The sequence below is a fragment of the Nelumbo lutea genome, chromosome 8, assembly GCF_056320005.1.
Source record: "Nelumbo lutea isolate HS-2025 chromosome 8, American lotus-T2T, whole genome shotgun sequence".
Taxonomy (NCBI): Eukaryota; Viridiplantae; Streptophyta; class Magnoliopsida; order Proteales; family Nelumbonaceae; genus Nelumbo; species Nelumbo lutea.
In genome coordinates this window covers 17,435,487-17,507,067 of record NC_142691.1, presented here as the reverse complement: position 1 = coordinate 17,507,067, position 71,581 = coordinate 17,435,487, and the positions used below count along the sequence as shown (strand labels likewise).

The 71,581-nt window shown below is 42.5% G+C and overlaps 2 protein-coding genes and 5 long non-coding RNA genes across 10 annotated transcripts in view; 3 read left to right on the top strand and 4 right to left on the bottom strand.

Annotated features, from left to right (window-relative positions):
* LOC148843076 (RNA-binding KH domain-containing protein) overlaps positions 1-7,662 on the top strand; it is a 16,835-nt gene extending 9,173 nt beyond the window's left edge. Inside the window, exons 4-13 of the mRNA XM_088957804.1 lie at positions 370-480; positions 3,701-3,769; positions 5,203-5,259; positions 5,350-5,388; positions 5,524-5,628; positions 5,715-5,797; positions 5,884-5,965; positions 6,593-6,736; positions 6,824-6,898; positions 7,152-7,662. Of these exons, the coding sequence (XP_088813930.1) occupies positions 370-480; positions 3,701-3,769; positions 5,203-5,259; positions 5,350-5,388; positions 5,524-5,628; positions 5,715-5,797; positions 5,884-5,965; positions 6,593-6,736; positions 6,824-6,898; positions 7,152-7,268 (882 nt within the window). The 3' untranslated portion in view covers positions 7,269-7,662. The remainder of the gene's footprint in view (positions 1-369; positions 481-3,700; positions 3,770-5,202; positions 5,260-5,349; positions 5,389-5,523; positions 5,629-5,714; positions 5,798-5,883; positions 5,966-6,592; positions 6,737-6,823; positions 6,899-7,151) is intronic.
* A 1,775-nt stretch (positions 7,663-9,437) lies between these two features.
* Positions 9,438-10,051, bottom strand: LOC148843075 (uncharacterized). The gene is made up of 2 exons (XR_016102865.1): positions 9,797-10,051; positions 9,438-9,630 (listed from the first exon to the last, which is right to left on the bottom strand). It is a non-coding gene; the product is annotated as an uncharacterized LOC148843075 (long non-coding RNA).
* Positions 10,052-25,463: 15,412 nt separating this feature from the next.
* On the bottom strand, positions 25,464-29,194 carry LOC148843074 (uncharacterized). Of its 4 annotated transcripts, XR_016103041.1 has the most exons (9): positions 28,777-29,194; positions 28,597-28,668; positions 28,443-28,506; positions 27,771-27,872; positions 27,273-27,404; positions 26,920-27,004; positions 26,715-26,833; positions 26,258-26,416; positions 25,464-26,106 (listed from the first exon to the last, which is right to left on the bottom strand). It is a non-coding gene; the product is annotated as an uncharacterized LOC148843074 (long non-coding RNA). The 4 variants fall into 4 exon arrangements; XR_016103039.1 differs by lacking the exon at positions 26,920-27,004 and having other exon boundaries at positions 26,258-26,430; positions 28,777-29,105; XR_016103040.1 differs by lacking the exon at positions 26,920-27,004 and having other exon boundaries at positions 28,777-29,105.
* A 6,487-nt stretch (positions 29,195-35,681) lies between these two features.
* On the top strand, positions 35,682-36,335 carry LOC148843073 (putative fasciclin-like arabinogalactan protein 20). The gene has a single exon (XM_088959362.1). The coding sequence runs from the start codon at positions 35,682-35,684 to the stop codon at positions 36,333-36,335; it is 654 nt and encodes a 217-aa protein (XP_088815488.1).
* Positions 36,336-44,026: 7,691 nt separating this feature from the next.
* LOC148843072 (uncharacterized) lies at positions 44,027-44,680 on the bottom strand. The gene is made up of 2 exons (XR_016102992.1): positions 44,372-44,680; positions 44,027-44,259 (listed from the first exon to the last, which is right to left on the bottom strand). It is a non-coding gene; the product is annotated as an uncharacterized LOC148843072 (long non-coding RNA).
* Positions 44,681-52,802: 8,122 nt separating this feature from the next.
* LOC148843071 (uncharacterized) lies at positions 52,803-53,349 on the bottom strand. Its single transcript, XR_016103621.1, has 2 exons — positions 53,126-53,349; positions 52,803-53,013 (listed from the first exon to the last, which is right to left on the bottom strand). It is a non-coding gene; the product is annotated as an uncharacterized LOC148843071 (long non-coding RNA).
* Positions 53,350-54,491: 1,142 nt separating this feature from the next.
* On the top strand, positions 54,492-55,037 carry LOC148843070 (uncharacterized). Its single transcript, XR_016102866.1, has 2 exons — positions 54,492-54,704; positions 54,818-55,037. It is a non-coding gene; the product is annotated as an uncharacterized LOC148843070 (long non-coding RNA).
* The last annotated feature ends 16,544 nt before the right edge of the window (positions 55,038-71,581 follow it).

Here is a 71,581-nt window from a genome sequence, read left to right as displayed (position 1 = left end):
GAGCTTTATGGATCCATTGTCAATTCAAATTTGGGCTAACGAGGCTCTAAGTTGAGCTCAAAATTCAGTGAAGTTACAAGCTGAGTTTAGTTTATTAGAGATAACTTCGGACTTAAGTCACTTACCCAAGTCGAGGGAGGGGAAACGAAGTCCATAAGTTGTTAAACTTACCAGTTGACCAACTTGCCCCCCTCTAAATATCGGAAAATGAACGAGGCCTTAGATGTAATGAGGCAGATGGTAATTATGATAATTAATTTGATGATGGTAACCCTGCCTTCTGTTGTCATTTCCTTGTAAGTGAAGTCATGGTAAGTACTTAGCTATGTTGTTTTTGTTTGACTGAGTGTAACCACTACCACTATTCAGGTTGAGGGTTCTATGACTGTTTCAACAACTCGGAAGACCAGAGATCCGTATATCATCATTAAAGCTAGGGACCTCATAAAGCTTTTATCAAGAAGTGTTCCTGCACCTCAGGTATATCTTTTTCTATGTAATTAAGTGTTTATATTGCAATTTTTTCTTTTGTACCATGTGGATATTCTATAGGGTTTTGGAACATGTAAAGTTCAGAAATACATAACAATCTCATTATTTTTCCTTTGTTATGAGTTTAGCAGCTTAATGTAAAGCAACTTTGTTGACTATTTTTTCAAGAGCATCTGTTAAAAAAAGAAAAATGGAAAAAATAAATTATAAAAACTGTCTGTTTGAGAGCTTTTTGAGGTTGAAATTTCTGTTGTCACATCTGAACATCAGGGTGGAGGAGCACATAGTTGGTTGTGACTTGTGGGGCATATTTTCCCCCTACTTAATTACTTATTTAGTAAATGTAAAAAGGTAAACAACTTTACTCCTTAAAAGCCATTGACCGAATCTTGTATCTTATCCTCTGGCTTCTGTGCTGGCAAATTGTGATGCATTCATCATCAGTCAGAGTGATAGCTGTTGCCTGGTTCAAGGGTGAATGTAGCTTGGGGAATTCTGGTATGGGTGAGGTGTTTAGATGGGTTCATATTAACAGTCTTCTCCGATAGGTCATGGGGATTCAACAAGAGCTGAGCCAAAAATATCTCTAATACAGGAACATAGTGGTGGAGGGGGATTCATGGGTAGCTGTTGCCTGGTTCAAGGATAATTGTAGAGACAATTGGCAAGGTTCTTGGCAATGTTGGCATGTGATGGGGGAGGTGAGACAGCTGGCAAGGGAATTGTGTAGAACTTTTACCTAGATTTAGAGGTCAACCAATGGTTTTGGTTGATGCCTTACCTGTTGGTTTACTTTCTTTCTGTCTTAAAAATCCCAGTGAGGGTTGACAAAAAAGTCAATAAAAATCCCATTCTTATCAACTGGAACATGGTGTAGAAATATTTTGTTGCTTGGTAAGTGGGTGTGGAGATTTCCATTAGATACAGGTAAGTCATGGAATGCTGTGATTATTTAATGGATGAGATACAGTTGTGGATTCAAAAGCCTCTTTTGTCTCTCCTTGGAAATTAATGGCAGAAATTCTTAATGATTTCTTGTTTGGGTTTGTTATAGTGCTTCAAATGGTAGAAAGGTTAAATTTTGGGAAGACTTATGGAGGGTGGAAATGCAATTAAAAGAGAAATTTCCTAGTACAGTATCCCAATGTGTCACAAATTATAATTTGGGGTTAGTTTAGGATCTAGGCTTTAGGAGAGGGTTAAAGGAATATGAAATGACCCTGGTCATGGAACTCATTGATCTACTAGGAGGCACTTCCTTTGATTTGTCCATCACTCAGTAGAAAGTAGTCTTGGACTGGAACCTCTTCAGCCTAACAGATTAAAGTTAAAACTTTGATGGAAGCTCTTTAGGAAATCCCGGGCTTTCAGGAATTGGATGAGTGCTCAGGGATGACACAGGGAAAGTGGTAACCCTATTTTCAGGCCTGATAGGAGTAGAGGACTTGGCAAGAGCAGAAATAATGGCCTTACTTGAAGGTCTGAAACTAGCAAAAAAGTGGGGATTTAAGAAATTGGAGATAGAAGGTAATTCAAAATTAGTAATTTCCTGGATGGATGACAGCAATCCAGGTTTGTGGAAGTTCAGAAATCTAATCAGAGAAATAAAGAGGTTAGTAGAGGATCTTGAGGCAAATTTCAAGTGGGTTAAGAAAACAGCAAATGACATGGCTTATACTTTGGCAAAACAAGGGGTATATAGGTATCAACTTTTCTGGGCAGATTTGGGATAATCTTGTAACTTGTGAAAAGCTATGCTTCTCGTATGTTTTTAAAATTTGATCTTAATCTGTACTGTATTTCTTCCTCTTACAATCAAATGAATTCCTATTGATTACTGATAAAAAGAAATTGGATGGCTATTGCTTTTTTTCGAACAATTTTGCAAAACTCTTCACCTTTTAGGGTTTTTCCGGGCAAAGACATTTGGAAGAGACTTACTGGCTTGGTGTTGGGAGGGAATACATTAGAAGATTAATACTTGTAAGATCCTCAAAGAAAGGAGACCTAGATGCCTTCACAGGATTTGGAAAATTTCTAAAAGGACACTCTCTCTCTCCAATTAAGAGAGGGTTATGGAGATGCATGAGAGCAGCTATCCTTTGGTTCTTTTGGGAAGAAAGGACTGAGAATTTTTAGTGAAGGAACTCATGCTAAAGAAGCCTTAATCGAAAATATAACAATAAAGGTGGTGCATTGGTCAAAACTATGCCCCTTTTGATTCTTTCTCTGCTGAGGATATCACAAGTAGCTCGAAACAAGTTGCTTCATCATCTTCAGTTAGAATTATTGCCTTAATGGACTGGTCCCCATCACTTGGAACCTGATATAATTGAACTTTGGTAAGTGCAGTTTGGGTCTTTGGGAAACCCAGGAATTTCAGGAGTGGGGAGGGGGGAATCTTTCGGAATCATGAAAGAGAGGTATAAGGTATTATCTATCTATTTAGGACTAATTGGCCAGAACCCAATAGAGACTGAATTAATGGTAGTACTTCATGCCTTCATGGACTAAAACTAGGGAGGTCACTCAGAATCTCGGATATGGAATCTTTATTGTGGAGGGTGATTCAAGGATAATAGTAGAGTGGATAAGACATCCATGGGGACAAAGACATACTTTAAGCGAAGCAAGGAACATAGCAAGGGAGCTGAATACCACCTTTGCTTAGTGAACGGTATGTTAGATACCCTAGCAAGATAGTACCAGCAGAGACCTTTTTTTGGTGGGGGGGGGGGCACAGATAGCGATATAGAATGATATATGTAATGTAAAAAATGGACACACATGGGTTAGGTAGCTGGGCTAACTGTACTATATATATATATATTTCCTATTCTTTCTCACACATTAAAAAATTGATAAAAAGTTACCAACCAAAAAAAATCCCTGAATGAACAGGATCCAGTTCTTTTGGGGGGTCACCTCCCAATGAATATATTTAATGTGTAAAAGGAAGGGTTAAGACTCAAGTAGCATAAACTAGCCTTAAACATGGGCTGCTTAGAATGGTATCATCTTGATTGTCCATTCACAAATATGACTTATCTGCTAGCCCAGAATTGAGGGTTAAGTAGCGTATTTTCTTGATCTGTTAAACCTTTCCTTCACCTGGAATATAATCAGAGGTTTAATAAAATAATGTAAAAGTAATATGTCTTCTCCATTAAACATTGGGATTCACTTGTAAGGTTTGTTGATGTGATAGGCAATCAAGATACTCAATGATGAAATGCAATGTGACATTATTAAAATTGGTGGTCTCATCCGCAACAAGGTATGCTCTATTTTGTCTTTCACTATTAGTTGATGTGGTCCTTAATGTTTTTTGTTTTCTTTTCTATCACTTTTCCTCTTTTTTTTTTTTTTGGAATTTATGATGAACTGTTCATGTTCTTTTTTTCCTGAGGCTATGAAGATATTTAAGGGAGGCATCACTGCCTTTTTAGCTGTATACATTAGCAGATTTTTTGGGGAAGTTTGTTGGATGCTTTAAATTTTTTTTGGCGTTCTTTTCCTGCCAGGTAACTATCATTTTATTAAGATTTAGGAAATAGAAAAGGGTGATACATGCAAGAGCCAAACAAGGGTATAGGAGAATCTACAAAAAGATGAGTGTACCTGCACAAAGATAAACCAATTTATGTATCCAGGCTCTCCAACACAACATAAATGCCCTATAGAGAAGTCAAGATTAGAAAGTCTACACTCTAAAGGGACCCCCTACTCTAGTTTAACATATTATGGACTGTAACCTACTCTAGTTTTATATACAGTATCCTCATCTGTTTTTCCTTCATTATGGATGATTGATCCAAGTTATCAGAAGTGATCGGTTTGGAGTATCTCCTGATCATCAATTTATATTGAAATTGCAGTACATGTACTCTGTCTTGGTCTGGCTTATCTTAAAAACCTTTTAATTCTAAAAACCATTCTAAGTCCTATAAATGAATGCTATGTCATCAACAAAAAATATAGGCTCCAGGACCTCCTGTAGATGTCTAGGTAATTGATCCAATATACCATCTTGTTTTTTTATAATTGATTGGGCTTCTATTGTAAGCTATGTGCAAGAGGATGGGTTTTTTAGACAGGAGTATTTGGAATAAAGGTATTACATGGTAGATAGACTCCTTGAGGTTTTTTAGCTGCTCCCTATTCCTTTCTCTTTATTCTATTGATGTTACATGTCAATATACTTGTTTAATAAAAAATATTTGTAGTAGACTGCTCTTTCCAATCCAACAATTAAACGGGTACTTAAATTTAGTGAAACATTATGGCCATAAAATTCTGTGGCAGAGTATTTGTATTCACATAACTATAACTATATGCTTTGGATGGTGACTGGAAGTATGATGTGCAAAGAAGGAAAATGAAAGATGAATAGAACAGTAGAGAGTTTGAAAATGGGGCAGTAGCTCTCACTCTGTCCCAAACTCCACATCACATTTGTATTTATATAGGAGTTTGAAATAACGAAATTACAAAAGAGCCCTTAACGGGTGGGCTGAGAAAGTAGAGAGGATACTAGGGATATGTGGCCCAGGCCCTTACAGAAATAAGAAACATGCATTGCATCCCACTCCAACATTATGTCTCACAACAGTGAGAGCCACACTTTTGTTTCTTACTGCATGTTTAGCAATTTTGTGCTCTTGTTAAGCCTGATGGTGTGTATCGATCTGGTAATTTCTATCTTCTCAGGAACGATTTGTTAAGCGAAGGCAGCATCTTCTGGGCCCCAATTCATCCACACTGAAGGTACAATTGCAATCATATTCTTGAAGAGAAATTTTCTTCCCTAGCATTTTCCAGTTTGTTAGTTTTATTTTGACATCATCTGTTATGCAGGCTATCGAGATTTTGACAAAATGCTATGTTCTAGTTCAGGTTTCTCTCTGCAGCATTATGATTTTGTTTTGTGATGCATTTTTCTCTTACTTCTTCCTGGTAGCTAGATTATGTGATTATCCAAATGGACAGTCGAAGACTGAAATGATGTTAATTTAACTTGTAAATGGCCAGGGAAACACAGTTGCTGCTATGGGCCCATTCAAAGGTCTAAAGCAAGTCCGAAGGATTGTAGAGGATTGCATCCAGAACAAAATGCATCCTTTATACCATATCAAGGTGACTCCTCATGACAGTGACTGGACAAGCAACTTACGTTTCTTTGATCTAAAATTGTGGTTTCCTTTATCTTTACCAATAAACAGATCCTCATGATGAAACGTGAGCTTGAAAAAAATCCAGCATTGGCAAATGAGAACTGGGATAGGTTCCTTCCCAAGTTTAAGAAGTAAGGAATTTCAGTTAGTTCACTACTAAGACATCTCTTATGTTTTTATGTTGTTATCTGATCATTATGAGAGTTTTTTTTTCCAGGAAAAATGTTCAGAAGAAGAAAGTAAAGGCTAAAGAGAAGAAACCATATACACCCTTCCCTCCCCCTCAACAGCCCAGCAAGGTGAGATAAACATGAGCATTTTGGTTATTTTAACATCCAACAAGAGACTCAATGCTCTGGCTATTCCTACTTAGTCTTTATATGGCTTGTGACTATTTCCTGTTGGCCCAAAAATATTTTCTGTTTAGAAGTCCATCCAAATCTAAATAAATAAATAAGCATGAAATGTGCAAGTAATAACTACATTCAATTTTATCTGTCTTGTAATATGTTCTTTCTGTTACATTTCCTAAATTTAAAGATATACAGCAGTACATGGTTCACCTTGATTGCTCTAATGGATTTGAATGTTAGTCAGATCCAAGTGAGGGGGTATTGCTTTCAATTTCTTTGCATGTTGGCTAGCTCTGTGACAGATAGCTTTGTACTTGTCTCATGGTAGAAGACTGGGCATGAGCTTTTCCCCAATGTTTTGGTTTTACCCAAGCAAATTTGAACTGCTTATTTTTGTTGCATGATATGATTTATTAATATGTTTGGTTTCTTTTTCTGTTTTCTTTTCTGGTTTCTTCTTGTATATATATCCTGCTAGAATGTCAACTTGTTGATTGAGTATTTTTCTGAAGTCCGTTGATCATCCAAAAAGTACAGTTATTTACTTGGTGAGCAATTGTTTAACTTTTTCAGATTGACCTCCAATTGGAAAGTGGTGAATACTTTTTAAGTGACAAAAAGAAATCAGCAAAGAAGTGGCAAGAGAAGCAAGAGAAGCAAGCAGAAAGAACGGCTGAAAACAAAAGACAAAGAGAGGCTGCTTTTGTTCCTCCCAAGGTTGAAATTGAGCTCTGTTCCCAACACTTTCAGTTGTTATATATGCGTTTTATTTGATCTGTGCCCTCTCCATCTTGGATCTTGTAGGAACCTACAAGGGAAGAACATGATAAATCCAGTGATGAGAAGAATGATGTCACTGCAATGGCGATGTCCTTGAAGGTATGTATCTGGAACATTTGTTTTGGAATTAGGTGGCGTTTGATAAATCTGAAAAGTTGAAAAGATATTAAAAGTGTCTGAAATCTGAAAAGAGCTATGATGCTTTTCTATTTTTAGATGTTCTGAATAGATAAGGTTGTTTGTGTTGGTCAATCATTCAGCATCTGAAGTTTGATGATTTTACTATTTTACCCCCAAAACAGATTAAGGTTGTTGGTATGCATATGCCTAATTTTAAGATTTTCCTTTGCAGGAAAAGGCAAAGAAGTTTGGTAAGCAGAAAGCTGTTGAAAATATCAATCCCGAAACATATATTGCTACTTCAGACAAAGCACCTTCAAAAAAGAAGGCCCGGCACTTAAAGTCTTGATTTGTGAAGATGCATGGCATTCTCACTCTAAGGTTTCTACCTTATGAGGGTTTATGGCCTCTTGTTGTAAAAGAGTAGCGAAGATCAACCTAAAGTTGCTACCCAAGAAAAGAAAAAGAGAAAGAAAGAGGATCAACCTATTAACTGCGGCAATGGCAGGGGAGCTGACATAAATAGATGCTAGGACTCATCCAACATGGAAGTGTATTTTTTTTTTTTCACTGGTGAAGTGGTAATATTGATGGTTCACTAGTATGGATCAATTATGAAGACTTTCGCCAAAAATTAAAAAGCTTAAAGACTCGAAGCTTGTCAGGTTCCTTGTGTATGCTCCCCTCACAATTATTGTTTGGATGATATCATTTAATTTTTAATTTAAAGGTTAATTATATAATTTGGCCTGTTGTAGGTATTGTGATTATCGGGAAAGTGATTTGTGGAATTGGGAGGTGCATGAATGGAGATATACTTGGAACACATTGATAGTTTGATATGTTAGAACTTAGAAAAGAAGGTATAAATTGGTATGCCAGGGAGGCATAATCTAAAAAATATATCAATAACACTAATTTTAGGGCTTAATTGGTTATAGATATAGCATAAAACACGGTAAACACAAACCGCATGAGAAGTAAAACATAATCCGGACACCGGGCACTTACCCATACGGTATTACATGTTAGGCTGTGTTTGGTTGCAGTGCAATTTTAGTTGCACTAGTACAAATGTATGGAAGTGCAAATGTGAAAAATGCATATTCTGGTGTAATTTTGTTTTGGGTTTTATTTTATTTTCTTTTGTCTTTAATTTACTTCATTTTTACTGCAATCAAACAAAAGAAGTTAAAATTTGAAACAAAAATGTCAAAATTTACACTTAAATCATTTGCACTGCCATGGTTTTGCATCAGTGCAAATTTATTTGCATTGCAACCAAACACAACCTTTAGCTTCATCAAATCTCTAAATTTTTAAAAATTAAAAAAACTCAGCCCCATTTAGTTTGTGGAAATAGGGTTTAGAATCAGAATTGAAATGTGTAGGAATTAGAATTCATGATCGTGGGGTTAGTCCCTTCGGAAAGAGTTGGTGATTTTTTTAACCTTGGCTTTCTTATTTTTGATAAGAACAATTGTGCTATTCAACTACCAACGTATTCTGTAAACAGATTATTGTAAACATTTTTTTATATATATAGGCCTAGTATTGTTTTTAAGATTTAATTTACTTTTGTTTGAATTTTCAAAATGATGAATCATACTCGAATAAAATCTGAATATCCAGTAGCACAGCAGCATTCAAATTCAATCAGCGACCTGACTCTTCCATGTTTCTAGCATTAGAAAACTGTTATAGATGCTTAACAAAAGAAAGCACATAAAGCGGTTAATAGATCGAGACTTTCCAGAATTCCAGATTTAGACCCAACATATAAGCAGATCTATGTCAAATCAATCAAATCACCACTGAATTAGCCCAAGTTTTTAAACTAATTTATGCCAAAAGTCTCCAGGCTCCGCTAGTCCATGAAGATCATTTTTTTGGGGGGTTTTAACCGTTCAGTTCACGTCTGAAATCCTAGTTTTACACTTGGGATAGGTGTCAGTTCGGGATTGATGTCAATTCACGGGCGGGTACAAGTGTTATAAGTGAAATTGTTCATAAATTTGAATTGTTGTAAGTCTAAATCAAATCTAAATTCTGAGGTGATGGGTAACCGTGTGGACTCCAAAGTAATGATGTACACAGTAAATGAATTTATTATAACTTGTGATTTACCAGCACACTCTCATTAGAGGACTCTTTGGTGTCCATATTAACTCTCCCAGAAGTTCTTAATTTCATGATTATTGTACCTATAGAGGATCTGAACTTGTATAAATAACTGCATGTATCTTGGTCAGATGACTAGTGCCCGACAATTAAATCTCTTTTGGGTACAAGGAAAAGACTCAGTTTTGAACTTATAACGAAGTTTTATTATTCCTTAGGCCTTAATTAATTGATATGGAGCTCTGATTCTTGTTCTTTCTGCATCTTGTAGTCCATTTCCAAGGTGCAATTAATTGATATGGAGCTCTGATTCTTCTTCTCTCTGCATCTTGTAGTCCATTTCCAAGGTGCAAAAAGTTAGGCATGAAAACGATATATATATATAGAGAGAGAGAGAGAATTGCAATCAGCTAGCCATTATATAGATAATAAATCCAGAAACAAGAAGCTCTTATTGATGCTGACTAATGCTGTAAATTAAACCCTTAAACCCTTAAACCCTTCTTCTTAATAATCACAGCAAGGCTCACAGCGTTTCCCTCCCCCGGGCTCCGTAACGCATGAACAACATGTCTTGCACTCGCCACAAGCTGCTTAGATCAACACAAAAACTTTTACAGTCAGAACTAGAACTGTATGATCTTACACCGGACCACAATAAATTAATTAATAGGAAGAAATTAAGATGATAAAATTAGCCAGTGCTAGTGGAATTAAAAATAAAGTGCATGAGTTGAGTGATGTAGAATGCATTACGGATTGCATATTTTTGGTCTCCCAGAAAATCCATAACAAAGGGAAGGCGAGGTGACCCAGAGCGAACAACTTCAGACGATACTGCCAGCAGAAGCAGGATGAACACTAGATTAACAACAACCTTCATCTCTTCTAGATCTTCTGTATGTTGTAACAGCTGAAAGATGAATATGATCGATCAGAGACGACAAGAGAAATAATAAGATGAACAATTAAGTTATTGTCTCCACTCCAATACACATGCAGTATATATAGGATTTCAATATGGGATGATCGATCGATATTAATTCCATAATGCTAGCTTCAGCCAACCTACGTTACGATCTACCAGCTGGCTACAGAATTTAATCAGCCAATCCATTTCCACGCATGACAATTAAACATGAGTCTGAAGAATCCAGTCGATCGAAGTGACCTACCATGCAGGCATGCACAGTACAGTGACATGCTGGCGTGATCAACTCCAAGTCAGGTAGTGATAATGCATGCGTTAAAAAAATATGGAAAATTAGAATATGAAGAATCCACTCCGGATTTGCATTTTGCACAGCACAGTATGAAGAATCCACTCCGGATTTGCCAGCTATAAAGATAAACTTTAATTGAAAAAATATGGAAAATCAGACCATGAAACCTGCAGGTGCATTGATTGCGATGGAAACCAACCTTGCTTGGCCTCGAGAGTCGGGGGATATGCAGATTTTGCAGCAGCAGTTATCTTATGAAAATGGAGAGTTTCTGGCTTAAACTAAGGGATCACTAATTCACTACCATCGGTATTTCAAAGGGAATCCGAGGGGTGAAATACTGTAATCCGATTCAGTCCTCACAAAATGGTGTAAATTAAAGCTGTGCATTGGGAATATTTACCCGTGAAAAAGTATAAAAATATGGAGATGTTCATGTAAAAGGCTTTGAGCAAAGTGTGAGAACTTTGCGAGTACCGAATCCGGTCATGTTAGGGGTGGATTCGAATCGGGTCAAGCCGAATATTTAACTATTTGAACTCAATTTCCAAAATAATGTTAGGTTTAAGTTCGAGCTTAATTTGATTTAGAGACTTCAGTTTGAATTCGACTCGGCTTAAAAGTTTGTACATTCGAGCTCAACTTGGCTCAAACTTGACTATGGGCACCTAGGTTCTTATAAAAATAAGATATATATATTTTTATTTTATATATACAAAATTAAGAGTTATAATAATTATTTGTTATAATACAAGAAAAATAAAAATGTTATGTATATAAAAAATATTATTATACATATAATAAAAATTATCTATTATATGCATGTATGTATTAGGCTTTATTAGGATTGTGAGCCTCAAGAGCTGAGCTTCATTTGTCTTGAGTTTAGCTCAATTAGAAAATGAGCCTATATATTGGGCTCAATCTTAGCTCGAAAAATGATTTAAACTGAGTCGAATCAAGCTTTTCACAAGCTGAGATCGAATAGATTGTGAAATTCTTGATTCATTTCCGCCCCCTATCAAGGGCCACATGATCCACAAAAACCAAAAAGAATCAAGTCACCTCCACTTTGGCTTGTGTAGTGAACTTGAATGAGCTCTAGTGCAAGTTGCATTTGGAGGAAAAGTGGCCTAAGTATTTACTTACAAAGTTGATTGGTGAAACTGAACCACTTAAGGTGGTCACTGACAAGACAAATGGTTGGAACCTTGTGGGCAAGAAGGAAATTCAGACCACTGGGAATGGGTTTAACCTGTTTTCTTTCACCTTAGTTGAGGACTATAAAATGATCCTGATCACCAAGGGCTTGTGGATCATCAACAACAAATGAATTGCCTTTGTTTAGTGGAAAGTTTCTTTCGACTCGCTCAAAGAAAAGTTGGAGGAAGCTGATTTGTGGGTTAGATTAATAGGTCTTCCTTTTAAGATATAGAATAAGGAGGACTTATGTAGGTCATCCTCAGAGACGTAAGAACCATCCTGAAGCTTGATAATTATACATCTAAAATGTTTAGGGCAATGTTTCAAAGAGTTTGTGTGAGGGTTCAATTATCTCGACCTTTCACATTAAAGATTCCTCACTTTAGAAAACCAAGAAGATTTTATCAAATTGTTTCTTAATGGAAACTAGAGTGAGTCCTGGTCTAGGAAAAAATATTGAGTCCTAGTTTGCATATTGCTAAGTTAGGGCAGCAAACAAGTCGGATCAGGTCTGATCCAAATCTGAACTAGATCCGATATGAGTTGAATTAGGTACTTCTCTTGTTTCTAGTAAATTGGATCGGATTGGAAAAGTCCATCTGTTTAGATAATGAATTGAATTCAGATATACCCCAATCTGATCTGCCACGGCCTGGTCCGGTCTGTTAGTTATGAAATTATATATATATATATATATATATATATATATATATATATATATATATATATATATATATATATATATATATATTATTTATATAATTATATACTATGTGATGGAGGGTGATTTGGCCTGACCTTGTTGCTTAGGTACACGTGGGTATGACCTTGTTCAAGCAGTGACTCAGTATGTCAGCACAATGGACGTGAGCACAACTCGGAGGGAAAGTCCCGTCGAGTTCAGCACGACAACTCGGCAAGTAAACTACTCACCGAAAGCCGCCTTGCCTGCACCTCCTCCCCGGGGTTAAGGCACTTCAGGGGATCCCGAGTTCGGGGCACCTTGACCCCTTTTGAGACTCGAGCTCCTCCCAATAGACCTCGGGCCACTCCTAAGCAAGAACACACCGATTCTTCTCCGGATGCCCCGAGGCACAAAGACCTCGGGTCGGCTAGCTCGGCATAACCGGCTACAGGTAGCCCATCACTCAAAGAACAACCCAACTCAGGGTAATTCGCAGAAGAACAGTTCGGTATACCATAGGAGGGCTTCCTGCCCAACCACCGTACCCGACAAACCTATGGACAGCAGGCATGTCTCCCTCGCCGCACCTGCCACTTTTAGAAAGGCGTCCCACACCTGACAGACACGTATTCTGCACGACGGCCCCGCACGTGCCACCTCAGCCCTGCCTGTAATGACTATGGCAGCCTGACAGTGGCGGTTATACCTGCCTTGTTAGAGGTCAGAGGGCTTGAAGCAACAGAATTCAGTTATAAGGGGCTTATTCTCAAGGAACAAGGTATCCTTGAATCACCTACGTAACCTGCACTCTTAGCCTTCGTTCTCCTTTTGCTTCTTGAACTCAATACTAACTTAAGCATCGGAGCATTCCTACCGGGAAACCCCTCGGGAGTTCTTCCTCTTTCCTCTCATCTCAGGTACCTCTCAGGAGCCATGCGAGCGCCAGTTAGGAGTGACTGGATTGCGCTACATCATTTGGCGCCGTTTGTGGAAAACACTTCAAAAGGCCTTTCTCTCTAAACTTTCTGAGTTCTTGTCTTCCTCAAAACAATTCAACGCTCATGGCTTCCTCTAGCAACGTCGGACAAAGCACGGAAATGGATAACTCCAGGGAACAACCCCAGCTTCTTACTGTCTGTATCGGACAGTTCACCGTCCTCCTCTCAGCGGACGGAATCCCTAGCTTGAATGTGCCTCTCACAGTGGCACCTGTCGTCACCCCACTCCCTGCTACAGTCGGAGCGACGTTCACTGAACCCTTGGTCATGCCCCCAACGGCCAGCTCAAACCAACTGGAGGACTTGATGCAGTGCATGCGGGCCATGTAGGCCCAAATCCAACAGTTCCAGCAAGTTCAACTCTATCAACAACATGTATTGCACCAGGTCTCTCAGTATCAGTATCAGCAGCAATTCCCCCTACTGCCTCAACCTCAACTTTAGTAGCTGCAGTTCTCACCTCGACACCCTGCCTCGCAGCAAGCTAAGTCTTGCCGCTAGGACGAGCGTCCCTCTGGCCAAGGAGAGGCCCCCAAAACCTCCCAAAAAACCAGGCCTCCCCCCGTAGCAGATGAGAGAGACGACTACCCCGATCTCACCGCGGGCAGACAGGTCAGGAGGACCCCAGCTCGCCAAGTCTACGTCACCTCGGCAGTCGAAGTTTGAAACCCCGCTCCTTGAGAACCGGTTCAAGGTCCTGGCGACAGACTCCAAGAAGGACCCCTCTGTTCGCAGCCGTCACCAGTAGACCGGGATACTCCCTACGTAGACCATTCCGAACAATGCAGAGGTGAGCAGCACGAACGCCGAGCCCACCAAGAAGAAGAGATGCCATTGTCGGGCTCGCCGATCTGTCACCCACGATTTGCCCGAGCTCATGGGCAAAGAAGAGGTAAGCTCGGTCGAAGTCAAAGCTCCCCTCCTCTCGGTTCCATCTCCCCTGTCTTCCGAACTCATGGTAGTTCCAATGCCCAAAGACTTCAAGCTCCCCCCTCTTGACAAGTATGACGGGTCGTTTGACCCAAATGACCACGTAGATGCCTATCAGTCACAGATGCACCTGGCGCGAGCCAGTGAGTCGTGCATGTGCGTGGCCTTCTCCACTACTTTTACGGGAGCAGCCCGCATGTGGTATCGGAACTTGGCACCCGGGTCGATAAGAAGTTGGGTGCAGTTCGCACAAACCTTCACGTTCTATTTCGTTACTAGCAAGCGTGTCCGTGAATTGAAGAAAGTCTCCTTAGCATAGTACAGAGAGAGGGAGAATCCATCTGAAGCTATATCAAGTGGTTCAACGATGCCTGTATGCAGATACCATGCCTGGACCCTATCGTACGCCTTGCAGCAGCTAAGAAGGGCATAACACACAAAGAGTTTAAGTGGCACATGTTCATCAACCAACCAACGACCATAACCGAGTTCCTGAAGCTTGCGGATAGGTTCATAGCCACCGAAGAAGAGATCAACCAAAAGGGTGAGGGCGCGCCCGAAAAAAGGAAGAGGGAAGGAGAACTTTCCAACCAAGGGGACAACTAAAAGAAAAAGGACACAGCTCGGGGGGCAAAGCCGGGTCAGTTTTTCCAACCTCCTGTAGTGGATCGAGCTGATTACACCCCATTGAACACGAAGCGGGCTGAAAGCCTGATGACGATCAAGGATGCCCCGTATGTGAAGTGGCCACCCCGTCTAAGGGGGAATCCCAATGAAAGGAATAAGAATTTGTATTGCAGTTTTCGCAAAGATCACAGTCACAGTTCTGAGAGTTGTAAAAACCTCCGCGATGAGATAGAGGAGTTCATCCATCGCGGGTATCTAAGAAACTTTGTACAGAATAATAATAATAGTAATACAACATGTCGGAAAGGGGAGCGCGGTAAGGATGCTCCCGAGTCCAGCAACAGGCCAGTCGAACAACCATAGAGGCAGTCTCCAGAGGAGAGGCCAGTCCGGGGAACCATCCACATGATAGTGGGAGGTTCTATCGTCACGGGTTGCACTTTAGCAGCAGCTCAGACTTCGGTTCGTGAAGCCACTTGAGAGGAGCAGAACCCCCCAAAGTGGCCGAGGACAGAAGAGGCAATTTTCTTCACAGAAGATGATGTGCGAGGAGTCCACTACCCCCATGAAGACGCGCTCGTAATAAAGCTAAGAATTAATGACTTTGAGGTCAGGCGTGTACTCGTCGACTCAGGCAGCTCAACCGACATTCTCTTCAAAGCTGCGTTTGACCAGCTCCAGTTGCAGAGAAGCAACCTGAAGCCCACAGACACTCCTTTGGTAGGCTTCAGCGGAGAAGAAGTTCGACCCCTTGGGAAAATAACAATACCTGTGGAAGTCGGCACATGGCCTTGTGTGGTCAGATTCAAGCACGACTTCTTGATGGTCGCGACCCCCTCCCCCTACAATGCCATAGTAGGTCGACCAATCACCCATGTCCTATGGGCGGTGGTATCCACTTACCATTTGGCTATGAAGTTCCCAACCGACTTCAGTGTGGGAGTAGCGCGGGGTGACCAGCTTGAGTCTCGTAAGTGCTACGTCACCGCCCTGAAGGGAAAAACCAAGGTAGCCGATGACCTCGAGCTGGAGTGGCCTATGGAGCAAGGTGAAGAACGAGCTGTGCCAATAGAAGAAACAGTCGCAGTTCTGACCTCAGTAGTGGACCCAACTCGAACGCTTCAGATCGACACTTCCGTCCAAGAGCCTTTACGATCAGAACTAGTAAGTTTCTTACTTCAAAATTTAGATATTTTTGCATGGTCTGGGGCAGAGATGCCGGGTATAGACCCCGAACTCATAATTCACAAGCTGAACACTGATCATGTAGTTAGGCCTGTTAGATAGAAGAAACGCAACCTAGCCCCGGAGCGGTGGAAAGCGATCGACGAAGAGGTCGAAAAACTCCTCGCAGCTGACTTCATAAGAGAAGTCCAGTACCCGAGTTGGGTAGCCAGCCCTGTCTTGGTAAAGAAGGCCAATGACAAGTGGCGCATGTGCGTCAACTACATTGACCTGAACCGGGCTTGCCCAAAAGACTGCTTCCCGCTCCCCAGAATTGACCGATTAGTGGACGCGACCTCAAGGCATGAGTTGCTAAGTTTCTTGGACGCCTATTCGGGCTATAACCAGATCAAGATGGACCCAGCGGACGAAGAAAAGACTGCCTTCATCACGGACTTCGACCTATACTGTTACAAGGTTATGCCCTTCGGGTTGAAAAACGTAGGGGCAACCATTCAAAGGCTTGTAAATAAGTTGTTTGCACCGTTAACCGACAGAAAAGTAGAATGCTATGTAGACGACATGGTCGTCAAAACTCAATTCTCACATGAATTAATACAAGATTTGTATTCTGTTTTTAAAATTCTGCGTAAGTTTAATATGAGACTGAACCCAAACAAGTGTGTGTTCGGTGTGACCTTGGGCAAGTTCCTAGGATACATCGTTAACCGGTGCGGCATCGAGGCCAACTCGGATAAAATTAAGGCCATTTTAGATATGAGACTGCCCCGGAAGTTGAAGGAGATTCATAGGTTGAATGGCCGCATAGCCGCCCTGAGCCGTTTCATGTCTAAATCGGCGGACCGCTGTTTACCGTTCTTTAAGGCAATTAAGAGCAAAGGGTTCAAGTGGACCCAAGACTGCCAGCTTGCATTCGACGAGCTCAAGAAATACCTCACTAGTGTGCCGACCTTAACCCGGCCCGATGAGGGCGATGTTTTAGAACTGTACCTCTCGGCGAACGACGAAGTGGTCAGTTCGGTACTAATAAAGGAAGTAGATCGGGTCCAACAATCCATCTATTACATTAGTAAAGTATTGTAGGGAGCAGAAATGAGATACCTAGAGATGGAAAAGCTAGCATATGCATTGATAATTGCGGCTCGAAAGCTCCACCCGTACTTTCAAGCTCATAATGTTGTCGTCCTCACCGACAAACCTCTGATGCAAGTATTGCTTAAGCCCAAGGTCTCTGGTCGGTTGACGAAGTGGGCTGTTGAGCTCAGCGAGTACGACCTCCAATACAAGCCGCGAACTTCCATTAAGGCCTAAGCCTTAGCAGATTTCATAGCCGAATGCACATTCAGCTCCGAAGTTCCCAGGTCGGTTGAGCACAAGGCTCCAAGCTCAGGTAAGCCCGAAGCTCCCGGGTCGGTCGAGTACGAACCCCGTGAGGTAGCAACCAGTGTGACACCTCTCCTAGCTCGGCCAACCGCGAGCTGGGCTGAGGAGCCCTGGATCCTTCATGTAGATGGCTCCTCGAACCAATAGGGCAACGATGCCAAAATAGTTTTGCATGGCCCAAGCGGTACGAAATTGGAATACGTGCTACACTTCGAGTTCGCGGCATCTAACAATGAAGCAGAGTATGAGGCGTTGATAGCTAGACTAGCCATAGCCAAAAAAGTAAAAGCAAAGCACATTGTTATCTACAGCGACTCCCAGCTTGTGGTTAACTAGGTCACCGACGAGTATGAAGCTCGCGAGCCAAATATGATTGCCTACTTGACCAAGGTTAGGGAGACCCTGCTCAACTTCCAGTCACACTTCATCAGACAGATCCCTAAGTCAGAGAACGCTGAGGCCGACGCCCTATCCAAGTTAGCCAGCATTAGCAACATCACCATGAGAATCGTGTACATAGAAAACCTGTCTCGGCCTAGCATTCTTAGGGGGGCGGAGGAGGTCACTCTCGTCCTTCAAGCAGAGCCGAGCTGGATTGACATGCTCGCGAGCTTCTTGCTACACGGAACCCTCCCTGTAGATCGCAACACAGCTAGAAGGGTGCAGCGCCAAGCAACCAAATATGTCATGATAGACGAGCGGCTGTACAGAAGATCCTACATGCTCCCCTATCTGCGTTGCTTGCGGCCTACCAAAGCCGAACTCGTACTCCGCAACACTAATGAGGGGTTGTGCGGCAGGCACTTGGGGGTCAGAGCCCTTGCCTAGAAAGCGCTTCATCAAGGGTATTATTGGCCAACAATGAAGGCAGATGCCATTGAACTCGTTGGAAAATGTGACAAATGCCAGAGACATGCCAATATTCACCACCAACCTGCTGCCGACCTCAAGTATCTCACCAATCTGTGGCCCTTTGCACGATGGGGGATCGATCTACTCGGGCCATTCTCGCCAGCAACGAGTGGAAGGAAGTTCTTAGTAGTGGCAGTGGACTATTTTACCAAGTGGATCGATCACAACTCGAAATGTCCAAAACTTTTTTTGGAAGAACATCGTGTGCCACTTCGGATTACCTCAGGTATTGATCTCCAACGGCAAGCAGTTCGAGGACATCAAATTTCAAGACTTGTGCCGAGACATGGGGATCCAACAGAATTCTACTTCAGTCGCGCACCCTCAAGCAAACGGTCAGGTAGAAGTCACGAACAGAGCCATCCTCCGCAGACTAAAGGCACGACTGGACCGAGCTAAAGGATTGTGGGCAGATGAACTACCCAGTGTCCTATGGGCCTATTGGACCATAGAGAAGACCGTCACGGGAGAAACACCCTTCAATTTCACCTACAGCACCGAAATAGTGATCTCCGCAGAGATCGAAGTACCTACGTTGCGGCTAGAAACATACAGTGATTAGACAAACGAAGATGAGCTACGTACCAACCTCGATCTACTCAACGAAGTAAGGGACCTCGCGTACATTAGAACTGTAGCCTACCAGCAGAGAGTAGCTTGGTACTATAACGCCAGGGTCAAGAAGCGGAACCTCCGCATTGGTGACCTGGCCCTTCGTAAAGTTATGGTACCTGAGCCCGGTGCTGGCAAGCTCGTGTCCAATTGGGAAGGTCCTTACTGAGTGAAACAAGTCCTTGGGGAAGGAACATATGAGCTCGAGACCCTCGAAGGGAAACAAGTACCTCGAGCATGGAATATTGTCAACCTAAGGCAATATTATCTGTAAGAATCGAGTAGGCCACTAGCCACTCCCTAAGCCTAAGGGCCAGAATGCCGAGCTAACATGACCTCGGCACTCAGGACCCAGTCACCTCTATGGCATGGGCAGACCCCGAGAGCGGGCCACGAGCCACTCCTCCAGCCTAAGGACAAAAACATTGAGCTAATGAAAAGACATCTGCAGCATATAGGACTTAATGGCCTCATCAGGATGAACTAAGTACTTACAACACCCAAGGTGTAGGCGGTTCGGGCACGAACCTTGTAACGAATAGCCCACCCTGGTATGCAACCAGTCGAATCCATTAAGGACAACCGATGTCAACTTAGCTTGAGTGCAGACGGGTCAGACATGCTCCCTACTTTGTCACTCACTTCGGGTACGCAACTCTAATAGCCTAGGTGTTAAAATCGCCTTAGCAAAGATAAAGAGTGCACACCATACTTAGGGGAGAAAGAAGAACTTTCATTACACCATATTTAGCTAAAACAAAGAGTGTACAAGAAAAGGCCAAGTGCCACTTCAGCATGGGGGAAATTCAGGAATGGACTACGAATCCCTCCCAAAGCCTAACGGCCACAAAACGCCAAATTGACAAAAACCTGGTTATCTCTAACCCTTAAGGGAAAGGCAGCTCAGGTATGAACCCTACGACGTCTACACCCCTGCTGCTCTTACACAGCCCGGGTAACCTATACATTAAATTGACCAGCTCGAAGTCCACTCACGCTTAGAAGTATTTTTACCCGAGCTCAAAGGCTCAGGATAAGTACATTCATAGTTCAGAAAGGGAAAAGACTAAGTTATAAATATAAAAAGCAAACTACTTCGGGGGCTCGCCACCTCTATCAGGGACCCCCTTAGGGACAGTATCTGGACTAGCATCCTCTGCTTCATCTTCGACGCTCTCATCTTCGGAATCAGGGTCATCTTTTGACTGACGCACGATGTCATTAGTAATCCGCGAAGTAGTGATGGCGCTCGTGTCCAGCTCGGGGTAGAGGTGCCTGATCAGCCACCGATTGAGCTTGAAGCCCTTACGGTAGGCCTCCGTCATCACGTCGTCGAATCTGGAAGAGTTGACGTAGTCAATGATGGCTTGAGTCTTGGCCTCCTCAAGAGCACCCTCGAAGATTGCAGTCTTCTCCCTTATGTCCTCCTGGAGGTACCCCACTTCATGCTCCAGCTTCCCCTTCGCCTCCTTGAGGCCTTGCACCTCAAGCTTCAAGGCATCCCGCTCAGCCCTGAGGCTACTCACCTCGAGCCCTAAGGCCTCCTGACTGACCTTAAGGCCATTCACCTTGGCCCTCAACTTGTCCTTGTCTTGGGCTAGCTCCCCCTTCTCTGCCATTAACACCTCGATGAAGCTCTTTTGAGCCGAGGTGTCACTCTCCAAGCAGTGAACCTGACAACGAGCTGCCCTCAACTTAGTATGGGCTGCGCGAGATGACTTCTCAACCTCCAGAGCCCGCCTCAGGTGCCGATCTGATTGGAGGGTCAAGGCGCGAATGGCGGTGTTCACCTGCGAAAGGGAAACCGGTCAAAAAAAAAGAGAAAAAGAGAAAAAGAAGAGAGACTCACCACCATAGTATGAGAGTGGCAGCTCAGGCGCCGAGCTGACCAGGAGTGAGTTCGGCCCACTCGCTGACCTCCCCCGGGTATGCAGCCAGCGTAATCTTCTTCAGGCTGCACTTAGGGTTCAGGATGGTTTGGCTCCCTTGACCCTCCAAACTGGAAGCCGTCATCACCACATCGTTAGTAGAGTTCTCAAAGAACTCGACAGCAGCTTCGGCAGGATGAGCCCCGACAGTAGCAACGTTGGCCTCGGCAACAATTTCTCTGACAAGTTTGGTGGGCTCGACAGCAGGCTCGGCGGGCTTAACGGAAGGTTCCACCATCACCTCGGGCCCCTTAGACACAGCCCCCTCTTCCAAGTCAATGACGGGCACGACTGCCACCTCGGGCCCCGAGGCAGAAGTTTGCGGAAGTCGAGGCTTGGCTGAAGCTTGCGGGCACCCAACGCGCCTTCTTTGCCATGCGTTTCTTCCTCTTCATATGGTGAAAGAGCTTCTGATTGTCTATTTTCTCCGCCTCCATGGGACCTGTGGTTAAACACGACATTAGCAACCCGAAGCAAATATATGAGCGGAAAGCCGAAGTGGGGAAAACCTACCCGAACTCAAGCCTACTCGAACGAGCTTCTCCTTAGAAGTGAAGTCTTTATAATGCAACCCGAGTTGAGCCAGTGACTGGAGCTCCTTCTTGGTCTTCCTGTCCAGGATGACACCAGGGTCTTGAACAGCTATCCTCCAATCGATGGGGAAGGGCCACCCCGTACTGCTCTGGACTACGAAGTAGTCCCTTTTCCAAGTTGGGACTTTGCTCGGGAGCTTGTGCATGAGTTTGAAACCGGGGCGGGGGGAGAGGTAGTAGGACCGCCTTTGCCCGGGGAGAGCGCCCGAAGCACTTCTCTTTATAGCCAAAATTGTACTAGGAACATCTAAATCTATGGAGAGGGAACGATCAAAGCAAAGAGAAATGGACCCCACCAGGGTGATGTTAAAGTGTGGGTGGAGTTGGTCCAGGGTGATGTTAAAGTGTACCAACACCTCAACGATCAAAGGGTGAAGTAGAAGTCTGAGCCTGGCTATCAGTTTCTCCCTGAAGATCACGATCTCGTTGGGACCGTGCTTCCATGGGAAGTTGCCGGTGGGAAGACTATACGAGTACTCGTTAGGGAGGCGGAACCTCTGTATGAGGTCCTGAAGCCTCTCTGAGGTCATTATGGAAGGTCCGAACTGATCTGGTTCCCGATCTCGGTGGGAGGTGAACGCTAGATGACCCGAAGCCACCCGTACTTCAAACGGCTGGGCAGTAGAGGAGACACCCCGAGTTGAGGTACCTACCTCGGGCTCGTCGATGAGACTGTCCACACTAGACGACATACCGAACTAAAAGAAAGAAACAAACTAGAAGGGAAAAGGAAGCTCGGGAGGACTCACCAAAGAAATGCAACCGGATTGGAAGAACAAAACGAACTGGAGGACCCGAGCTAAGAGACCCCTGGCGCGAGCTCAAACGCTAACGATGAAAGCTTTGTGGCGAAGAAAATGGCCAAGGGACCCCCTATTTATAGCTGCGACCGCGGGAGTGACTCAACATGACAGCACAACAAACGTGAGCACAACTTGGAGGGAAAGTCCTGCCGAGTTCAGCACGGCAACTCGGCAGGTAAACTACTCGCTGAAAGCCGCCGTGCCCGCACCTCCTCCCCGGGGTTAAGGCACGTCGGGGGGTCATGAGTTCGGGACACCTTGCCCCTTTTGAGACCCGAACTCCTCCCAATGGACCTTGAGCCACTCTCGAGCAAGAATGCACCGATTCTTCTCCGGACGCCCCGAGGCACAAAGACCTCGGGTCGGCTAGCTCGGCATAACCGGCTACAGGCAGCCCATCACTCAAAGGACAACACAACTCAGGGTAATTCGCAGGAGAACAGTTCGGTATACCATAGGAGGGATTCCTGCTCGACCGCCATACCCGACAAACCTGTGGACAGCAAGCATGTCCCCCTCGTCGCGCCTGCCACCTTTAGAAAGGGGTCCCACACCTAACTGCACGATGGCCCTGCGCGTGCCACCTTAGCCCCGCCTGTAACGGCTGTGGCAGACTGACAGTGGCGGTTATATCTGCCCTGTCAAAGGTCAGAGGGCCTGAAGCAACAAAATTCAGTTATAAGGGCTTATTCTCAAGGAACAAGGTATCTTCGAATCACCTGTGTAACCTGCACTCTTAGCCTTTGTTCTCTTTTTGCTTCTTGAACTCAATACTAACTTAAGCATCGGAGCGTTCCCACCGGAAAACCCCCCGAGAGTTCTTCCTCTTTCCTTTCGTCTCATGTACCTCTCAGGAGCCACGCGAGCGCCAGGTAGGAGTGACTGGATTGTGCTACATCACTATGTATTACGTATTATATATTATAATGTATTATATTGTATAAATAGTATAAAATATTATTATAAATTTTTTATACTATATTGTAGATTTTTTATTGCAATTTTAATCGAATTGAATATCCAATAAGATATTTGAATTCAAATTCGAATCATACTTTTGAAAATCTGGTGGGCCCTATTAGATTTGGATCTGTCAAATTTCTTACCAAACCGATTGGATATACCCTTTGTCGAATCCGTGTCGATCCATTTTTATCCCTATGTTTAGTCTATTGGGTCTTGTGGGACTCTTGCTATGCAGTTGGATTTACACTCAATCTCATTTGAATTTGATGCTAAAGTACTAGTTGAATCCCTATTGGAGGTTAATCCAAATCCTCCTTAGAGGATTATGGTTATTCTTGTAGGAATCTGTTAAACCACCTTCCTAACTGTTCAGTTGCATATTAGATCTTGTAACAAGGCAGCCCATAAATTGCTGAATTTGCGTTGTTGCTGATCCCCTAAAACTTGGATTTTTGTGCCAAATTTTATGTTAGATGTTTATCACTTAGATGTAACTGAAAGTTGATATTGAATGCATTAGCTTGTGGATGATTTTTTTTTTTGAAAAAAAATAAATCAGACCACACCTTGTTTCTTTTTAATACATCTGCTTTCCCTTTTTTTTTTTGGCCCTACGCCCTTTAGATTCGGGGCCATGTGGTGCCCTAACCCTAGCTGAGGTGATATTATTAAAGATATTCTTGGAAAGACAATGTAAGTGGGCTAAGAGTGACTTAATTCATCAAGGAAAAAAAAACTCACTTGTTCATAAGTTCCCTTGAAAAAAAAAAAAAGAACTCTATTGTTCAGGGACGCTAATCATTTTGGAAATATTTAAAAGAAAAAAGTTGCAACATGTGGAGATTAGAGGATATATCCATAAACAAGAAAAACATTAACTGGTGCCTTATCATAGAAGTGTTATTTACTGGTGCCCTATCATGAGATTAACTCATGGCCCTTGGGCTTGATGGATTGGATGCTTTATTTTTTAAAGAAATTCTGATCAAGTTAAAAAAATCTGATCAAACGTGAAGAACCCATAGACAATTAACAATTTCAGATCAATTAGCTTATGCAGTGTTATTTATAAAACTATTTTCGAAATTCTAATTAACAAGATTAAACCCTATTTCAATGAGATTGCATCTCCATATGATCAGAATGCCTTTGTTCCAAGCAAGCAAATTACTGATAACATTTTTATTGTCCATGAAATGTTTCAATCTATGAAGAAAAATAAGGACAAGATTGGTGTGTTGGCTTGTAAAGTTGATATGAAAAAATCGTATGATAGTCTCAAATGGACTTTTATCAAGTAGGTTTTGACTAAATGTGGATTCATCATAAACACTCCTTGGGTCATAGAAGTCCAATATCAGTAGTAGGGAATTCTGACTTCTAACTTTTTTTTTGTTGCAGAATTTGAAGGAGCGCATGATTATTTTTGATGTTGTCTAAGACATCAGTGCAGTCACTTCTTGGATCCTATGTGTTGTCCTCTTTAGATTCTCATTATGTTTATGAACTGGGTTCCTGATGGTTCTTGTTTTCCCGTTTATGTTTTTCCGGTTTTGGTGTGGTGTTGGATATCTATGGCGGTTTGGTCGAAGATATATTTCTTACCATTCAAATAAATAAGAAAAAGATAATTTAGAGATTTAAAAAAATAAAATAGTTAAATAAAAATATTTTTTGAAAATAATTGATGGAGCACTAACGGAGGGAGCCTTTGTCTAATGGCTAAAGTTTTAGGAGTCTTTGTTTTACCCTTTTTTTTGCAATTGTCTATGTTTTGTTGCACTTTAAGTTTTATTTATAATTTATGATATTATAAGTTGACACGTTTGACCTAAAGGGTTAAATTGCTGGCCGGATTCCAATACTCGGTATATAGTGTTTCAATGGGATCAAACAAAGCATAAGAGCAAACATTTTGCTTACCATAAATAAACAAAGAATTTGGTGTTAAAAGCAAGTTTACACCGAAGAAAATATCACCACCGGTTTGATGAGAGTGTAAAATGGGAACTGGATGCTGGGCCGATTTACACTGATCATGTTTGGGGGGGGTTGAGGCGAATGATGCGTTGCACTTTTGCGGGTGTTTGGATAACACCCCATCAAGGGTAAAACTCCACCCATAATAATTAATATTCAAATACAAACAAACTATCAGTGACGAGAAGCTGGGTGCTTCCAAGATTAACCCCAACTGAAATGCTCGAAACTTAGTTTCCAGCACCGACAAACATAACTCCATCTGGCATTTTGAAATAATGAAGAGTTAAAATTGCACTTTGAATCAAGTATCGGCCAGGTCTACGTCTGTTGGTTGCACCTTGCACGTTTCAAGTGGCAATGTGATCCCATTTGAAATTGTCACCGCCAGAAATCAGGGGAAAGCTGGACTTTTAGATCAAACAGATAGAAACATAACGCCAGGAAATTAAGCAAGTTTAGTTAAATCAGAGAATACCAATTGTCCTAGATCTCTGAGGATAATTGTTATCCTAAGGATGGAGTCCTAACTGATATACAACACAAATGGATATACCGGATATACTCTAATACGCCCTTTCAATCTCCATGCTCATCAAAGAACATGAAAATTGTCTCTCAAGTAGAAATGACCATTGGCGAGAGACTTGGTGAGAATGTCAACAACCTAATCCTTGGAAGAGATCAAACGGACACTAAGGCATTGTGCAATAATCAGATCCCAGAGAAAATGAAAGTCAATCTCAACATGTTGAGTCCGAGCATGGAACACAAGGTTAACAACAAGATAGGTGGCACCAATGTTGTCACACCAAATAGTAGGTACTTCAGAAAGTGTAACCCCAAGATCTCGAAGAAGAGATGTAATCCAAAGAACTTCAGTTGCTGATGTGGCACAAGCACGAAACTCAGACTCAATGCTGGATCGTGCAATTGTAGTTTGTTTGCGAGAGCTCCAAACAATTAAATTAGTGCCTAAATAGATAGCAAAACCTCCGATAGATCTACGATCATTTGAACAACCTGCCCAGTCGGCATCTGAATAAGCATGAGGAGAAAGAGAAGTAGAGGATGTTCGTGAGAGGTTCAGACCATGCATAATAGTATGCTTAAAGTAATGCAAGATGCGTTTTATGGCTGCACTGTGTTCGCTAGTAGGAGACTGAAGAAATTAAGAGACTTTGCTTACTTTAAGTGAGATGTCTAGACGAGTGATCGCCACATACTGAAGAGCGCCAACAACACTTCTATATTCAGTAGGATCATCAAGAGGACAACCACCATGTCAAGTGAGCTTGGGATGAACCACCATAGGAGAAGAAATGGACTTTGTAGCTTCCATGTGAGCCTAATGTAGTAGATCTGTGATGTATTAGCATTGACTAAGAAGGACCCAATGAGGATGCCAAATAAACTAAATACCAAGGAAGAAAGCAGTAGGACCCATATCTTTAAGAGAAAAATGGCAAAAGAACTCTTGAATGCAACTATGAATAGCGTTTTGGAAATTCCCAATAAGTAAGACATCATCCACATATATAAGAAGATAAAGAGTAACATTCTTGGAGCAGAACACAAATAAAAAAGTATCTGTTGTAGAATCTCTAAAACCCATTTGTGTTAACTAGTGAGTGAGACGATCATACCAAGCCATGGTGCTTGTCGAAGCCCATAAAGAGCTTTGTTTAATTTGCAAACATGGGTCAGTTTGGTGGGATCTTCAAAACCCTTGAGCTGTTTGATATAGATATCCTCACTAAGCACCCTATTCAGAAATGCATTACCAAAATCAACTTGATGTATACACCATTGATTTAATACGACAAAAGAGAGAATGGTACGAATGGTTACGAGTTTTACAACCGGGCTAAAAGTAGTAGTAAAATCAACCCCAGGGATTTGAGTAAAACCCTGTGCCACCAGCCATGCCTTGTACCTGTCAGTAGTACCATCTGCCATTCATTTTACCTTGTAGATCCATTTGCTCCCTACCACATTCATATGAGAAGAGTAGGGAACAAGACTCCAAGTACCATTAGAAACAAGTGCATTAAATTCCTTAATCATAGCATCACGCCAATGAGCGGATTTGACCGCTTGTGAATAAACAGAGTGTTCCATAGTATCAACTCGAGATTGAGCTAATAGTGATTGTAGTAAAGGATACCTGGTCATGAGATGAGAACAGGGAGGAAGAGACCTACCCATAAAACGAGTAACCATAGTATGCTGGCGAGAATATTGAGGAGAAGCTAGAACCGTTGCAGCAAAAATGTCCTACATAGGACGGGTCCCATGAGGTCCAACTTTAGGAGAAGACATGTCTGTGGAGAAAGCTGCCAAATGGTGAGGACTGTCAGATGGCGGTGGAATAACAAAATTATCTTGTAACAGTGAATTGGTAGTCGGTGAAGTGGGAGTTGGGTAATCTGCAACGGAGGGCGAAGATGCAGTTGGAATTACAGTTGGTGGTTGCAGATAAACGCCGGTTGGCTGAACCAATTTGGTGGGAGCAGCCGCAGAGAACCCCAGAAAATGATGCTCATCAAAGATAACATGTCTGGAAATATATTCTTTCCTAGTTCTAGGATGCAGATAGTGATACCCTGTGTTTGTCGCTATAGCCAAGAAAGATGCATTGCTGAAAACGATAATCAAACTTGTGCCGATTGTACAGGCGAAGTAGAGGATAACAAGCACACCTGAAAAATTTGAGGAACATGCAATCCGGAGGGGAGCCAAACAGAACTTCATATAGAGACTTGTAGCAGAGAATAACTATGTGAGCTTTCCTTGCAGAACATCTACTAGAAATAAATTTCGGTAAGAAGATTTTATAGCTAAGGTTTATTAAGGAAAATAAGAATTGAAAGCTTGCAAGGTGTATGTGTGCAATGCAGATCAAGCCATAAAAAAGATACAAAGCACCTTATCTATACAAAAAAAAAAAAAAAAACATGCATGCCTGAAACAAGAGAAACGAAAGATATCAATCCAGAACTCAGACTTAAATAACACCTGGAAGAGACCAATCCAAACAAAGCCACCTGGAAGAGACCAATCTAGACAAAGCTGCCTAACCCACTAACAACAGCTGAAAGTCCCATCCTGTACTATAGTAAGCATTTCATTGATGTCATAACCCAGAAATGAGTCCTCAAGACAAGGAAGTCGAAATCACCAAAAGCAGAGTACAATACAAAGAACGTGCAGATAACCACATAGAGGTGAATCAGAACATGCTAATAATTACATAATTGCAAATCAAAATCATATAGGAAAGATGTCGATAACCACATATGCATGAATTCCACCAGTTGACATAATAAAGCAAACGATGCAAAAGTTGACTCTATCCTTGAAACCATTTTTACTTGGAAAGTATTTCGTGTCAATCATTAAGAACAGTGATTGAATCATCTAGAGGATCGTCCATAGCTGCGGAAAGAAACAAACAAAGATGAAGCAAAGGGAGGAATTAATATTACAAGATGAAAATTTTTAACTCAAGAAAGAAGAGGCAATTACCAATAAAGCAGAGTTTGGAGCTGAGAGACAACAATCTAGAGAGAAACGTTGGATCCATCGGGGGACCGAGGGCTGAGAACGAATTGGAACAAGTGCAAAGAATGAAGAAAATCAAAACATAATCTAAACACATCAACCTAAAATGCATAATGAAAACGGCCAAAAGGGTTAGAGCATTACCTTGTCGAACGAATCTAAGGATTGATTTTGGCATGGAGTTTCCCCAACTGATGGAAAATAGTTTTCCCGTGTCAAACAACGATAGTACAAGTAGAGAAACGTTAATACTAGTGGAATAATAGATCTCTAGTTGTGTTCTTTCTTCTTGTCGTCGATTTCGCTGATTACCAGTGGAGTTCTTTGTAAAAGCTTCGCTTTTTGGGTAGAGGAAACCTTTTCGCTTCCTCTAGCAAACCTTTTGATTTCCACTTGGCTCGTCGAATCAGGCAATAGCAGAACGCGAACGCGGGAGTCCTTTTTTGGCTTTTTGAAACATTTTGATCTCACCCGCGCTCCCTCTCTCTCTCTCTCTCTCGATGAATTAGTGTTAGACCAGTTTAAGCCCGGTTCAAGAATGAAAACTGCCATCTCAGTTCCCAAAAACCGCCACTCGAGTTTTACTTTTGGTTGTAGGCGGCGGTGTCGTGAGAAACACCGCCAGCTTAGTTTTCACTACAGCAGCGGTTTTTAAGACCGCAGCATTAAACCGCCGTCTTTGGTCCTTTTTCCTGTAGTGAAAATTACCGACCATATTGGATTTGGTTCGGTTTTCGGTCCTCAATATTTTCTACGAGGTTAGTTTCGATTCTATCTGGTACTGGCCCATACCCGACCCGTTGACAGCCTTACTCCGATAGCAGATAGGGAGTGGTTGTTTTCTACTACTACCTTTGCATCTTTACAGTCAAATCAGAGGACATTGCATATGGTAAAACCGAATCCATTTACATTTTTGCAACATTTTTTTTTTCTGAAAAGCTCGTAGGCTGAATCATCTCATTGCATCTTTCAATAGTACAAGTATTAGAAAATCAGGTGGGGTAGAGCAAGTCTTTGACATAGATAAAGAACAAGCCTTTTTTGCAATTGAATTAGCCACACAATTACCCATACGATAGACAAATGAGGTAGAAAAGTGAGAACATTCACAAAAGACTCCTGCACTTGGCTATCAAGTGGTGAATGTGCCACGGAACCACTAAGGAGGGGTTCAACAGGAAAGAGACTATCTTTTGCGCATCTCCTTCTAGAGCAATGGAAGATATCTGTAATTCAATGGCCAGCTTGATGCCCCAAGGAAACCTAGAGCTTCGATTTGTTATGAGGTACTGCGTTCATTGTTTATGGCTCTAGCCATGTAAAAGTTTCCTCCTGAATCTCTGAAAATAATTCCAATACCAGTGTAAAGTAGACCCATGGCTCCATCAACATTCACTTTTAATACAATGGGGGGAGGGGGGAGCCATGACTTTGGGTGGGACATGAGGAGAGAAGGGGTCTCTTCTTGGTCCATGCACTATAAATTCCAAATTTCTTCATAGTGCATTGTTGCTTCTTGTAAGACTAGAATGGGGTTAAACTTTTTACCCTCAAAAACCATTTTATTGCAAGCTTTCCAGGCATACCATAATACCAAAAACCCCATAATGAATTTGTCAAGCCTTGGAAGTGGGTGATTGTTGTTTGCAGTCCACCAAGTTGCTAACCAATCCTTGAATTCATGCTGGGAGTTAATATCAATTGATTGGATTTGGAGACCAAACCAAACTGCTCTCATGGTAGGGCAATGAAAGAATCTATGTGACATTGTTTCATTAGCTTCCATACACACACAACAAGTCGAGTTTACTCCCTGACAATACTTTGCAAGGGTTGCACCAAGAGGTAGGGTGTTCTTAATACAACACCACAAAAAAACATGAACCCGTGGTGGGAGCTTCTTGTGCTTCCAAAATACTTTCCAGCTTACCTCAGGGAAAGCTTCGGTTTGGGAATAAGTGCCTAGATCCTTTAAGGATAGATGTTTATAAGCCGAAGCAGCTGTAAAAATCCCAGAAGGCGTGCAAGTCCAAATCAGTCTATCTGAGATGAGCTCATGACCTTGTGATAATGGGGTTTGAAGAAATGAATGTATACCTTCACTTTTAAACATGTTTTCAACATGGTCAAAATGCCATGCGTCAGTAAGAGGATTGATAAGCTCAGCAACCTTTAAACTTTCAGCCTTAACATTGTTCACCATGTGATCACAATTCAATGGGGGAAAAGTCCAAGGGTCCAAAAGGACATGGGTATCCCACCCTGAGTTGATTAAAATCATAACTCCTTTCAACAATAGAGGTCGACATCTAAAGAGAGTGCTCCAAATGATTGATTTACTTGGATTTTTTTTGCACCCTAGAAGGATTCTTGTGATAGATATTTTGCTCGTAGGACCTTACTCCATAGACTTTCCGTTTCCTTAAGGAAATGCCATCCAAGTTTCATCAACAAACATTTGTTTGTAATCTCCAAACTTTTAAAGCCCAACCCCCCATGCATTTAGCTTTAGTAAATTCACTTCATGCTTTCATATAGACATGATCCCTATTTTGATCAAAGCCCCACCAGAAGTCACAAATTATTTTGGTGATTTTCTCTAGAGTACCATGTGGTACCTCGTGGATTGCCATGAAAAAATTGGGAACTGCAGAGAGTGTTGATTTAATCACGATTTCTCTCCCCGTGTGTGAGAGGCAGTAAATTTTCCACCATTTTAATTTTGCACTTATTTTGTCGATAAGAAAATGCCAGGACTCTACCTTCTTATGCTTCATGAGGAGTGGGCTTCCAAGATATTTCTCGTTGCATTGCATGTGTGCCACACCAATCTGATCTACCAACATTTCTCTTTGATGGCGGTGAACAGTTTTACTAAAGTGGATTGAGGACTTCTCAAAATTGACCTCCTCTCAAGGCCAACCGTAGTATTTCTCAAGTGTCTCTTTAACTTTGTTTAGCTCTGAGGGCGTTCTACGTCCAAAGATGAGAAGGTCATCAGCAAATAGCAGGTGATTGTTCTTGAGATTGCTTCTTTCGAATTTAATTCCATGAAGATCCCCTACCTGAAGCTGTTTATCAAGCAACGTTGACAAAACATCAATACACAAAACAAAGAGGTACGGAGAGAGGGGACAACCTTGACGTAGGCCACTCTCTGGGGTAAACCTCTCACTCTTTTCACCATTTAGTAAAATGCTAAAACTTGATGAAGCAATACAACACATAATTAGCTTACAGAAATGGGGAGAGAAACTTCTTCTCTTCAAACATCCCTCTAGGAAGGACTACTCGATCTTGTCGTAGGCTTTGGCTAGGTCAAGCTTTAAAATGAATCCCCCATGCTTCCCTTGCATATGGCTGAGAGTGTGAACTACCTCTGAAGCAATAATTCTATTATTGTGAATTTGGCGCCCTGGTGTGAAGGCACTTTGGTAAGGGGTTAACATTGTGTCCGAGTATGACTTTAACCAATTAACTATAATCTTGACCACCACTTTGTAAATTACATTAGTGAGTTCGATGGGGCGTAGATCCTTCATTATTTGGAGGCTATCTTTCTTCGGGATCAAGATGATAAAAGTGTCATTGACTTCTGTAACAATCTCTGGAGTGATGAAAATTTATTGAACAAATTTCACAAAATCACTACCTATCTCATTCCAACTCCTTTGAAAGAAATTAGCTAGTAATCCATCCGACCCCGGGGCTTTAAGAGGTCCAATTCTGAAAAGTGCATCATTGACTTCCTCAAGGAAGGGTACCTTGCACAAAGATTCATTGTCTTCACTACTTATCGTATTAGGTATGACATCATCTTCGATATGCGGGAGAGTTGGGTGGGAAGATTTATAGAGATGCTCATAGAACTCCCACACAATGGCAACAATTTCCTCTTTATATGTTGTCCATGACCCTGTACTATTTTGTAGCCATTGAATGCTATTTCTTCTTCTCCTATTGGAGGTAGAGATGTGAAAAAAGAAGTATTTCTATCCCCTTCTCGGAGCCAGGTGACACGGGATCTCTGCTTCCAATACAATTCCTTTGCTTCTAACAGGTGGTTAAGTTCAATTCTTAGAGACAATTCTTGCATCTTTGTGGGAGCATCAACACTTCTATTTTGAATTGCCCATAACTTCTCTTCAATGTCGTGAATTCGTTAGCGATAGTTGCCTAGGATTTGCTTCCCCCATTGTGTTATGTGGATTTTACAAGTCATACACTTTCGTAAGAAGGAGACCCTCTCTTGCTTCTAGGCTAAATCAACTTCGCTATTAAAATCGGGTTCCCAAGTCTAGATTGCTTCAAATCTTGGGTTGCCCACTTAATTGGTCCTATTTGAACTTGTGTATAAAACAATTGGCAAATGATCACTTCTGGCTGATGCCCAATGTTGCACATAATAATTTGGGTATTTTTCCAACCATTGGGGGCAACACAATGCACAATCAAACCTTTCCATTATCAAGTCTGAACTATCACAGCCATTTGACCAAGTAAAGGGAGGGCCACGAAAACCAATATCAATTAGTCCACATGTATGAATAAAATCTTTGAAGAGTTGCATTTGATTTCTATCAGCTCTCTACCCTCCAAACTTTTCACCTTCCCGGGCTATGGCATTTAGATCTCCAATCATGAACCAAGGATTGTGGATAGACCCACTATGCTTTTGTGGTTCCAAATAGAGTGTCTAAGTTCCTTAGTAGGTCTCCCATAAAGTCCAAGCATCTCCCAGTTGAAGTGAGGTGGGAAATTTGAGATTGAAGCATGAACATAATTTGAGTTGCCTTAATTAATAGAAAGAGTAATATGCCGTTTTCCAACCTAACCAAAGTCCCTTAGATTGACCCTCAAATGCCACATAAAAGTAATTATAATCATATAGAGTGCTTAAGATTTTCTCAGACTTACTTTCATTACATCTAGTTTCACTCAAAAAGAACAAATCTATTTTAGCTGTACGAAGGGGATATTTAAAATAGTGAACTGCTGATTGGCTCCCCCCCCCTTGGCAGTTCCAAGCGAGGACAATCATGGCTCCTGTGGTGGCATTCCACGGCCTGCCACCTTGGCCATTTCAGACAAAGAACTAGTGCCCACACACTCATTTGTTGGTTGAGAGTTTTGAATCGCACCTTCTTCTTCAAACATAAATCGGCAATTGTGGTTCTTGTGATCAAGGATTCTGTTATTTCCACATTGGGCTCCAAATGTGATTCATGCTTCCTCTTTCGGCCCACTACAGAATCTTGTAATTTATGATTTGAACTTGTGGGGTCCATTGGGGGCATGGGAATATTTAGGGCAAATTCTCCTCCTTCACTATCAATTAGTATGTCTATATTTGTCCCTTCTGGGCCTCCATCGAAGTTGGCATCTTTGAATTCTAAGAGGATCACCCCCTTGCCATTTGAATTAAAAAAACAGTCTACAACTTCCTAATTAAGAGCTCTCCTATCCAAGGCAAGATTTTTTCCCTGAATTTTGAAGGATGAGTTATCTAGATTGGTCTCCTTCTCTGCCACATCATCATCATCTAAAGTTCTGTCGTCGGAGTTCAGTTGCTTTCTTTGAAGCATTCTATTGTTGGGTTCCCCTTGACGATTCAACCATGGCTTCTCCTTCTGGTTTCTTCGTGTTTTTACCCAAAGATCATTAGTGTAGTGAGGCTGAAGCAGAGCATGTAATCTTCTCTTGGCTTCTTCAGTCTTACAGGTGTCCAGAGCATCATGCACCTTTGCTTTAAATTCACACCTGTCAATGATGTGTCCTAATCTACCACAGAAATAACAGAAAATGGTAGTCTTTCGTAATGAAAGGAAATAGGTATCTTTTTGTTACTCAGAAGAGTATAGCTGGTAGATTTAACTAAGGGATTATAGATGATCATGGAAACTTTGATTTGAATGAACTTACTCCAACTTTTCTCTGCACCGATTCTTGGCTCATAAGGTTTTCCAATCATCTCCGCTAGTTCCATCCCTACCAGTGGTGTGAGGTATTCCACCGGTAGACCTCCTATGTGAATCCAAAGATCAATTCTATTAAGCAAGTAAGATGAGGGAACTCTGTTTGGCAAGAACTTTTCCATTATAATGAGATCATTATTGAAGGTCCAAGGCCCGTTGTCATATTGCATCCCTAGATCTTCTAGAGGGGAAATGGACCAGGAAGGTGTCTAAATCGAACTCAGTAATACCATTTGCATCTTTGATGTTCCAAGCCGCTTGTAAACCCTTTCTCAAACCCATTAGGTCGATTTCTTTATCTGACAGGACTTGGATCACCAAGGATCTATTCCAATCTGGAGAGCTGGACACATGATCCTTCTTTGCTTTTATTTCCCGATCACTTTGTGGAGCAATCAGATATTCCAGACTTTCTACTAGAGCTATCTCAGTCTTTGTTGCAACGGAATGGGCTCCGGCGGTTCCATCGACTAATCAAGAAGATTGTACCATCTAATGATGGAATAGAATCTCACACAAACGGCATTCGTCCTCCTTATCGACCCATCTGGTTGGGAATGGAGATTGCTATTGCTTTGGTGGGGCAGGATGGGGATTAATAGGGATCCTTCACCTACATGGATAATATATCTTATGGGATGACAAGGACAAAAAACAATTCCAGCTTCTGAGCTAATTAATGCCAAAGTCTGGGATATATACCCCATCAAGATTATTTTCCAAGTAAATACAAGGTGCTAATATTGTTTTAATATCTGAATTAAGTTGTAAATGATGATGGGTCTCTCCATGGTTCAGGGTCCTACCGTGTAGACTCCACACTAACTAACAAGAGTTGCTATACATGGAATTAGTGTATGATTAGATGTCTGTTTAAACAATCTTGCCGAGTCCCTGTTGTCTTCATAACTCGGACTCCAAACTTATCTCGGAATTATCTGATTCCTAATTGGCCAAGGACAAGTAGACCAAGGTCTATAAATAGATGTGGTGACTTTAGGGTCTTTAACTTGTGCAGTACTCTCTTAATCCTTCTTCCATCTCCTCACCTTCAACTTCTCTCGCTCGCCAATGGCTTCCAGTCCCCATCTTCTCTCCATTTTGTTTCTTCTCTTCCTCTCATCGTTCTGTGTCTCACCTATCTTGGGTACTTCTGTTACTGCCGCTGCTCATCGTGCCGGAGGAGGAATAATACCAATCGAAAAGATCAAGAATGCTCTCTCGAATGCCAATTTCTTTACCATGTCCTTGACTCTGGACATGGCTCTCAACACCATGATCCCATCTGAGTTCTTCAACAGCAACGATAAAACCATCACCATATTCTGCCCCTTGGACAGAGCGTTCATGTCTCCAGGCTTCAAGTACGCAGGCCCTCCCTTGACCTTGCTGAGATACCACGTTGCACTGGGGAAGTTCGACAGGGAGGCTTTGGATTCATCGAAGCTGCACTGGTCTAAGGTCGAAACCTTGCTTACTGGGCATGCTCTCTTTGTCACTTCAGTGAATGGACGGGCATCCATCAATGGCATCAGCATCACACATTGGAATCTATACAATGATGGGCACGTCATTGTTCATGGCGTGGAGGAATTCTTTGGTCCTGCTTTTCAGACTATTTGGTTTCGTCAGTATGATGGTGGAGTTCCGATCAACATTAATGACGGGTCCGTTACCGAGGGTTCTAGAAACGTGGTGGATTTTCTTCTTAAGCTGATAGAGTGATGGGATGTACAGAATCTACGGATTGCCGTCTCTGGGTTAAATGGGTAATCCCTCCTGGTTTCCTTGTACTGTTTCTGTTTCTTTTCTGTCCTTGATGTAAAGAGTTCTTGAGTGATACGTTCCCCTGTATTCTTCGTAATATTTGTGAAAAAAAAAATAGTGACTTTCTTTAACTTCGATTTCTATCTGCCTATTGTATCATTGTTTGATTTATTGGTTCCCAGGCTGCTAAGAGGGTCTTGTGGGGTTTCTTGATCAGTTCTTGTTTATATTGCAAAATCGATTATTAACAATTAAGCCTTTCTCTTTCTATAGTTTTTTTCCCCTCACAGTTCTAATTGGTATTGATGGAGCACGATCCGGCTGGTCTTAGCTGTCCGCTGCCTTGTTTTCGAACGGGGTAGCAGGGAACCTGAAACGGATGAGATGGGAAAGCTCCGGGGGGAACCCGGTGTAGAGGCTCCGAAGCTCAAGTTAGAATCCTTCAAAAGCAAGGTAATACCAGATAGCGCAAAGTTTGCATACCTCCGTTGTCGGGGGGCAGGGGGCTCTTATAGTCACTTCGTGTACTCGTCCCGAGGCCCTTGTCAGATCGGGTATGATTACCCTTGTGCTTGTCAATTCGGCCGTCGTCCTTTCTGCTGAGACAGAACCGTTACTGCCTAATCGTCTAACTGGAGATGGCGGTGTCAGTGGCAGTGGCAGGTGGCCGTTTAAAGTGCTGCTGCCAAACGTCAGATCCCAAGTCAGTCAGGCGTGGCGCCCTCGGGCACGGACTTCCCTAGTGTCAGGCATGGTATGACTTGTTTGGTTTTGGTGCTCAGAAGGTGATGCGAAGTGCTGAGCGAGGACCAGGTCGCCGACTCGGAAGCTTTGTTGCTTTACTCTGCTATTGTAGTAGCGAGCTACCTGCTGCTGGTATGCCGCCGTTTGAATGTGCGCAAGGTCCCTTACCTCGTCCAGTAGGTCGAGGTTGGTGCGTAACTCGTCTCCGTTCGTCCGATCGTCGTATGTTTCTAATCGCAACGTTGGTATTTCGATTTCCGTCGGGATCAATGCTTCAGTGCCGTAGGTGAGGTTGAAGGGGGTTTCTCCCATGGCTGCTTTTTCGGTCGTTCGGTGAGCCCATAAGACACTTGGTAGCTCTTCGGCCCACAATCCCTTAGCTCGATCCAGACATGCTTTCAGTCCGCGCAGGATGGCTCTGTTCATTACTTCCGTCTGACCGTTTGCCTGCGGGTGTGCGACTGACGTGAAGTTTTGCCGAATCCCCATGTTCTAGCACCACTCTTGGAACTTGATATCCTCGAACTGTTTGCCGTTGTCGGAGATTAGAACCCGAGGTAACTCGAACCGACATACTATGTTCTTCCAAAAGAAGTTCTGTATGTTTCGAGCCGTAACAGTTGCCAGAGGTTCGGCTTCTATCCACTTCGTAAAGTAATCTACCGCCACAACCAAGAATTTTCTTCCGCCAGTGGCTGGTGGGAATGGCCCTAGGAGGTCGATGCCCCATTGTGCGAAGGGCCACGGGCTGGCGAGGTATTTGAGGTCGGAGGCGGGTTGATGGTGGATGTTAGCATGCTTCTGACACTTGTCGCATTTTCTGACGAGCTCGACAGCTTCTGCCTTCATCGTTGGCCAGTAGTATCCTTGTCGAAGTGCCTTTTGGAAGAGTGCTCTTCCCCCTAAGTGTCCGCCACACAGGCCTTCATGAGTGTCGCGGAGTACGAACTCGGCTTCGGTAAGTCGCAGGCAACACAAATAGGGTAGCGTGTACGACCGTCGGTATAACCGTTCGTCTATGATGACGTATTTGGCCGCCTGGCACTGCACCTTCTTGGCCGCATTGCATTCTGCAGGGAGGGTTCCGTCTATCAGGAAGCTCGCGAGTGGATCGATCTAGCTCGGCTCTGCTTCTAAGACGGGAGCGGCCTCCTCTGTCCCCCCGAGAATACTAGGCCGAGGTAAGTCCTCTATGTACACAGTTCTCATATTGTTGTGACTCGTGCTGGCTAACCGGGACAGGGCATCGGCCTCAGTGTTTTCTGACCTCGGGATTTGCCTGATGATGTGTGACCGAAAGTTGAGCAGGGATTCTTTTACTTTGGCCAAATATGCGATCATGGAGAGATCGCGTGCTTCGTATTTGCCGGTAACTTGGTTTACCACGAGCTGAGAATCGCTGCAGATGACCAAGTGTTTTGCCTTAACCTTTCGCGCTAGGTCCAGCCCGACGATCAGTGCTTCGTACTCTGCCTCATTGTTGGATGCCGCGAACTCAAAGCGTAGTGCGTATTCTACTTTTGTGCCGCTCGGGCCGCACAAGACTATTCCAGCTCCGCTGCCTTGCCGGTTCGAGGAACCATCCACGTGAAGGATCCAGGGCTCCTCATCCCAGTTCGCGCTTTTCCTGACCAGGGGAGATGCCACACTGGCTGCTACTTCACGGGGTTCAGACTCTATGGGCTCAGGAGCTCTGGGTTCGCCGCAACTGGGGACCTCGTGCTCGACCTGTGGGGCTTCGTGGCTGAAAGTGCACTCGGCAATAAAATCTGCCAAAGCTTGGTCCCTGATAGCGGTTCTCGGTTTGTACTGGAGGTCGTACTCGTTGAGTTTGATGGCCCATTTCGTCAGTCGATGGGAGACTTCGGGTTTGAGTAAAACTTGTCTAAGAGGTTTGTCAGTTAGGACGATGACGGTGTGAGCCTGGAAGTACGGGCAGAGTTTCCGAGCTGCTATTACTAGGGCGTATGCCAGTTTTTCTATCTCCGGGTACCTTGCCTCTGCTCCCTGCAAAATTTTACTAACATAATATATGGGTCGTTGGACCCGGTCTGTTTCCTTTATCAGTACCGAACTGACCGCCTCGTCACTCGCCGAGAGGTACAGTTCTAAAACCTCGCCCACCTCGGGCCGGGCTTAGGTTGACACACTAGCGAGGTAACCTTTTAGTTCATCGAACGCGAACTGGCAGTCCTGGGTCCACTCGAACCCTTTGCCTTTGACTACCTTGAAGAAGGGTAGGCAGCGGTCTGCTGACTTAGACAAGAAGCGGCTTAGAGCGGCTATGCGGCCGTTTAGCCTCTGAACCTCTTTTACTTTCCGAGGTGGTTTCATATCTAGAATGGCTTTTATTTTGTTTAGGTTGGCCTCAATACCGCGCCGATTGACAATGTATCCTAGGAACTTGCCCGAGGTGACGCCGAAGACACACTTGTTGGGGTTCAACTTCATGCTAAACTGACGCATAATTTGGAAAACAGAATCTAAGTCTTGTATTAACTCTTGTGAAAACTGAGTCTTGACGACCATGTCGTCTACATAGCACTCTATCTTCGTACCAATCAGGGGCCGAAATAGCTTATTTACAAGTCTTTGGAAAGTCGCCCCGGCATTTTTTAGTCCGAAGGGCATGACTTTGTAGCAATACAGGCCGAACTCGGTTATGAAGCTGGTTTTTTCCTCATCGGATGGGTCCATCCTAACTTGGTTGTAGCCCGAGTAGGCGTCCAGGAAGCTTAGCAACTCGTTTCCCGAGGTTGCGTCCACTAGGCGGTCAATTCTAGGGAGGGGGAAGCAATCTTTCGGGCAAGCTCGGTTCAGGTCGGTATAGTCGACGCACATGCGCCACTTGCCGCTTGCCTTTTTTACCAACACCGGGTTGGCTACCCAGCTCGGGTAATGGACTTCCCTTATGAAGTTTGCTGCGAGGAGCTTCTCGACCTCCTCGTCGACCGCTCTCCAGCGTTCTGGGGCTAAGTTGCGTTTCTTCTGTCTAACGAGTCTGACTACAGGGTCAGTATTAAGTTTGTGAGTTATCAGTTCGGGGCTAATGCCGGGCATGTCGGCCGCGGACCAGGCAAAAATATCTAAATTTTGAAGTAAAAAACTCACCAGTTCGGCTCGTAGGGGGTCTTCGATGGAAGCTCTGATGCTTAGTGTGCGAGCTGGGTCCATAGCTGAAGTCGGGATTGCGACTGTTTCCTCCGTGGGTGAAGCTCGCTCCACACCTTGCTCCGCAGGCCTCTCCAGTTCGAGGTCGTCGGCCACCTTGGTTTTTCCTTTCAGGGCGGCAACGTAGCACTTGCGGGACTCGAGCTGGTCGCCCCGCACTACCCCTATACCGAAGTTCGTAGGGAACTTCATGGCCAAATAGTAGGTGGAGACCGCCGCCCGCAGGATATGCGTGATCGGCCGCCCTATTATGGCATTGTATGGGGAGGGGGTCGCGACTACCAGGAAATCATGGTTGAGTCTGACCGCACAAGGCCATGTGTCGACTTCCACAGGGACAGTTACTTTTCCAAGGGGCCTGACTTCCTCTCCGCTGAAACCTACCAGGGGAGTGTTTGCGGGCGGGCTTCAGCTCGCTCCTCTATAACTGCAGCTGGTCAAATGCTGATTTGAAGAGGATGTCAGCTGAGCTGCCCGAATCTACAAGTACGCGCCTGACCTCGAAGTCGTTGATCATTAGCTTAATGACAAGCGCGTCATCATGTGGGTAGTGGACTCCTTGCGCGTCGTCCTCCGTGAAAAAGATTGGTTCTTCGGTCTTTGGTCTCTTCGGGGGGTTCCGTTCTTCGAGGGCCGCTTCGCGAACTGAAGTCCGGGCTGCTGCCGAGGTACACCCGGCTACCACCGAACCTCCCACTATTACATGGATGGTTCCCCGAACTGGCCTTTCTTCCAGAGGCTGCTTCTGCAATGGTTCGACAGGTCTGTTGCTAGACTCGGGGGCATCCTTTTCGTGCTCCCCTTGCCGACCTGCTTTATTGTTATTGTTGTGCTGTACAAAGTTTCTCAAGTATCCGCGACGGATGAGTCCCTCTATCTCCTCTTAGAGGTTATTACACTGTTCGGTGCTATGACCATGGTCTCGATGGAAACTACAATACAAATTCTTGTTTCTCTCGTTCGGATTTCCCTTTAGGCGAGGTGACCACTTAACGTACGGAGCGTCTTTGATCGTCATTAAGATCTCTGTCCGCCTCGTGTTTAACAACGTTTAGTCTGTCTGAACTGCTGGGGGGGCACGGAAGGACTGATTCGGCTTCGGCTCCCGGCTCGGGTTTTTTCTATTCATCGGGTTGGAGAGCTCGCCTTCTCTCTTTCTTTTCTCGTTCCTGCCTTCGGTTCGTTGGTTGATTTCTTCCTCTGTCCTCTTGAACTTATCCGTGAGTTTGAGGAATTCGGCCACGGTCGCGGGCTGGTTGGCCACCATGTGCCATTTGAATTCTTTGTGCGTCACCCCTCTTTTGGTCGCCGCGAGCTGCACTGCGGGGTCCAACCGCGGTATCTGCAAGCATGCTTCGTTGAACCGCTTGATGTAGCCCCGAATAGATTCTCCTTCTCTTTGGACCACTCCGAAGATGCTTTCCTCTGTTCTGGGGCACCGCCGGCTGGTGACGAAGTGTGTGGTGAAGACTTGCACGAACTGGGCCCAGCATTTTATCGACCCGGGGGCCAGGTTCCTGTACCAAGTGCGGGCTACCCCCCTGAGGGTGGTGGTAAAGGCCACGCACATGCACGATTCGCTGGCCCTGGCGAGGTGCATTTGCGACTGAAAGGCGTCAACGTGGTCGTTGGGGTCGAAGGACCCGTCGTACTTGTCTAGAGGTGGGAGCTTGAAGTCTCTGGGTAAGGGGACCGCCAGGAGTTCCGATGCGAGGGGGGAAGGAACGAAGAGAGCCGCGGCAGCCCCTACCTCGTCCGAGCTCGTGTCTTTGCCTCTGAATTCCGACAAGGCGCGGTTGGCGGTTTGGCGACTTCGCCGGCGCCTTCGCCGTTGAGCGGGCCTTGTGCTGGCGCTGCTGGCCTCCGTGTTACCGAGCTCGATGTGCTCGGAATGCTGGTAGTCTGCCGCCAGGGCGCTGAATCGGTTTTCAGTGAGCGGGAGCTCGGGCTTGGAGCGCCGGGGTGCCGACCTCACGGGTGAGGTTCCCGACCCGCCTGCGGGTTGCAAGGCGGGGATGACATTCTTCTCTCTTCGGCCTGGGGACGAGGCCTGGCTGTTGGGGTGGTTCTGGGGCCAGGAGGCCTTCACCTGGCGGGGGCGCCCATCCTGCGGGGAGGCCTTGACCGGCCTCAGAGCGGGGTGGCGAGGTGGAAGTAGTGGTTGGTCCAGTGGCAGTTGGGGGAACTACTGTTGATAGTGATACTGGGAGATGTTGTGCAACACTTGGTGCTGGTGAAGCTGGTGTTGCTGGAACTGTTGCATTTGGGCTTGCATTGCCCGCATGCACTGCATCAGGTCCTCCAATCGGTTTTGGCTAGCTGCCAGGGGGACGGCAGTTGGTTCAATGAAGGTTGTCTCAATGGGGAGAGGAAAGGGGACGCTCGTGGTAGGAGGGTTTACGGGTGCCACTGCTTGTGGCGCGTTCAAGATGGGGATCCCATCCACCGAAAGGGGGATGGTGAACTGTCCAACGCACACTACGGGGACCTGAAGTTGCTCCCCGGTGGCGTTTGTCTCTGTGCCACGTCCGGTGTTGCTGGAGGAGGCCATGAGTGTTGGGTTTTTTGAAGAAAAAGAGGTTATCGAAGTTTGGAGGGTGGCTTTTTGAAGCGTATTCCCACAGACGACGCCAATTGATGGAGCGCGATCCGGCTGGTCTTAGCTGTCTGCTGCCTTGCTTCCGAACGGGGTAGCAGGGAACCTGAAACGGAGGAGATGGGAAAGCTCCGGGGGGAACCCGGTGTAGAGTCTCCGAAGCTCAAGTTAGAATCCTTCAAAAGCAAGGTAATACCAGATAGCGCAAAGTTTGCATACCTCCGTTGTCGGGGGGCAGGGGGCTCTTATAGTCACTTCGTGTACTCGTCCCGAGGCCCTTGTCAGATCGGGTATGATTACCCTTGTGCTTGTCAATTCGGCCGTCGTCCTTTCTGCTGAGACAGAACCGTCACTGCCTAACCGTATAACTGGAGATGGCGGTGTCAGTGGCGTTGGCAGGTGGCCGTTTAGAGTGTTGCCGCCAAACGTCAAATCCCAAGTCAGTCAGGCGTGGCGCCCACAGGCACGGACTTCCCTAGTGTCAGGCATGGTACGACTTTTTTGGTTTTGGTGCTCAGAAGGTGATGCGAAGTGCTAAGCGAGGCGATCTTGAGCTCGGAGGTATCTATAGGGCAGGTCAGTTCGGCGAGGTGTATCCCGAACTATTACAAGGTGGGTCAGTTCGGCGAGGTGTATCCCGAACTGTTACAAGGTGGGTCAGTTCGGCGAAGTGTATCCCGAGCTGTTACAAAGTGGGTCAGTTCGGCGAAGTGTATCCCAAGCTGTTACAATGGGTCAGTTCGACGAAGTGTATCCCGAGCTGTTACAAGGGTCAATTCGGCGAAGTGTGTCCCCTTATTCCCGCCTAGGCTTGGCCCCTTTTGCCGAGCTGTTGTTTCTGCCACGTATCACATAATAGAGAGGTCGGGCCAAATCTTCCTTCATCAGCTATGCTACAGTAAAAAATAAATTGATTTAAATTTGAATGAACGGAACTGGAAACCATTAGCTATAACCCCACAATTAATCATGGACACGCCAGCCCCTTGCTAATGTCGGCAGCATCATATGAATATGATCTGCCATTTTATTGAGTTCTGTGGATTCAGAAATACTGCAACAATAGATTATGTGTTAGCTAGGAGCTGCTCTCCTTGATTGCCATTTACGTTCCTCAAAATTCCTTTCTGTTATGCAAAAATCAAGTTATGAAGACGGTAGACAAGTAAAAAGTTTGCCATTCTTATTATAATTGGATCGATGAATTGCAATTACATACAGGTAATTTCAGAAACAACAAGCTCTTATTGATGATGTTTGCCATATAAACTAGCTAGCTAGACGATAGTTCTTCTTAATCACAGCAAAAACAGTACTGTACTGGCTGCCGAGGCCTCGAAATGCAACATGTGTTATAGCACCCGTCCAAAGCTGCATAGATCAATGCATAAACATTATATCCGCTGTGGACGTAAATTTATAAGAAAGAAAATGATAAAACTAGTGGAATTAATCATAAAATAAGTGATGTTTGTTGCCTTACGGGTTCCAGAGTTTTGGTGTCCATTAGGATCCACAGCCAATGGAATGCGAAGTGAGCCACAGTGAACAACTTCAGACGATACTTCCAGTAGAAGCAGTACGAACACTAGGTTAACAGCAACCTTCATCTCTTCTGTGTATTGAAACTGAAAGATGAATGTGAGAGAAAACAAGAGAAAAAGGACACAAGATGAACAGGTTGTTTTCTGCAATTCACACTTTCACGGTATGTATAGAATTTCATGGGGATACTAATTAATGTTTTAGCCAAGATAGGATTCTTTTTCATTAAGATATTGGTTTTTCTGGTGCATGTATAGTTGAGTGGAAACTCACTTTTCCTTTAAATAATAAAGGTAAATAATTGTGGGTGCACAGCTCCATTGATGCTTGAAAAACTAATGTTTACCAGCAAAAGAAAATATTCTTTTCTTGATAACCAAAATTTCTTATTAACTCATTAATTGGACGACCCCAAATTAGAATCAATGGTTTCCTTTTCAGAGTAGTTGCATAACTTTGTGATCATGGTGATTAATAATACGTATTCATTTTGCCTCGCACAAAGGTATTTATGGTGGAAAGATAGAATAAATATGCCTTGTTCGTTTTTCGGTAAGTTATTTAGCAGGAAATACTTAACCCCAAGGTGGAAAAGTTATTTACCCACTTAGTAATGTGTCAAGTTTTCCCTGATCCCCACATAATTCTGAAAAAAGAACATGGGATTCTTGATCAATGAAAATCAAAATCCCATTGATCAACTTTTCCCTCTCAAAATCTAAAAAAGAACCCCCCCTAAGTACATTTTCTATGTGCAAGCCCTCCATTAATGGGTATATGCTTTATAGTATATATAGTACCTGATAAATAGGATAAAGTTGGAACTTGATATGTCCTTGGTAATGAGCCCAAGCAAGCATCCTGATAGGAGATGGGCGTATTCATGTGGCTTGGGCTTAATCTCCAGTAGTGGGTGCGACATCCACTGAGGAGGTGTGGTAAGGCCTAGCTATTGCAGGGCCCAATTTGTTGCAACGAAATACTCAGGCCCTTCTTTGGCCTAGAAGGTAGATTTAGAAAGCTTGTTCATTGCCGATCTCAGTTTGGTTTTTAAGAAGGGACTAGAGGTGTCTAAGTGGAGACTGGATCTGCTCCTCACACAGAACACCTCATCCGGACCTCACAGGCACATCCTACCATGCATTGGAAACATCTCCCGTACTTATGTATTATTATTTAAGAGAGTTGTTCCCAATGCACAGTGGGAAGTGCCTGTGAGGCGCCTTGAGTAAGGAGAAGATCCCACCTCGTCTAAGCATGGTTAGTGGGTTGTCAGAGGGTGATGGGAGTTGAGATCTTCTGCCAATGAAACACCTTTGTACGTCTACCCTCTACCATCTTGATCTGTACACCTCACCACCAGGCTGGGTCCTGTCATAAAAGTGGGATCTGTCATGTATGAGATGTCAGGTGTAAGATTATGTTGGTAGAGGGTCTAAAGTTGGAACATGTTTTGTTGGCAGGTGATCCGAATTTTACGGGAGGGCGGATTCAGTATTCACAAAGTTATGTTCATACCGTTCTTGCAATCTTTTTCAGCCTTGCATTGGAAATATCTCCATACTTGTATTTTTTATTTATAGAAAAATCTTCCCAATACACGCTGAAAAGGCTATGAGAAGGGTGCGAGTACAATCTTGTAAGTATCAAATCCGATTTCCAATGGGAGTTAGTGATATGGACAAGGTGGAGGCAGAAGAAGTGAATGTTTACAAACTTGAGAAATTTTATGGTATATTAAGTTGAAATATCTTATGGATGTGTATGTGGATATCTATTTAAATGAAAGAGGCGGAGATGCAAAAAATGTTAGGAGAAGATCAGGTTGAGGGGGGAGGGGTGGAAAGCGGTATAACTTCTGTTTGGCCCTTGTGGTTTCAGTTTGTAATTCAGATTTCATCCTCACAACTTTTTGCAGTATTGCATTGGAAATGCCTCCATACTTGTTTATTTGTATTCATAGATAGATGTTTACAATGCACAGCTGCAAAGAGATGTGAAGACGGTATGAGGATGAAAGCCGGATTCTTCGGTTTGAAGGTTTCCTTTGCTTCATATCCTCCACAATGCTTGTTGTAGGTTGTTTATGCCGTGTCTGGTTTTTGTTTTTGTGGTTCCTGTGTTCGGTTTGAGTGGGCTTTTTATTTGTGAGAGCTGATCTTTTCTTGTATCGGGTCATTTGTATTTATTCTCTTATCCTTTTGTTTAATTTATCATAAAAAATAAATAAGCTAAAATTGCTTATTAATTGAAAAATAATGTGTGTTCATTGAAAAAATTGAAAAATACCTGTAATTCAAATAATTAAAAATGCTGACTCTATAATTCTACAATATCTCTCTGCTAAAACCAAGGTGTTGAACCTATTGTTGACTGGGTCAGACCCGTTAAACTCATCTGCTGGGAATCTGAATCCATACATGGTAAAAACTGTGAATTGAATCAACAACCCGATGACATAACCAGTCAAAACGTTGAACCATTTGACCCAATGAAGGAAGGATTTAGACTTGAGTAGCATAAATTAGCCTAAAACATGGGCTGCTTAGAATGATATCATCTTGATTGTCTATTCACCACCCAAGAAATATGACAGGTCAAAAGCCGTAACTATAGATCTATAGCTACGGTCTAGCTACAGACAGAAAACAGTAGCCTATGTTCACGTGGCTATAGCCTATGGCTGAACCGTAGCTAAAGGACAAATGCAAATCATATGAATCTTTAGCCACGGCTGAACCGTAGCTAAAAGATGCATATACCGACGGTTTTTAAATTGTTCGTAGTTATATATCAAAATCTATAACAACAGATTTTTATAAAATCATAACTATAATTCTTCTATTTTTAGCTACGGTTTGTTACAAAACTATAGCTAAATGTACTAACCTATAATCACGGATATTTTGCTAAAACCGAAGTTAAATACTCTAACCTATAGCTATGGTTTTTTGACAAACTGCGGCTAAAAAATGCAATATATGCCCACAATTTTTTGGAAAACCATAGCTAATTGTTTCAATCTATAGAAAAATTGTGGCTATATTCCAAATAAAATAGAAAAATAATGACAATTAGGACTACCACCTTAAATCAACACCTATTTTTTTCATACATCACATAAAAATTATATAATAACTTCTACCAAATACTTATATCATTGTAATAATTCAAATCATTACACATATAATTTGAATACATTCATTGTTCTACAAAAAAAAGTACATCCATTGTTTAGAATGTATTACGAATGTCAAATTTCCCTTAATACATATTAAAGTCTACATGACTTAAAAAAAAATAGAGAAATTCTAAATTTCAAAGAATTATCCATTGTCTTCAACTATGCTTTAAGAGTCACTCATTGCATCTTTAACCTACAAAGAAAAACAAAAAATGTATTAGAACAATGATTACTTTGATGATCCAATTAAATATGCAAGATGCAATGAAAAAATGTGAAGAAAGATAGGTAACAAAAGATCCACTAGTATTCTGCTTAATGCAAGATAAATTTTGAAATTTTAATTAAATGGGCTTGGTGCACTTGTATGACGATTTTCTTGTGAGAAAGGGAAAAAAGTAAGTTATATATTGGTTATGAAGGAAGGTGAAATCCATCAAATGGATGGCCTAACCATGATAGATGGTTGGGTGAAATTTCAAAAATTTCTTTCAGCATTTTGGGAATTGCATTCCCTAGTTTCAAAAAAATTGCATTTTTCTAGGGCCATTCTTGCACCAAAAACGGGTCTCAATTGAAATCAAAAGGAGAGGGTTGTATACCTGATCCAGATTCCACAAATGTAGCTACTAAAGTGGTAGTTTACACCCAAATTGAATCCCAAAACTAGCTTCCACTGAAAGTGGCGTAGCATGGAGTAAAGTCGGTTCAGCAACACAGTTTTTAGCAAAACTGTAATCCAACAGCTTGGATCAAACAAGGGAGATGAGCATGTTTTTTCTCTGCAATTTTCTTGCAAAATTCAAAGATAGAACTGATCAAGATCAATTCCAAGAATTGGAGATCGAACTAGGGTTTATGGGCAGCAAAGAATAGAGAGAGAAAGCTGAAAGCAGAGTCATCTAAAGTAGTTCAATCTTTCTTTTCCTAATCCTTTAGGAGCACCACTCCTATTCGAATTAGGAGGTTTGTAATCCAAATCTTTATTTGGATCTAGACTCTTTCAGTAGATAAGTCTTATCCTCTTATGAGAATGGGTGCTCCAAACCCATATTTTCCCAAGTCACATGACAGCTTAAGTAGTCATGTGACCACTTGATTAATCATATTAATCATGGGCTTTAGGCCCATTAATTAAGTGGCTCACATCCCAAGAGATTTGTTATCCCATTTAGGTTCAATTTGTATGGTGTGGGACCCCAACAATGACCTCACATAAGCCCATATGGGTTTGACCTAGCCTCTGTGAAAAGGCCTAGTTGAATTCAATGTTAAGTGCAATGAACCCCTGAGCCCATCACTATGGGCTCAAAATGGGCCCAACATTTACAGTTAAATGATTCCTAAGTCTAGTCATCTTATGAAGGCACAAGGATAATTGAATTAAGTAAGATATAGCCCATCAGGTAAATAACCCTTAATGGTCTCTTACACTTAACATCTTAGCCCACAATGATCAAACACTACTCGACAGAGAAGGACCTCTCCTATGACTACAAGGTGCAGTTTTGCACTCTCTGTTTGGATGTAAATATATATTGTAAAACGAATCTCAAACACAGTTGAAATCAACTACTGACAGTTTTGGTTTCCATCAGAGGGAGTGCAGTCTCGATCATTCACTTTGCCCGACAAAGGGGCTAATCCTATCTCTATGATCAACCACTTAAGTGAATTTTCATACTGCCCCAACATACACAGGTTTTGACCCCAAAAGGATCTCAATGATTGGCATATCAAAGACAACCCGATCCAACAACCATTGCAATACCATAATCAAATCTAGGGGTTATGTGTAATTTTCTAGTTTTGCCCATCAATCTCCAAGCTAAAGGGCATAACTGGAAAATGGTTTGGGTTCAGTGCTTCAAACAAACACACACTACATGTGCTTTGGGTTTAACCCTAGTAGTTGAGTCAAGCTACCCCAACTTCTTTGGTAGCACATTAGTGTCAATCTTGGTAGAATAAACTCCCTAGGTCTATCCAATGGCTGAGAGCATTCTAAACTAACATGAGTCTCATAAGTTTCTAGTTTAAGGGGTAATTACATAGAAACACACCAATGATAACATGAAACAATTATGTATTTTTATTCATTTACAATAAATGTATCTATACATTAATCTGATTGGAGCTAAGGGCAAACACTGCCTAACATGTTATGATATTGATTTCAAGCTTCTTATATTTCAGAGTTGTGTTTTACTTAATATTTAGATATTTCTTTACATGGTAAGACATTTTAAGAAGGATGACATTCACAAGACTAAAATGAAGTGGAATAAAAAAGAGGTGGCTATTGATAGAATGGGGAAAGGTAAAATAATGAAAGACTTGAAAAAATTTATGGATGTGAAAGTCCAAGTTAAGGACAAAGAGGAACAAAGGGTGGGGGAGGAGAGTTAGTGGAAGGTAGAGTTAAAGAGATTTTTGGTGAAGATAACACTGAAAATGGGAAGTGGATATTGATTGGCCTATGGATAGATAGGTAGCAATTGGGAACTCTCTAAGCCTTCTCTTTTTTGGGAAAATCGGTGGTGAAGAAAAGCAATCGAACACTTTGAAAAAATAGAAGGAAAAAATATAACAAAAGAAAAGCATTTGAAGAAGGGGGTGAGGTTTTTAATTCTAAAAGTTAAAGGTTGTAATAATGTTTTGAGTTAGATCTTAGATTATAAGGGTTGGGTGAAAATGGCTAAATTTTGGTTTAGGTTTTGGGCTTCTAGGCCAACGTGAAAATGGGCTAATTTGGTTGCCTAGAATGAGTTTATTATGGGTGACTCTAAGGCTGAAATAGAAGTGGTTTTAAGAATCAATTGAGACATGGCTGTAGGCTGAACTAGGCCAACATGGGACTGGTTTGAAGAGGAAATTTGGATGGTTTTGGTTTAGTTTCTAGGATAGTTGCATGGCTTTCATAGGTGTAAAAACTTGATGAAATTGAATTGGCTTTAGATTTGGTCTCAAGGATGTATGGGTAGTTTGAATTAGGTCATAGATTGTAAGGGTTATGTGAGAATGAATTGTTTCTGGTTTAGGTATTGGGATAGTAGGAGTATATTTAGGTTTTGGTATGACTGAACTAGGGGTGCCACTAAATATGAATTAAGATAGTTTTTGGGATATAATTAGTTTGGTTTTTGGCTAGTTTCTAGGTTGATTGTGTAGGTTTCTTGGTACTAAAAACTTGAATAAGATAGAGTTGACTTTAATTGGGTGTTAGATTGTGCATTGAGACTTTTTATAAACTAAATTGAGAATTGGCTTTTTAGACTAAAAATGGTGGATTTAATGGTTTAAGAAGGTAAGGTACCTACAAAGAAAAAGCACTTCTAAAAGGAGCTAGGATCAAGGCAGTCCACCCATCGTTTCCAGCTCAAATCCATCCAACCGCCCTCAATGCCATCAACTATCACTTCCAATGAACTTGACTATATGGAAGAAAATGTATAACCAAACACCCCTCTCCACATAGCAATACATGCAACCAATAGCACTTCATATATATATCAAGTAAAAATCATTAAAGTGAAGCAAAGTATAAACTAAATTGCTAAAAAATATTGGATCTTCAAGTACCTAGAATATCATTTTGCATGCCCTTTGCTTCCACTTGATTGCCTTTCAATATATAAGAATTATCAAATAGCCAAATTAATAATATAACACAATGAGAAATGGACTAGCTAGCCTATATAAACCTCATGCCACTTTTTGGGTCACTTAAGCTTCTGTGGGGACACTTTTGGGTTCCTTAAGTTTCTGTGGATAGTTAAATAACTGGACTAGCCAGCCTATATAAACCTCGCAAGACTCTAGATAGCTGGGACAAAGATTTGCTCTGATGGAGGGAGGTAAGCCATAGATTTGCCCTAATGATCCAAAATGAGTTACACCCTGTTAAATCAATATATAAAATTAGGTGATCACCATATATTAATTTGCCCCAAATAAGATGCTTAAGTCTATACAGCTCATTGGGTCGAAGCAGGGGTGGAGCCAGGGGTGGCAGAGGGGAGCCATAGTCCCACATATGCCATGAAAATCTTCATACTAGTTATTTAAAATGCACATATATTTTGCCCCTCTTACCTATGTTTCTTATCTTTGTGAGAGCCTTCATTAGTAACTCTATTCTTGGAGGAGATCTTTCAATGGCAGCTGCTAAAGATCCAATGTTGCACTGGTCTAAGGTCGAAACCTTGCTTTCTGGGCATCTTCTCGTTATCACTTCAGTGAATGGACGAGCATCCATCAATGGCGTCAAAATCACACATTGGAATTTGTACAATGATGGGCATGTCATTGTTCATGGCGTGGAGGATTTATTTAATCCTGATTTTTCAGACTATTTGGTTTCTTCATTATGATGGTGGAGTTATGATCAACAATGACGAGTCGGTTAACAAGGGATCAACAAACGTGGTGGATTTTCTTCTTAATCTGATAGAGTGATGGGTTGTGCAGATTGCCGCCTTTGGGTTAATCTTTCCTGGTTTCCTTGTACCGTTTTGGCTTCTTTTCTGTTGTTGATGCAAAGAGTTCTTGACTGATACCTTCCCTGTAATCTGGGTTCTGTATTCTTGATAGTTCTTCGTGGTTTTTATTTCATCATTGTCAGAATTGTTGTATTCTTCTGTAACGTTTGTGATAAAAAAAATAGTGACTTTCTTTAACTTCGATTTCCATCTGCTTATTGTATCATTGTTTGATTTATTGATTCCCAGGCTGCTAAGAGAGTCTTGTGGGGTTTCTTGATCAGTTCTTGTTTATATTGCAAAATCGATCCTAAACAATTAAGCCTCTCTTTATACAGTTTTTTTCCCCTCACAGTTCTAATTGGTATGCTATAGTAAGAAATAAATTGATTTAGATTTGAATGAACGGAACTGGAAACCATTAGCTACAACCCCACAATTAATCATGGACACGCCAGCCCCTTGTTAATGTTGGAAGCATCATATGAATAGGATCTGCCATTTTCTTTCCACCACAGGCGTGTCTATATTTAAATGGGGTCTTCAAGGAAGTGAAATGAACAAGGTTGAAGCTAGCAGATGTTTATTGAGTTCTGTGGACTGCAACAATGGATGATGTATTTGCTAGGAACTCATCTCCTTGATTGCTATTTACGTACCTCAAAATTCCTTTCTGTTATGCAAAAATCAAGCTATGAAGACGGTAGACAAGTAAAAAGTTTGTCAATCTTATTATTAATTGGATCGGTGGATGGATTGCAATTATATATGCGTATAATTTCAGAAACCACAAGCTCTTATTGATGATGATCGCTAATATAAACTAGCTAGACGATAGTTCTTCTTAATCACAGCAAAAACAGTGTACAGGCTCCCCAAGCTTCGAAATGCAACATGTCTTGCAGCCGTCCAAAGCTGCATAAATCAATCCAAAACATTATATCCACTGTAGACGTAAATTTATAAGATAGAAAATGATAAAACTAGTGGAATTAAACATAAACTAAGCGATGTTTTGTTGCCTTACGGGTTCCAGAGTTTTGGTGTCCATTAGGATCCACAGCCAATGGAAGGCGAAGTGAGCCACAGTGAACAACTTCAGACGCTACACCCAGTAGAAGCAGTACGAACACTAGATTAACAGCAACCTTCATCTCTTCTGTGTATTAATTGAAACTGAAGGATGAGTTTGAGAGACAACAAGAGAAAAAGGACACAAGATGAACAAGTTGTATGCTGCAATTCACACTAGCTTTCACGGTATATATAGAATTTCAAGGGGATACTAATTGATGTTTTAGCCAAGATAGAATTCTTTTTCACTAAGATATTGGTTTTTTCTGGTGCATGTAGTTAAGTGGAAACTCACTTTTCTTTTAAATTATGGTAAATAATAGTGGCTGCCATTGCTTTAATAGGAAAATTCATTCAGAATTTCATCATTTTTAGTTTTTTTTTTCTTTGCATTAGCAAAAGAAAGTATTCTTAATTTCTTTTCTTGATTACCAAAATTTCTTATTAACTAATTAATTGGGGGATCCCAAATTGGAAATCAATGGTTTCCTTTCAGAGTAGTTGCATATCTTTGTTATCATGGTGATTAATGCTACGTATTCATTATGCCTGGCACAAGGTATTAATGGTGGAAAGAAAGGATAATGATATCCCTTTAAGTACATTTTCTATGTGCAAGCTCTCCATTAATGGGTATATGCTTTATACAGTACCTGATAAATAGGATAAAATTGCAACTTCATATGTCCTTACCACCTCCCCAGTGGATGTCGCACCCACTACTGGAGATTAAGCCCAAGCTACATGAATACGCCCATCTCCAACCAGGATGCTTGCTTGGGCCCATTACCAAGGACATATGAAGTTCCAATTTTATCCTATTTATCAGGTACTCTATAAAGCATATACCCATTAATGGAGAGATTGCACATAGAAAATGTACTTAAAGGGATATCTTTATCCTTTCTTTCCACCATTAATACCTTGTGCCAGGCATAATGAATACGTAGCATTAATCACCATGATAACAAAGATATGCAACTACTCTGAAAAGGAAACCATTGATTTCCAATTTGGGATCCCCCAATTAATTAGTTAATAAGAAATTTTGGTTATCAAGAAAAGAAATTAAGAATACTTTCTTTTGCTAATGCAAAGAAAAAAAAAAAGCTAAAAATGATGAAATTCTGAATGAATTTTCCTATTAAAGCAATGGCAGCCACTATTATTTACCATAATTTAAAAGAAAAGTGAGTTTCCACTTAACTACATGCACCAGAAAAAACCAATATCTTAATGAAAAAGAATTCTATCTTGGCTAAAGCATCAATTAGTATCCCCTTGAAATTCTATATATACCGTGAAAGCTAGTGCGAATTGCAGCATACAACTTGTTCATCTTGTCTCCTTTTTCTCTTGTCGTCTCTCAGACTCATCCTTCAGTTTCAATTAATACACAGAAGAGATGAAGGTTGCTGTTAATCTAGTCTTCGTACTGCTTCTACTGGCTGTAGCGTCTGAAGTTGTTCACTGTGGCTCACTTCGCCTTCCATTGGCTGTGGATCCTAATGGACACCAAAACTCTGGAACCCGTAAGACAAAAAAACATCACTTAGTTTATGTTTAATTCCACTAGTTTTATCATTTTCTATCTTATAAATTTACGTCTACAGTGGATATAATGTTTATGGATTGATTTATGCAGCTTTGGACGGCTGCAAGACATGTTGCATTTCGAAGCTTGGGGAGCCTGTACACTGTTTTTGCTGTGATTAAGAAGAACTATCGTCTAGCTAGTTTATATTAGCGATCATCATCAATAAGAGCTTGTGGTTTCTGAAATTATACGCATATATAATTGCAATCCATCCACCGATCCAATTAATAATAAGATTGACAAACTTTTTACTTGTCTACCGTCTTCATAGCTTGATTTTTGCATAACAGAAAGGAATTTTGAGGTACGTAAATGGCAATCAAGGAGATGAGTTCCTAGCAAATACATCATCCATTGTTGCAGTCCACAGAACTCAATAAACATCTGCTAGCTTCAACCTTGTTCATTTCACTTCCTTGAAGACCCCATTTAAATATAGACACGCCTGTGGTGGAAATAAAATGGCAGATTCTATTCATATGATGCTTCCAACATTAACAAGGGGCTGGCGTGTCCATGATTAATTGTGGGGTTGTAGCTAATGGTTTCCAGTTCCGTTCATTCAAATCTAAATCAATTTATTTCTTACTATAGCATACCAATTAGAACTGTGAGGGGAAAAAAACTGTATAAAGAGAGGCTTAATTGTTTAGGATCGATTTTGCAATATAAACAAGAACTGATCAAGAAACCCCACAAGACTCTCTTAGCAGCCTGGGAATCAATAAATCAAACAATGATACAATAAGCAGATGGAAATCGAAGTTAAAGAAAGTCACTATTTTTTTTTTCACAAATGTTACAGAAGAATACAACAATTCTGACAATGATGAAATAAAAACCACGAAGAACTAACAAGAATACAGAACCCAGATTACAGGGAAGGTATCAGTCAAGAACTCTTTGCATCAACAACAGAAAAGAAACCAAAACGGTACAAGGAAACCAGGAAAGATTAACCCAAAGGCGGCAATCTGCACAACCCATCACTCTATCAGATTAAGAAGAAAATCCACCACGTTTGTTGATCCCTTGTTAACCGACTCGTCATTGTTGATCATAACTCCACCATCATAATGAAGAAACCAAATAGTCTGAAAAATCAGGATCAAATAAATCCTCCACGCCATGAACAATGACATGCCCATCATTGTACAAATTCCAATGTGTGATTTTGACGCCATTGATGGATGCTCGTCCATTCACTAAAGTGATAACGAGAGGATGCCCAGAAAGCAAGGTTTCGACCTTAGACCAGTGCAACATCGGATCTTTAGCAGCTGCCAATGAAAGATCTTCTCCAACAATAGCAGTTACTAATGAAGGCTCTCAGAAAGATTTGGCAACCACTAAAATAGAAAGACAATTAATTAGCAATCTTTGTACATAGGCAAATGCCTATTCAATTCTTAGTTTCTTTTATTATTTTTGCTCTTTGTGTATATATACCGTACCCATCTCAGCCTGGTCGATGGGTCAAGCAATACAACAATTCATTTATTTTTTTATTTTCTCTCTTCTATATTTTTATCTTGGTACGAGAGCCTATGGCATCTCAAAGTACTGATTCGTTTGAAGCTATGAGCTCCAACTCCCCTGATCTTCAGAACATGACTACTACAATAGCTATGAACTCTATTCCCAACATTTCTCTATACCTCCCCATCAAGCTGAATGGAGAAAATTTTATTCTATGGAAGGCTCAACTTCTACCAGTTCTCAGAGCCTACAAACTGATAGGCTTGATTGATGGTTCAACCAAGGCACCACCAGAAAAAATTACAGATTCTTAATCCAAATTATTCTTCATGGGTACAGTTGGACCAACTCGTTTTAAGTTGGCTTGTTGCATCTCTAACAAAGGGCGTATTAGCCCAAGTTGTTGGACTGTCTATTGTAGCTGAAGTTTGGAGTTCCCTAGAGAGATCGTTTTCTTTTCACTCATGATCTAGGGTGCTACAACTAAGGAGGCATGTACAGAATCTCAAGAAAGGCAATATGTCCATAAGTGAGTATGTTTAGAAAGCAAAAACTACTGCACACAATCTGTCTGTTGTTTTTGAACCAGTAGCTAAGGAAGACATTGTTCTTTATGTTTTATCTAAATTAGGAAGCGAATATGAATCTATTATCATTGCTATTTACTAATAGAACTAATGCTGATCAGTTAGGCATCAATGATGTTCTTGGTCTACTGCTTAGTCATGAATCTTAGCTTGTTCAACATAATATTTCCAGTGAAGCTCCTAATGCCAATATAGCCACAAATAACAATAATAATGGCAAGAATAGCAATAATAATTCTCAGTTTCAAAATAACAAAGGGAACTATGACTATGGTAGAGGTAAGGGGCGTGGAAATCAGTCTAGACAAGGACAAGGTCGATGTAGAGGTAATACAATTATCTGCCAAGTATGTAACAAACTTGGCCATGGTGCACTCAAGTACTATAAACGGTATGACCTCTCATATCAAGGAGAACATAACAATACTTTTTCAGATCCTACGGCTGTGTTTCATAGTGGTATGTCTTCCTACAATGGCTCAACAGATAATTTTGACCCTCCTTGGTACCCTGATAGTGGAGCAACTCATCACATGACTCCATACGTTGATAACTTACAGAACAATTCTGAATTTTTGGGTACAGACCAAGTTAAAGTTGGTAATTGTGAAGGTTTGACAATTAAGAGTATTGGTTTTTATTCATTAAATTATGATCATTATCATTTTAATATGAAAAATATTTATCATGTTCCTAGCTTGACAAAGAATTTGATCTCTATTAGCAAATTTACAAGAGATAATAATTTGATATTTGAATTTCAGCCGAATTTCTTTTTATTGAAGGATCGCATGGGGAGAATTTTACTCAAAGGACCTAGTAGAGATGGACTTTATTAGTTCCCGGGAGCCAATGACAACAGAGAAAAATTAGCCGAAGCACTTGTTGGAGAAAGAGCCTCTTTCTAGGATTGGCATCATTGCTTAGGACATGCATTGTTGAAAATAGTTAAATTAGTAATTTCTAAATTTGGTTTACCTTATTCAGGACATGTGAATGATCATTTTGTTTGTGAGGCTTGCCAATTAGGAAAAGCACATCGTTTAAATTTTCCAATTTCTTCTAGTAATGTCTCTTAGCCTCTAGAGTTAATTTATTCAGATGTGTGGGGACCCGCCCAATTTTGTCTACAAAAGGCTATAAATATTATGTTTTGTTTATGAATGCATATTCAAAGTTTTCTTGGATTTATCCTCTTGAAAGGAAATCATATGATTTTGATGCTTTTGTTAAATTTAAGAGACATGCTGAAAATCTATTCTCCACTAAAATTAAGATGTTTCAAAGTGAATGGGGAGGAGAGTTTCAAAAATGATCCCCCTTCTTGTATAGTGAAGGAATTTCACACAGGGTGAGTTGTCCTCATACTCATGAGCAGAATGAAAATGCTAAACAGAAACACTGGCATATTAGATTCCACTCTCTCTCTACTGGCATCCTCCTCTCTCCCCAAATCTTTTTGGGTCAAAGCAGCAGAAACTATAGTGTTTCTCATTAACCGGTTGCCTACTCCAACACTTGGTAATCTTTCTCCTTATGAAAAGTTTTTTGGTCGAAAACTTGATTATTCTATATTGCAAAGTTTTGGTTGTATTTTCTATCCTTTTATTCGGCCATATAATAAGCACAAGATGGATTATAAATCTATTAAATGCATTTTTGTTAGATAAAGTTCTTCTCATAAAGGGTACGAGTGCTATAATCCGGTCACTTTACAAGAAATTATTGCAAGGCATGTGGTTTTTGATGAGAAACAGTTTCCGGGACTCTCTTAAGAGAGGAATTCTTCTGAACCACTGAATTTGGCACCAGCCACCTTGCTACCTGTTCCTTTAGTCGTTGATGCACAGGAGAATGATATCTCCTCTCATGATTCTCCATCTCTTGAATAAGGTATAACTGCAAGTTCATCTTCCACTGATACTAATGAATCTTTATCTAATGATGATAATCAGACAGCTCAGCCACAACAGAGAACGCGGATGATTTAAGACGTTCTCAACACCACACCTATTGTTCCTGCTCCGGCTATACAGACACATTCTATAACTACTCGTTCCATGAGTTTCCACCATGCACAGACTACCACAAGGTATCCCTTACCTGGAGGACTACTTGCAGATGGTAGTCAGAATGATGAACCAACTTCCTACTCTCAGGCATCCAAGTCTACTCACTGGCGCACTGCTATGGCATCCGAATTCCATGCTCTCATACTGAATGGTACGTGGTAGCTTGTTCCTTATGATTCTTCTATGAATATTGTTGGCTCTAAGTAGGTTTACAAAATTAAGAGAAAACCTAATGGATATGTGGAACGGTACAAAGTCAGACTAGTAACTCAGGGTTTCTCTCAAGTTTTTGGTGTCAACTTTACTGATACTTTTAGCTCTGTTGTTAAGCCAACCACTATCTGTACGGTTTTATCTTTGGCCACCTCACAAGGATGGGACATTAAGCAGCTAGATGTTCACAATGCCTTCTTGAATGGATTTATTCAATAAAACATTTATATGAAATATCCCTGAGGTTTTGAGGATCATACATGACCAGATTATGTCTGCAAGCTTAAAAAAGCCCTCTATCATCTTCGTCAAGCTCCTTGGGCTTGGTTCTCTCGACTCAGTAGCACACTTCATGATCTTGGCTTCTGAAGCTCTTAGTGTGATCCCTCTCTCTTCATCTACACCAAAAATAATATTTCTCTATATATTTTGGTTTATGTTGATGATATTATTGTTACTGGTTCTTCTGCTACTTATGTTTCTCAACTCATTTTGGATTTGTCTCGGAGTTTCTATCTTAAGGATCTCATATCTCTACACTATTTTCTTAGAGTAGAAGCTCATCAAGACTGGATTGTTTCCTTCTTAGAGGCGTTACATTTTGGATCTCCTACAAAAAACTAACCTAGCAGCCTCTAAACCCTTGACCACACCTATGGCTCCCACGTCTAGATTGTCTAAATTTCAGGGAGACCTACTTCCTGATCCTACTTAGTATCGCAACATTGTTGGGGCCTTGTAGTATGTTACACTTACACGTCCAGATGTAGCATTTGCGATGAACAAGGCTTGTCAATTCCTTCAGAACCCGACCAATGATCATTAGACAACGGTGAAATGCACTCTACGTTATCTAAAATGCACAATTGAGCATGGGCTAATGATGATTAGACAACGATGAAACGCATTCTACGTTATCTAAAAGGCACAATTGAGCATGGGCTATTTTTTGCATCTAATTCTCTTGGGTATTTAGTTGCTTTTTCAAATATTGATTGGGCCGATTGCCCTGATGGCCGCCAATCTACTAGCGGCTATGGTATTTTTCTTGGGTCTCATTTAATCTTCTGGAGTGCGAAGAATTTCGCTCATTAGCTAACTCTACAATAGACAACGGTGAAACACATTTTACGGTGTTTCATGTTTGTGCCAAGCACATCGAAGTGGACTTTCATTTTTTGCATGATCATATTCTCCGCAAACCCCTTGCTCTAGTTCGGTATGATTTTCTCCAGTCCAAGCTTCATGTACTTCCAGCCCAATTTCGCTTGAGGGGGCGTATTAAGGAAGGCTCTCCAGAAGATAATTCCACAAGTCTAACAGCTACCAATGGATGCTCTCAGTCCAGAATAGTTGCTTTTAATAAAGGATCTTTAGCAGCTGCCAATGAAAGATCTCTTCCAAGAGTAGCAATTACTAATGAAGTCTCTCACACAGATTTGTCAACCACTAAAATAGAAAGAGAATTAATTAGCAATCTTTCTACATAGGAAACTGCCTATTCTATTCTTAATTTCTTTTATTATTTTTATTCTTTGTTTATATATACTGTACCCATCTCAGCTTGGTTGATAGGTCAAGCAATTCAACAATTCTTTTATTTTTTATTCTCTCTTCTACATTTTTGTCTCTCAGCAAGGTCAAGGGAGGACCTGCGTACCTGAAGACAGGAATGCTCTGTCCCAAGGGCAGAATATGGTGATGGTTTTATCGTTGCTCTTGAGGAAATCGGACGGGATCATGGTGTTGAGAGCCATGTCCAGAGTCATGGACATGGTTTGTGTGAGAGAACACGTGTACGTGAGACTCCATGATCTATGATCTACTGAGTCCATCGAAAGATCATATCTTATATTGTTGCGTTGTGTGTTATCTTATCCATGTAAGTCGTTTAATGTAATCCAAATAACAAAGAGTTTCAGTGTAATTCAAATTGCCCCATTTCGCATCTTTGCAAAAACCAAGAAAACTTAAGACCCCCTGTAGAGAAGTATAGGGTTGGATTTGGTAAGGACACAACTTATTGTTTATTACAAAGCAAGGTACGACTTAATTCAAATGAGATCTTTGGATGCTACCAGCCAGGTTGGTGTGCAGACATGGATGGACACCATGACTGGAAATCTGAAACCACTGTCCACTAATGTACCATACATCAAGTTGGTGTATTGTCTATCATGATTCAACAACAGTTTTAGATTTGACAAAGTTAAGGATTTTGTGTCTTTCAAATAAAGAGGCTAGAATGTTCATTCAATGACAAATAGCATGAAAACCTTATCAAACAAGAATGATGTGAAACTATTATTTGTAGAAATCAAAGGGTGTATGTGGCTACGCTAGTTATGGGTTTTCAATGTCACATTCTTCAAATCTTGTTGTTTTTCATTGTAAGTTTCTTTAAACAACATTTAAGATTTCCACGTGCCTTGATAACAATGAAAACCTCTGGTTGAGGTTTTGAGTTCTTAGTATGTCCACCATCTCTATTTGATTTTTGATGTAGCGCGATCTAGTCATTCTGAACTGGCAGGGACCTCACTCTTACTTGGCGACGGACGGCATCTGAGAAGGAGACGAAGATGAAGGGTTTCCGGGGAGCTCGCTCGGCGGGAACACTCCGATGCTTAAGTTAGAACTCGGTGGAGAGCTTAGAGAGTTGCAAAGGACAATGAGCTAAAAGTGGAGATGCGCACTTACTCAGAAAATTAATCCTCTGCCCCTTGGAAATCGGGGCCTTTATATACTGATGCTCTGTTAAATCGGGTGTAACTGCCTCTGATTCTCTGTTACAACCATTATTCTTGCAATGCTGATTCAACTGGTGCAGGTAACCATCGCAGAGTACGGTCTTGTCAACTGAGAGACGTTATGTAGAGTTGGCGTGCACGACGCCGCCTGGCGTGAGACGTGGGCGCAATCCTCTGGGTTGGCAGGTGCAGTGCCACCAGACAAGAGATGTGGGAGCAGTCTGACAGGCACGACCTTGTCAAATAAGAAGTTTCTCGAAGACTCCGGGTTACTCAATAGCGAGCTCCTTCATAGCGAGCTCCTTTGTAGTGAACTCCTTTGTAGCGAGCTCCAATAGCGGCTGCCTTGCAGCAAGCCGTTCTGTAGTGAGCTATCTTGTGGAGAGCTATTCAAGCTGGGTTTTCAGCGAGCTCATTACGCCGAGTTGTGGCCAAGTTGTCATGTTGAGTTGTCATTTATGTCGAGTCATATCCACGTTTCACCTGGTTAGGAGGTTGGGTCAAATCACCCCCCATCAATTGCCCCCCACTCCTCGGGCTAAGGGTCTTGTTCTAGCGCGGGGAGTTCACGAAATGATGGGTGGATTTGACCCGCAATTCAAATTATTTTGACTGACCGCGCGTGGTTTTCAGGATTTTCGAGTGCAAAAAAATGTGCCAAATTGCCTTCAATTTCAGAGTCGTGCGGCCGTCTTTATTGTGAGCCATTGGATTCGCTTTAATCGGAGCCATTGGCTTTCGGGCACAGTGGCTATAAATAGGAGGGCCCCATGCCTCATTTTTTATGCCAACTTGCCTTGCTTCCGGTTTTGAGGTCGCGTCTTCACCTTGTTTGCTCGAGCTCTCCCCGTTCGTGTCGCTTTCTCTGTTCATTTTTTTCTAGTGAGTCCTCTGCCTTGTCCAATAATGTCTGGGTACCCATGGGATGGTAACCAGGGCGAGGTCCCCTTGAGCTCGGAGGTAGCTTGGGGTTTCCCCGAAGGGCAGTCTGTGGAGGCTCGGGAAGCCTCTGGTAACTTGGCTTCCACTTCCTGGGGTCGGGAGCCAGATAGCTTCGGCCCTTCCTCCATGTCTATGGAGAGATTTCAGCCCTAGTCTTTCATTATAACCTCCCCAGGGATCTTATTTACAGCCTTCCATCTAGCAACTATCCTTGGGAGCACGACCATGACGAGATCATGGCTGGTCTCCGACACCCTCTACACCATTTGATAGTGGAGGTTCTTACCCATTTCAATGTCATCATAGACCAACTGCACCTGAACTCTATTCGGAACTTGGTAGGGACTATTTCCCTGTTCTTTGAGTATTGTCTTCCTCTTTCCCTTGATACCTTTGCCTCTATACTGTCGATCAAGAATGCCTCCCCAGGAGCCCCTCCAGAAAGGCGCTCTTATTACTTCCCCCCCCTCCCCATCCTGGCTTCAAGCTCCTCCATGAGCTGCCAAATAGGATCCAAGCCTGGAAGTGGGATTATTTTGTAGTTCACAACCCCCTTTCCGACCCATTGGAGGGCCGCCATTCAGGATTCAGGCGTTGACTTGGACCCGAAGGTTCGAGAAATGCTGCAGTCCTGGACGGGGGTCAGCTTTCTCTATTCGGATTACGTGGCTGAGGACAAGCTCATGCAGGCCTGCCTAAGCCCCGGTAGGTTACGTTTAGGTCACCTTCTCTTTTTTTTTTTTTTGCGAGTTGGACTAGTGCCTTGTGATTCTTGCAGCCAACATGTCTAGTGTGGACACACGTCGCCTGTTGTTAAGCAACCATAAGCGTAGGGCGAAGAGGTCGCACCCCGACCAAGCGTCCACTTCTGGGGCCACTGAGTTCGAGGCTGCGAACACAGCCTTTGGTCCGCGTGGTCCGGCTCCATCGTCTTCCTGCGGTTTCCTACCGAGGGGAGGGATGAAGGCGTCACCAACTTCCTCGTGCCCTCACGAAGGAGCCTACAGGTGGTCAATCATGAGGAGATCGCGGACTGGGCTAGGATGCACCCTAGGAAGCTCTCCAAGCTAGCCTTGGCTCACCGCATGGTGGTAAGTGTCTGCTTCTCCCCTTTTTCTCCCCTCTTTCTTTTTTTTTTTACTTACCTCGGCTTTCTATTAGCATCTGAACTCCGCCATCCATGCCATGGCCTATCAGACTGCTATTCACACCCAGGATGCTGTCAAACAGAGGTCGAAAGTGTGGAGGCTCCAACACGAGCTCAACCAGGCCTGGGGTGAGGTCCTCCAGGCTCAGAAGGGGAGAGAGGCCCAGGAGATGCTCGTTAGGGACCAGGAAGCGCAGATCTCCCGATTGTTTGAGGAGAGCACCCATTACAGTGAGGAGTATTCGAGGGTGATGGTGGAGAGGTAGTTTCTTCCTCAGCAGGTCCAGAGCTTGGAGTCCACGCTCCATGAGCGGACCCAAAACTTCGACGTCGCGGTGGAGGAACAGCGGGCTAAGGCAGTGGAGGACTTTAAAGAGTCCCAACAGTTCCATGACCTCCAGGTCGAGTACGGCTCGAAGTCCTACCGCTTGGGGTTCAAGCTTTGTCGATGGCTGGTCCGGAAGAAGTTCTCTGACCTTAACCTTGAAGGCGCGAGAATGAAGGACCTAGCCCTGGAGACGGCAGACGCTGTGGAGGAGGAGGAGCCCGACTCCTTGGAGGAGAGCGACGAGGACGTAGAGGTGGCAGGACCCTGAGGCTGGTTGCTTTTTTTTTCTTCTTCTAAATGAATCTTTGAAGTGGTTGTTCCCGAGTGGTTGAGCCCAATTTTCTTTTTTCTTTTTGCTTTGATGTACTCTCCTGGGATGTTAGGCCCGGTTTTTTATTATTTTGTGTTTATAAGGACCTTGGTAATGTTTGTTTTTCGCTTAGAATCGTTCCTTTTTTTGATCAAGCATGTAGATAGGTTACCCAAGCTGTCGAGCTGCCGAGCTGGCAACAAGCAAGGGTAATTGAAGAATCGTTTCAAATTACGCGAGCTACTTAGGGCACTGAGGTCTTGTAGTGCCTACTTCTTTTGTTAGCTCAGCATATTGGCCCTTAGGCTCTGGGAGCGACTATGGTCCACCCCCTTCTGAAGTTCACCCATGCTGAAGAGGCGACTGAGTCTTATAGTGCCAAGGTCTTTTGTTAGCTCAGCGTATTGGTCCTTAGGCTCTGGGAGAGACTACGGTCCACCCCCTTCCGAAATTCGCCCATGCCAAAGAGGTGACTGGGTCTTATAGTGACAAGGTCTTTTGTTAGCTCAGTGTATTGGTCCTTAGGCTCTGGGAGCGACTTGTTGTCCACTCAGCTCGATGATTACAGGTAATATTGCCTTAAGTTGACAATATTCCATGCCCGAGGTACTTGTTTCCCTTCTAGGGTTTCAAGCTCATACATTCCTTCCCCTGAGCACCTGCTTTACTCAGTAGGGTCCTTGCCAATTTGGCCCAAGCTTACCAACACTGGGCTCAGGCACCATAACTTTATGAAGGACCAGGTCTCTGACGTGGAGGTTCCGCTTCTTGACCCTGGCATTATAGTACCGAGCTATTCTCTGTTGGTAGACCATAGTCCTAATGTATGTGAGGTCCCATACCTCGCCAAGTAGATTCAGGTTGGTGTGAAGCTCGTCTTCGTTTGTTTTGTCATCATACACTTCTAGATGTAGCGTGGGAACCTCGATCTCGGCTGGGATGACTGCTTCAATGCCATAAGTGAGGTTAAAGGGGTCTCGCCTGTTGCGGTCTTTACCGTGGTCCGATAACCCCATAGTACACTAGGTAGCTCATCTACCCATAGTCCCATAGCTCGGTTGAGGCATGCCTTCAGCCCACGGAGAATGGCTCTGTTCTTGACCTCCGCTTGACCGGTTGCTTAAGGGTGCACCACCGAGGTGAAGTTTTATTGAATTCCCATATCTTTGCACCAGTTCTGAAATTTAATATCCTAGAACGACTTACCATTGTCAGAGAACAATACTCGAGGTAGTCTGAAATGGCACACTATATTCTTCTAGAAGAAGTTCTGCACATTCCGCACTATGATCATTGTGAGAGGTTCAGCTTCTACCCACTTAGTGAAATAATCAACTGCGACCACTAAGAACCTCCTCTGCCCTGTTGCTGCCAGAAATGGTCCGAGTATATCGATCCCCCATTGTGCGAAAGGCCACAGGCTGGTGAGGTATTTTAGGTTGGCAGCGGGCTGGTGGTGGATGTTGGCATGCTTTTGACATTTGTCGCACTTTCGGACGAACTCAATTGCATCTACTTTCATTGTTGGCCAGTAGTATCCCTGTCGTAGCACTTTCTGGGCGAGAGCCCTGCCCCCCAAGTGTCCACTGCACATGCCCTAATGAGTGTCACGGAGCACGAGCTCGACCTTGGAAGATCGCAAGCAGCGTAGATAGGGGAGCATGTAAGATCTTCGGTACAATCTTCGTCTATCATGATGTATTTGGTCGCCTGACGGTCTACCGTTCTAGAAGCATTACGATCTATAGGGAGGGTCCCACGCAACAGGAAGCTTGCGAGCGGATCGATCCAGCTTGGCTTTGCTTTACGACAGGAACGGCCTCCTCTACCCCCCCCCCCCCCCGAGAAATGCTAGGCCGAGGCAGGTTCTCTATGTACACGGTTCTCATGGTATTATCACTGGTGCTGGCTAACCGAGAGAGGCGTCGGCCTCAACGTTCTCTGATCTCGGGATTTGCTTGATGAAGTGTAACTAGAAGTTGAGCAGGGCTTCTCTTACTTTGGCTAAGTAGGCGATCACGGTTGGCTCGCGAGCTTCATATTCACCTGTAACTTGGTTGACCACTAGTTGAGAATCACTGCAAATGATAATGTGCTTGGCTTTCACTTCATTTGCTAGAGCCAGCCCGACTATTAATGCCTCATACTCCACTTCAATGTTGGATGCCAAACTCAAAGCGTAACGCATACTCCAGTTTCACCCCACTTGACCCATATAGAATGATTCCAGCTCCACTGCCCTGTTGGTTGGACGAGCCATCCACGTGAAGGATCCAGGGATCCTCTTCCCAGCTCGGGTTTGATCTAACTAGGAGAGAAGCTGCACTAGTTGCTACCTCACAGTGCTTAAGCCCAATAGGCCTGGTAACCTCAGGCTCATATGACCTGGGGGCCTCAGGCTCGACCAGCCTCGGGACTTCGGTGCTGAAAGTGCATTCCGCGACAAAGTCAGCTAAGGCTTGGGCCTTGATAGCAGTTCGCGGCTTGTACTAGAGGTTGTATTCACTGAGCTCGATGGCTCACTTTGTCAACCTACCAAAGACCTCGGGCTTGAGCAAGACTTGCCTCAGAGGCTTATTGGTGAGGACGATGACAGTATGAGCTTGGAAGTACGGATCCGAGCTACGATGACTAGCGCATATGCCAACTTTTTGATCTCTGGATACCTCATCTCTGCACCTTGCAACACTTTACTAACATGATAGATAGGTTGTTGGACCCGATCTACTTCTCTTATCAATACCGAACTGACCACCTTGTCACTTGCAGAGAGGTACAACACTAAAACATCACCCTCCTTGGGTCGGGTTAAGACTGGGATACTGGCAAGGTACCCTTTGAGCTGGTTGAATGCGAGCTGGCACTCTTTGCTCCATTCAAAGCCTTTGCTTTTAATTGCCTAAAAGAAAGGCAGGCAGCAATCTGCCGGACATGAAGTGGCTCAGAGCGGCTATACGACCATTCAGCCTCTGAACCTCCTTCAATTTTTGGGGTGGTCTCATATCTAGGATAGCCTTAAATTTTTTAGGGTTAGCCTCAATGCCACGTTGGTTGACGATGTTGAAAGATTGGTAGGATCCATCTAATGGACGCCATGAAGGGTGCGGAATGGGTGGGCGAATTTCAAAAATTTCCTACCTTCTCCCAACTGGGAATCATATTCCCTAAATTTAGAATACAATATTCAAGGATTCTACTTGAACCATAATCAAATCAGATCTGAACCAAAAGGAAACAGGAAGAATTATACCAGATCTGGAGAAACAATATCTCCCAAAGTTGGTGTTCACGCCCAAAGAAGATGCCAAGATCCGCTCCTGTTGAAGATGATACAGCTGTTGATGGAACGGAACCAGCAGGGTGCATCCTACACACTGGATCCTTCGCAAGAACCCATTGGAAACTCTGAACATTGAATCCTTTTCAGTCTTTTATGCAAGACTGATGTCAAGAACTAATTTCTTGACTTCTTTCTCCTACAAAGATCGTATCTTGCAAGAGGGGTTGGCGGCGGCTGGAGGAGAACTCTTGGGACGAAGATGGCTGAATAGCTTTTCTTCTCTCTGGAGTTCTTGAGATCAAATCTCTGTTGCAGAAGGCTTTCTTCTCTCGTGAAGAAAACTTGGTTCAAAATTTGGTATGTTCGAATCTTATTTTCTCCTCATTTTTTTTCTTGATTAAGAAGTCCTCCTAATTAGGAGTTATCCCAATCCAAATCAATATCTGGATAGGGAATAATCTTAATCCTATCTGCAGATTAAGTTAGTCTACTCCTGATCTTATCAGGAGGTTATCAGATTCAAATCTAGTTTGAATTTGGTCTCCTAGGGTGGATAGGGTCAAAAGCCCAATCCTTTTACTAACATCCATCTCAGATTCGCCCATTGGATGGGTGATCATATCAGCTTAGTTCATATTGGGCTTTTGGCCCATTAGTGTTCAGTGTTTAACTAGTTTCCAATTTGCTGCCCAGTTGGGATTCTTTGTATGGCGTGGGACTCAAGCATTGATCTACACACCAGCCACATGGGTTCGGCCCAGCCTTTATTACAAGGCCCAACCGAATTCACTAAAAAACTCAGTGACCCCATTGAGCCCTTCACATGGACCCTATGGGCCCGACACTTACAATAAGTGGTCCCTGCGCCAAGCCATCTTATAAAATCTCAGGAACTGTGGGCAGGTGCAAGATTAGCCCATCAGGTATTATCCTAAATGGTCTTACACTTAACCTCTCAGCCCTTAATGATCAAGCACTGCCCGACAAGAGAAGACCTCTCCCTCGGTTGCAAGGAACAGTGCCGCACTCTCTACTCACATGGATATCGGGAATTAAAACCTTTTGCAAATCTTTTGAAATCGTACATATACATATATATATTAATTTTGCAAAACAAAATTCCAACGACTGAAATCAACTGCCGACAGTTTGGTTTCCATTAGAGAGAGTGCATTCCCAATCATTACCATTGTCTGACAAAGGGGCTGATCCTGTCACTATGATCACTCACTCAGATGAATTCTCAGACTTCCCCAACATGTCTAGGTTTTGACCCCACTAAGGATCTCACTGATTGACATATCAAAGACAGCCCGATCCGACACCCAGTGAAGTGTCATAATTGAGTCCAAGGGCTTCAAGTTCGTTAATGTAGCCCATCATCCGAAGACAATGGTCATGAACTTTTTGCTCTTAGACATCTGTGTGGTCATGAACAGTTTCAGGACCTTTTGTCAAATAGAACGGTTCTACTCTTCATACATTGTCTTTAGACTATCCAATATGTCCTTGGCTAGTTCGATCTGATCGAACTGCCTCTGTATTGAGTTGTCTAGTGAGGCAATGACAAAGCAGTGGGCTAGGGAGTTCTTATCCTCCCAATCTTGGTAGTCCCTTCTACGGGCCTCAGAAGCCCTATCACCCGGACGCTCCGGGGCAGGAATTTTCACCACCTTATCTAACTTTTCATAAGTTAGGACCATCATAAGATTTCTGTACCAGTCGGCATAGTTTGGACCCTTAAGCTTGTTATCATCTATAAGCTTTGCGAATTGACCGTTTGCCATTTTCTGATAAAACAACAAAATCATTAGTCTACAACCTTAGTTTGATTCAAGTTACCTACATAGATATGGCTCTTAATCTATGTTCCATTTCCATTTATTCATCTCTGAGATTTCCCTCCTTTCTCAGTTAGGAGAGGACGGAATGTCTCTAGAAATGTGGGAAATCACATGGGGTGCGTGAAGCCAACTATTTCAGCTACATAACCCCACCACCTTTCTGTGACGGATCATATCCACTCATCAGATGAATTTCCCTTTGGCCTTTGTCAAACAAGGTTCAGAGCCATTTTCAGGTAAACATTTCTGTCCAGTGAATGCATACCCATCATATTCAGGTTACGCCAAGGTACCATGAGAGAGTTCCCATTTTCTGGTGAAACCCCTCCCACATCGGTCTATGACACCCCTATCATCTTATGACACTCTAACAGATCTAACAGCAAATGGATAGCCCAATTTTATGGTGCGTTTCCTCATTACTGATGGACCCATCATTGTGCTAATGGCGGAAGGCCTTTAGAGAGTTCATCATATGGATCTCCCTATCACATGCATTCATATTTGCTGGAGGGAACAAAAATTATGCCCTAGTTCTAATTTAGGTCAAACCAAAGTGGCTCCCACTAACTTTCATAAAGTCAGATTTCTAGTGGGCCTTAATCGGCTAGGGGTTCCCATACGCATCCCTTTTTAGGGTTGTGGGGCCCACCAAGAAAGGAAGAATGACCTTAAGGGACACCATGGCAATGATGTGCATTCAGCCATGGTGTGTGCAAGAGCCACTAACGAATCATCATGGGCCAAGTGCTTATGGCCCATGGTCGCAGCACATCAAACATTCAATCATCACATGAAAAAGGAGGAATTGATCCAATCAATCAACTGCTGTAAAGCCCATTAAACGGCTCACTTAAAAACCATAACATTAACAATTATTGTATACTAGGTGTATGGGCTGAATCGCAGTTAGCAGTTCGGCCTATACAGTTTTTTTTTTTCACAAGTGTGGGCTTTCACAGTTTTAACCCTTTAAAACTAGGCTTTACAGGTGGGCCGAATTAATCCATGTAATTGAACATCAGATTTGGAACGAAAGTGTGAGAAAAGTGGACTGAAAAACAGTCCCTTTCGAACCCCCATATTCGGTCCAAACAGTTTTGGTCCAATCTGGTCCAAAGTGGTCCAAAACTGATTTTCAATTCAAGAATTAATTCATGAAAGATCTGAAATTAATGAATTTGATTTTATGCAATCACAAATCAATTATGGACTATTTGCACCACCTGCAAAACAAAGGTTATTCACAAGGGTTGCAGTTTCACAAACTGCAAATCGCAGAGAACGATTTCTCCATCTGCAAATCTCTAGCGCCGCTTGCTTCTTCCTTCTTCTTTAATCAAGAAAATAAAATAAAAAAATAGAAATCCTATTTTTATTAATTAATTACATTCTTGATCAAATCCTATACATTCAGTCTAGAAAAAAAAATATTTACAGACCGAATTGAATAGAAAAGGAAAAAGGGTGTACAGACCATCTGCGCCAAATCTGCACTGCGATCTCCCGGTTCGAACAGTCCATTAAATCAAAATAAATAAAGAACAGTTCTAAATAAACTTTGAATTTAATAGAAATTAATTTAAAATCAATTGCCCTTAACAAGAAACAATTTCTTGATATAAAGAAAACAATCTGCGCAAATCTTGGCAGAACATCTTCTATCCATCTGTGCAGGTTCAGATCTGATTTTTTTTTTGGTTCAAGATTTGAACTTGTGGCTTTGATATCATTGAAAGATTGGTAAAATCCATATAATGGACACCATAAAGGGTGCGGAACGGGTGGGCGAATTTCAAAAATTTCCTACCTTCTCCCAACTGGGAATCATATTCCCTAAATTTAGAATACAATATTCAA

Coding starts and splice junctions, on each gene's coding strand:
- LOC148843073 (XM_088959362.1), top strand. CDS start 35,682: ATGGCTTCCAGTCCCCATCTTCTCTCCATTTTGTTTCTTCTCTTCCTC.